The sequence below is a fragment of the Muntiacus reevesi genome, chromosome 12 (genome assembly GCF_963930625.1).
Source record: "Muntiacus reevesi chromosome 12, mMunRee1.1, whole genome shotgun sequence".
NCBI classification, from domain to species: Eukaryota; Metazoa; Chordata; class Mammalia; order Artiodactyla; family Cervidae; genus Muntiacus; species Muntiacus reevesi.
This window is the reverse complement of record NC_089260.1, coordinates 7,609,511-7,681,599: the sequence shown is the minus strand read 5'-3', so window position 1 is coordinate 7,681,599 and position 72,089 is coordinate 7,609,511. Positions and strand designations below refer to the sequence as shown.

Below are 72,089 nucleotides of genomic sequence, written 5' to 3'. Positions count from 1 at the left end.
TAAGTTGGTCTCCTTAAGCCTCACTTATCTCAGGTGTAAAAACCCAGGGTTACCTTCTATTGCCGCCTTTTGTATCCTTGTTGCACGAAGCCTTGCGTGCAGCAAATTTCCCTCAAAGTCTCAGTAAATACTGTGGAGGTTATGGACTTGCAGAGAGGCAAGAGTGAAGAAGACTGTATAAAATATCAACTCGTACCCTAAATTAATTTTATTCATCTGCTGAATGTGTTGTTTTTTTCCCCCTGAAACTGAGTTTGTTCGAGTTTGCTAAAATAAAGGCCTCTCTTCTGTATCTTCAGCACAGATCTAAAGGAAGAGATAAGAGACCATTAGCCTCTTGATGAAAAGCTCTAACATTACCAGACATCTAGAGTTCACTGAATCAACAATAACAACCCCAAGTTGTACATAAAAGATGTTCGTGAAAGTCACACTCAGTTGTGTCCGACTCTGTACGACCCCATGAACTGCAGCTCCCCAGTGAGAACTTACGGTGAACCGTGAACGGTGCCGCCAGATTCATGGTCTCTGAAGGAGAAGATTTAAATCTGGGACCAAAGACAGTCTCCGACAGTCAGAGCTTTGTGCAGATTTATTTAAAGTGAAAGTGGCAGAGAAAGCTTCTGACATAGACATCGGAGGGGGGCAGGAGAGTACCTGCCTCACTGGTTTAAGCAGGGTCTTCCATACTTCTCAATTAGCTGCTGAGAATAGATAAAAAAATCACCTCAAGGCTGTGAGAATTTCACCAAGATCCTTTCCCCTAACACACATCCTGGGATGACGTCAGCTTGAGATTAGCCAAAAGGAACAGGTTAACCCAGAGCTTAAGGCAGTGGAAGTTTTACCCAGACCTTTTCCCATGACATTCGTCCAAAGCTCAAACAAGAAGATATTGCTGCCTAGGAGGCTTATTTGTCTGAGGCAAAAGAATGTGAAAAAGAAAGAATGTTTACCTCCTCCTTAAAGGGGCCTTAGGCTTATCCACCCACCTAAGTTAACTCTCTCACCAGGCTCCTCTGTCCATGGGATTCTCCAGACAAGAATACTGCAGTGGGTTGCCATTACTGGAGATTCTTTACCACTTGAAGTGAAGCGTTAGTCGTTCAGTCATATTCAACTCTTTACAACTAACACTTTGCCACCTGAGTCACCAGGAAAGTCCAGAAGTTGTTATGTGTAACATATATCCAGAGCTTACAATGTGTCAGGCAGATTTCCTTGCTTTTTAAATATATGATTGAAATAATCTGCCCCAAAACCATATAAGATAGGTAGTGCTATTGTTCCTATTTTAGAGATGAAGATATAGAGACAGTTTAGGACACATGCTTCTAGTTTAGAGCTAAAATGATAGGCTGAACAATGGCCTCCCAAGGAAATTCATATCGTAAACCCTTAGACCCTGTGACTGTTACTTTATGTCATAAAAGGACTTTATGGATATGATTGGGTGTCTCTGGGGGCTCAGACAGTAAAGAATCTGCCTGCAATGCAGGAGACCTGAGTTTGATCGTTGAGTTGGGAAGATCCCCTGGGGGAGGAAACAGCTTCCCACTCCAGTATTCCTGCCTGAATAATTCCATGGATAGATGACCCTGGTGGGCTATAGTCCATGGGAAAGAGATATGATTAAGTTAAGGATTTTGAGATGGAAAAAATGATCCTGGACCATCCAGATGGGTCCATTGTAATTACAAGGATTTTTCTTTAGTGTTTGTTTTTTTAAAATTAATATCTGCAACTTGTCTTTTGGGCTTCCCCTGTGGCTTAGCAGTAAAGAATCTGCTTGCAGTGCAGGAGACCCAGATTCTCTCCCTGGGTCAGGAAGATCCCTTGGAGAAGGAAATGGCAACCCACTCCAGTATTCCTGACTAAGAAACCCCCTGGACAGAGTCATGGCAAAATGCTGAGTATAGTTCCTGTCTCCACAGTAGGGCCGTGTTGGTTACCTGTTTCATATACAGTGGTGTGTGTGTGTTGACCCCAAACTCCTGATTCATCCCGCCCCAGCCCACCTTTCCGTTTTGGCAACTGTGAGTGTGTTAGCCATGTCTGTAATCATAAAGAAGGAGACGAAGAGCATCAGAAGCAGAAGGAGATGGCATAGTAGAAGCAGATCTTGGGGAAACGTGCTTTGGAAATGGAGAAAGAGGGCCATGAGACAAGGATAGACCCGCTCAGCAGCTGGAAAACACAAGGAAATCGAGTTTCCCCAGGAGCCTCCAGAAGGAACGCCGCCCCGCCAAAACCCTCAAGACTCGCTCTGCACATCCAGCCTCCAGAACTCTAGGATAATAAACTTGTGTTGTTTCAAGGCACTAAATTTGTTGTAATCTGTTTAGTAGGAAAAAATTCAACACACATATATGTTTAGTCTTGAAGGACTTAGTCTAGAAGTTCAAACAGGCTGAAACTGGAAAAAAAAGTACTTCTTGGAGATGCTGACAGAGAGCAGGCATACTAAAAGGGGATAAACTCAGGATTTTGTCCCAAAAAAGAGCTCCATGAGAGGTACCGTTTCAAGACCTGGTCCTGTCACTGGCTAACTTTTCTTGTGTAAACACATCACCTCAGCTTTCTGAACTGTTTTCTCATCTTTAAATTGAGAATATTGTACTAGTGTGGTTTGATCATAAAGATACTATTAAAAAGTTATTTGACTAGGTAATATATAGATGCTCATATGTATGCTTATTACAGAATTGAAAATGTTCACAGTGAAAATGAAGTCTTTCTCTCACTTCTTGTCCTGTAGGTGTCCAAGTCCCCTTTGCAGGGGCAATTGTTGTTACCCATTTTCTTCTGTATCCTTTTAGAGATATTTTATGCATTTACAGACATATACTTATGACATATACATATACTTATACATACATATACATATACATATACATATACATATACTTATGACATATACAGACATATACTTATGAATATATATGTGTGTGTGTGTATATATACATGGTATTTTTATCATAAAAAATGATAGCATATTAAACACTTTGTCCTTCACCTTGCTGTGAAGTTAATGAATAACCTGGTGATTTTTCTGTAGGACTCTATAGTAGTATGTAATGTGATTCCTTTTTCTTTTTAGTGGCAGTGTAACAATTGTTTCAGTGTATCAGAAAGTATTTAACCTGTTTCTTGTTTCTAGAAACATTTAGATTGTTTCTAGTTTTTTAGCTGTTGCAAACAAAGGTGCAGTGCATAGCTTGTTACAATGTTACTTTGTGTTCTAACACATCTTTAAGATAAATATTAATGCGCGAAGTTTCTAGGTGATGGCATGTATTGATTAAAATTTTGATAAATATTGACAATATTTATCAAATATTGAGAGTGTATCACTCTCAAGAGGTGTATTCTAGCTATCTGTGTATCAAACCACTCCAAATGTAGTGACTTAAAACAACCATTTATTATTATTTTTCATTCTTCTGGGGGTTGATGCGTTCAGCTGGGTTCTTGCCTGGAGATTCCCATGTATTTGCTGTAAGATATAGGGCTGTATGGGTTTCCCTGGTAGCTCAGCTGGTAAGGAATCTGCCTGCAAAACAGGAGACTGGGTCAATCCCTGGGTCGGGAAGATCCAGGCGGCACCCCATTCCAGTATGCTTGCCTGGAGAACCCCGTGGACAGAGGAGCCTGGTGGGCTACTGTGGGGTCGCAGAGAGTCAGACGGGACTGAGCGACTAGCACAGCACAGAACGTGTGTCTGTAAAGGCAGAGTTCTCTGAAGGCCTCTTTGTTCATCAACAAAAATAGCGATAAGCAATCAGCAATAAGAATAGAAGAGTTATTTGAGCCAAACTGAAGACTAGCCTGCTTCCCCAGTGGCTCAGAGGTAAAGACTCTACCTGTAATGCAGGAGACACAGGAGACCTGGGTTCAGTTCCTGGATCAGGAAGATCCCCTGGAGGAGGGCATGGCAACTCACTCCAGGACTCTTGCCTGGAGAATCCCATGGACAGAGGACCCTGTGTGCACGCACGCGTAAAGACTAGCCCAGAAGCCTGCTTCCCAGATGCTCTGAGAAACTGCTCTCAGAGAAACATGTTTTCCAGGACAGTGTTGTATCTTGTCAGGACAAAGAGCATTAAACTCGTCAAGACTGCATTTCTTCAAGGTCTCAAAAACAAAAACAAAAAATAGACCAGCACATTCACAGTAAGTCAGTATGGCCTTGGTGCCTGGGAAGGGAGTCTTATCGTCAAAGGAGTACCAGCATTGACATCCCAGGAAGAGAGAGATTTAATCTTTATGTTTAACTTGGATATCCTTTACTTTTGGTCCATTTTTTTTTCTCTAGTAATTAAAGTATATTTGCAGTGTATGTTTGATAGGCCATAAAACAGGCTATTTTAGTTAGCATAAAATTCAAGTTAAGCCAGAATAACCTCCATATTGTCTCAGTTATGTGAACATTTCTTTTCTCAACTTATGTGTGTGACACTTGGTCTAGGAGGAACTGGCAACTGGAGACCAAGAATTTTCAGACAACCTTTACGCTAATGTAGGGTTAGTCTATATCTCCTCCTCACTCCTAGCAATATATTCTTCTGCCTAAGAGAAGAAAGGCAGAGTCCATCTTGATAAGTTCAAGATGTTATCTCATAATTTTTACTTGCTTTTTTCCTTTTTGTTAGGGAAGTTTAGCATTGTTTCATATGTTTAAGAACTATTTGTATTTACTTTTATGTGCATGTCCTCTTAACCGTTCTCATAAATTTGCCCATTTTCCTATCAAGTTTTTAGTTAGGGAAGGAAAAAGGTTGATAGGTCCGTGGAGTAAACTTCACGGGCTGACAGGGGAGGAGAGGGAAAAAGAGGGCCAGCGGTCAGTGGTGCAGAAGGCATCCACTATTCTTTGCATTGTCTGTGAAAGTGATAAGGCCCCAAAAGACAAGGCTGGATGTTCCGATTTGTGGATACAGACCTTCGTGTAGGCAGCCTTGTGAGAAGGTTCGTGTGTTCCAGACATGTTGTAGAGGCTAGGAAGAGTCACAGACCTAGAGAGGCCGTGCCGTAAGGAACAGTGGATAGGCATCACATGCGTCCAGACAATACAGATATCTGGACACGTGACTGATCTCATCTTCAATGCTTTGGTCCTTTATAGGATCCGGTAACTAGGACTCAACAGGTAGGCAAGATGTAAAAACTCCTCAAAATGACTGAACTTGAGTTTCCTGCCAACCCTGTACAATAGGGACACAGAATATAGAAAACTAAATCGTATTTCTTGCCCACTTGATATGGTGGATTTGTTAGTTCACAGTCACTTAAAACCTACTACGTTTTTGGTTTATTCAAGATGTTTTGAGTGCGTGTTGCTTTGCTAAGCATTGTGTTAGTTACTATAGACCCAGTGGTGAACTAGCAGTCAGGATTCCTGTCCTTGTGATTTGAACAGGTCAGCAGAGTTAAACAAATCATCATAAAATGAACTATATGATTGCAATAGTGAAAAATACCCTGAAGGACAAGTGAAAGGTGTGATGAGACATTATAAAAGAGGCCTCATCTAGATCAGGGGCTCAGGAAACTGCCTGTGGAAAAATGACTCTGGGAGGAAGGGGGAGCTTTTCAGGAAACATGTTCAGAGAGAACTGAACTTCTTGAATTTGAGATCAATGGGGGTGATGATGTACGTGGACGTTGTTTCATAAGAAGTTATTGAGGACCTAAAAGAACATATTTAATTTTTGAAATAATAATTTTTGAAAAGATTAAAAGTTCTTAATTTCTAAAAACAAAAAAGCACTCAAAAAGAAATAAGAAAGAAAAAATGCAAATGTCTTGCAAAAAATGGATCTGCAAGAATTTTTTAGGAATTTATCTAATAGCCAAAGTACAAGAACTACCTAAAATGTCCAACAGTAGTGAATTATTTAAATATAATACAAACACCAAATGAAATGCTATTCAACTTTTACAATGTTGATGTAGATGAATTATTAGTTGGTTCCATGAAGAAAAAGGTTTAGCAAACAAAATGAATGATATCCTATTTTTTTGGCAAAAGATTTAATAATGAATACATGTTAGCATAGAAAAATGGATTATTTCGAGCAGTAATTTTCTTCATTTGGCATGACTGACTTTTCTAATTTTTCTAGAAACATCTTTTTACTAATTTTTGTAACAAGAGAAGAATGATAAAGAGTGCCTTTTAACAAAAATATGAACAAGCTTGTAATGTTCTGCTGCTGCTGCTAAGTCACTTCAGTCATGTCCGACTCTGTGCGACCCCATAGACGGCAGCCCACCAGGCTCCCCCGTCCCTGGGATTCTCCAGGCAAGAACACTGGAGTGGGTTGCCATTTCCTTCTCCAATGCATGAAAGTGAAAAGTGGAAGTGAAGTCATTCAGTCGTGTCCGACTCTTAGCGACCCCATGCACTGCAGCCCACCAGGCTCCCCCGTCCCTGGGATTCTCCAGGCAAGAGCACTGGAGTGGGGTGCCATCGCCTCTCTGGCTGTACATAAATAGTCTAAGTGGGAGGGGCACGGGGCAGGGGAAGACGTAAGTAGCTCTGGAGCATGTCTTATCTGTATTCAGATTCAATGCCTTCCACGAGAACAACAACAGCAAAAGACTTTTTCTGGCTTGTGAAAAAACCAGGCTTATGAAAAAAAATGTGTGATATTAATATTAAAGTGGGAGATAGGTGGAGATGGCCTACAGGAGGTAAATAATCTTGGTTATTCTTTAGCTGTTACTACTAAGAAACACTTGTCGCTGGACTTGTCCTTCATAAAGCTAATTGCTGTCTGAGCCCACATAGATTATACTCCACATCTGGCATTCTTCTCCCCCGCCCTATGTTCTCTTGCAACATTGTGCATTTCAGAAAGAAGGTCATGGGCTGATAACTTCAGGGATGCCAGACCCAATCACTGAGTTGCGTGATGCCCGCTGCGTTTGTTTTGAAACTTTGCAAAAGAAAAAAGTGCAAGACCTTCAAGAGGATATAAAACCTCTCCCTATTCCTGAGGAACGGGGGCACAGTTCTTGAGGCCCTAACCTGCTGTGTTTCCCTTTTGCCTGACAAAAGTAATAAAGCTAATCTTTTCTGTTTCCTCCACACTTTCTCTCGTATTTCTATTTGGCATTGGTGGGCAGGGAGCCAAGATTTTGGCAAAAATATCCTCTTCATTCTTATTTACAAAGTTCATTTAAGTAAGTTATGTCTATGAGGCCTAGAATTGTTTAGGTACTAAGTTGTTCAGCTCTCTACACCTGCATGGAATGTAGCTGCCAGTTTGAGCCATAAATAGTGGCGACAAAATAAAGGTATCATTTGTTTTTTTAAAGAATGTATCCATCACAACAGGTGTACTTATGAGCAGTTCCACATAATAATAACACAGACTTTTATTTTCTTGGGCTCCGAAATCACTGCGGATGGTGACTGCAGCCATGAAATTAAAAGATGCTTGTTCCTTGGAAGAAAAGCTATGACAAACCTAGACAGTGTATTAAAAAGCAGAGGCAGCACTTTGCTGACAAACGTCTGTATAATCAAAGCAATGGTTTTTCCAGTAGTCATGTGTGGATGTGAGAATTGGCCTATAAGGAAGGCTGAATACTAAAGAATTGATGCTTTCAAACTGTGGTGCTAGAGAAGACTCTTCGGAGTCCCTTGGTCTGCAGGGAGATCCAACCAGTCAATTCTAAAGGAAATCAACCCTGAGTATTTATTGGAAAGACTGAAGCTGAAGCTCCAATACTTTGGCCACCTGATGCAAAGCACTGACTCATTGGAAAAGACTGATGCTGGAAAGGTTGAGGGCTGGAGGAGAGGGGGGTGCAGAGCATGAGATGGTTGGATGGTCTCATCAATTCAACGGACATGAGTTTGAGCAAACTCCAGGAGATGGTGAAGGACAGGGAAGCCTGTTGTGCTGCAGTCCATGGGCTCGCAAAGAGTCAGACGTGACTGAGCGAGTGAACAGCAAGGGTGGAGTATCATTTGAGGTCCAGATTCTGTTCCTGAGATAATTATGCTGATCACCCTGTATAGAATCCCCTCCCGAGACTGAGTGAAGCATATTTCATGCATCACCTTCAAGTCTCCACTCATGCATTCCATTTTGTACCATTGCAAAGAGAATGCGCCATTTCAGAGGTGCTTTCAAAAAAGTGTGTGTGTTACTTTGACAGTGGCCTTACGGAGATGAAGATATCTATGCTTGCCCCATGTACAATGAAAAGCATGAGAATTAATGCTTTAAGTCAATTTCATTTTCTTGGAAAGTTAATGGTGTTGCTTTGTTTGGAAACTCTTCAAACAGCACAATGGAATGCCCATGGGATGTGATTGCCCAGATGTTGCACTCTTAGAATATAAGTGCTGAGCTCCCTCTAGTGACAATAAAATAGATACATTTGAGAACTGTGACACTTGTACTTATTTTGCAATTCGATTCAATAATCTTTAATTTCATTAATTCAGTTATTTTCCATTCCACTTAATTTACACAACAAATATTTTGAATCAGAAAGCTTGCCAAGAAAACATTTATAAAACTATAATTTTAAAAGATCATTAAAAATAACAAATTATAATTGTGATAACTGAGAATGTTTCATGTGAGTATAGTGCAGTGTGAAAAAGACAATATTCCAGCTCACTTTATTTGTACAAGGGCCCCCTCCACAGAACACACACACAGACACACACACACACAGACACACACACATCCCCAGCTCTGTTCCCATATAGTACTCATCACAAAGCCCACACCTTCCTTCCTTCCTTCTTCAGCCTCCTTGCAGAAGGTAAGATGAGGCTTGCTACACAGGGGTACAGGGGGATGAGGATACAGGGGGACCAACCTGCTACCACTGCTGGAAAACCAAAACAACGTAAGAATGTGTCCTATTGGTGAACCATTAGGATTATGCCTTTTTGTTTTTAGAAGTCCAAAGAGACTTTGGGACTGGTTGTGAGTTTTGCTTTTGCAGACCAAAACAACTCATCTCACAAATCAACTACCATCATACTTTGTAGCAATGATTAAGTGTAAGAAAATTTGAAACCAAAAGGGTTATTAGAACAGAAGCATCTATTGGACACGTGTATCCGTGCAACCCCTCCCCTGCCTTACCACCAGCATGACATTTCAACAGCCCCAGTCTCATCCTGTTACTTCTCTTCTCAAAGTTCTCCAGGCCTGCAAGAGGAGGCCCAGTGCAGTAACTGGAGCTTGGGACCTGGAACCACACTTCTGCACTTCAAGACACTTCTGACTCTTGAGAGCTGGGTGACCTTGAGCAAGCAAACTTGGTCTGCAAAATGACGGTGAATAACAACAACGTCAGCTTCAAATGACTAAAGGAACCCTTGGCATATGGTAAAGCTCAACCAATATGATCTGCTCTCTAATGGGGATGGCAGGACTGGGTCCTGGGCTGGCTATTTACCTATGTCTCTTATCACCAGGCTTTTCCAAGCAGTACTTTTCTCTTTGAGGGATGAGATTTGGTAGGGTCTCCTCAATGACAGAAGCCAAGTTCTTCCCTACTTTATCTTTCTGGGCTCGGTGGAGTCCGTATTCTTTGGCATATGCTGAAGATTTCTAAGCACTCTACCTGAGACATATTTTACAACCTTACCACTCTGCTACTTCGAGTATAAATTCTTCACTGCTGCTAACCTGGTTTATTCACTGCCTTTAGCACAACCTTTTCTCTTCTGTTTCCTTTGCTCCTTCCTTTTCTACCTCCAACCCTCCTGTCCCCCTTCCTTCAGTCCTTCCCTCCTTCCCTCCTTCCTTGGCTGGCATGAACACCAGCCATTCCTTTTACTATCCTTAAGGATTAGCTCAAACTCTACTTCCGTAGTGGACATTTTGCTCAGGGAGATTGTTGTAGAGTATAAAGTACACCACATGAATTCTTCAGTAAATAACTTAAGAATGCACTGGGTTATGCAAGGTTTGGGGCATCTTAGGCAGAACACACTTAAGGTCTTGGCCCTGAACGGGAGCAAAAGTACGTTAGCTTTCTCCCCCTCCTGGCTGCTCTTGTGGTGGGAAAAGAATGCCGGGCTAACTGCTCACCAGAGGTTGCCTGGTTAGTGTCAGAATATCTCCCAAATCTCTGATGTTTGCCAAGCTATAGGCCCTGACACCTCTATGACATAAAGAAATTTAGTTTAAATTTTTCCCTGATGTTTAATTTAGGGAAATTTAGCATTTATTTATTTATTTTTTTTCTTTTAATTTTATTTATTTATTTATTTATTTTTTAAATTTTTCAGTGGGTTTTGTCATACATTGATGTGAATCAGCCATAGAGTTACACGAATTCCCCATCGCGGTCCCCCATCCCACCTCCCTCTCCACCCGATTCCTCTGGATCTTCCCAGCCCAACAGGCCCGAGCACTTGACTCATGCCTCCCACCTGGGCTGGTGGTCTGTTTCACCACAGATAATATACATGCTGTTCTTTCGAAACATCCCACCCTCCCCTTCTCCCACAGAGTTCAAAAGTCTGTTCTGTACTTCTGCGTTTAAAATGAAGATGATAAAATCACCAGTTTTTATTAACATGACTGAAGACATTAAAAAGAGAATTTGTCTTCAAAACTTAACATCGTGATTTATGCCTGTTAACTTACTTAATTTTTTATTAAATTTTTTAAAAAATTTATTTTTTATTGAAATGTAGTTGATTCACAACGTTGTTTAGTTTCAGCTGTACTGCGAAGTGAATCAGTTTATTTATATATATGCTCTTTCTTCTGCAGTATAATTGCTTTACTCTGCTGTATTGGTTACTGCGGTACAAGGAAGTGAGTCAGTCCTGTCCGCAGACACCCCCTCCGCTTGGACCTGCCTGCTACCCCGCCCCGGCCCGCCCTCCAGGTCATCACAGAGCACCAGCCGGAGCTTCCTGGGCCCTTATCAGCTTCCCACCGGCGATCTTGTTTCACACATGGTGGTGGATATGTGTCCGCCCATATCCAGTCCGTCACACCCTTCCCGTCCTCTCCACGTCAGCACGTCTGTTCTCTGTGTCCGCATCTGTTTCTGCCTTGGAAATAGGTCCATGTGTACCATTTTCCTAGATTCCATGTACACATGTTCATATATGATGTTTGTTTTTCTCTTTCTGATTTTGCTTCACTCTGTATGACAGACTCTAGGTCCATCCATGACTCTCTAAGGGACCCTGTTTCATTCCCTTTGGTGGTGAGTAATATGCCCTTGTATATCTGGACCACATCTCCTTTATTCATTCATTCACAGTGGACATCTCGGCTGCTTCCGTTTCCTGGCTATTGTGAATAGCGCTGTAATGAACATTGACTACATGTGTCTTTTTCAATTATGGTTTTCTCGGGGTACATGCCAAGTAGTGGGATTGCTGGGTCATATGGTGGTTCTGTGTTTAGGTTTTGAAGGAACTTCCGTATTGTTCTCCACAGTGGCTATATCAATTTGCATTCTCGCAAATAGTGTAGAAGGATTCCCTTTTTCCCGCACCCTCTCCAGTATTTGTAGACTTTTTAATGTTGGCCATTCTGACTGGCATAAGACTATATCTCATGGTAGTTTTGATTTGCATTTCTCTAATAATGAGCAGTGTTGAGCTTTTTTATATGTGCCTTTTGGTCATCTGTATGTCTACTCTGGAGAAATGTTTTTCTAGAACTTCCACCCATTTTTTGATTGCATTGTTTATTTTTTTGTTTTTGTTTGGTTTTGTTTTGATATTAGCTATATGAGCTATTTGTATACTTTGGAGATTAATCCCTTGCTGATAAGCATTGTTTACAAATATTTTCTTCTGTCTATAGTTTGTCTTTTTGTTTCATGGTTTCCTTTGCTGTGAAAAATCTTTTAAGTTTAATTGGGTCCCATTTGCTTACTTTTGGTTTTCTTTTCATCACTCTAGGAGACAGATCCAAAAAGATTATGTGGCGATTTTTGTCAAAGAGTGTTCTACCTACGTTTTCCTCTAGGAATTTAGAATTATTCAGTCTTACATTTAGATATTTAATTCATTTTGAGTTTACTTTTGTGTATGGTGTTAGGGAATGTTTTAATTTCATCATTTTGCATGTGTCTGTCCAATTTCCCCAACACCACTTGTTGAAGAGACTGTCTTTTTTCCACTGTATATTCTTGCATGTTTTGTTGTAGATTAGTTGACCATAGGTGCAAGGTTTATTACTGGACTTTCTATTCTGCTCTTTTTTTTTTGGTGCTGGTACCATACTGTTTTGACCACTGTAGCTTTGTAGTATAGTCTGAAGTTAGGCAGCCTGATTCCTTCAGCTCTGTTTTTATTTTTCAAGATGGCTTTGGCTATTCGAGGTCTTTGGATTTCCATGCAAATTGAAATCTTTTTATTCTTGTTCTGTGAAAAATGCCATTGGTAACTGGTAAAATTGAGATCATAAAATTTGCCAATTTTTCTTACTGGAGACATTAAAGGCAAAATTTATTCCCCCAAATTAACATAATAATTTAGGCCTACTAACTTTTTAAATTTCATGCAGCCATGAAATTAAGACACTTACTCCTTGGAAGGAAAGTTATCACCAAGCCAGACAGCATATTAAAAAGCAGAGACATTACTTTGTCAACAAAGATCCATCTAGTCAAGGCTATGGCTTTTCCAGTGGTCATGTATGGATGTTAGAGTTGGACTATAAAGAAAGCTGAGCACTGAAGAATTGATGCTTTTGAACTGTGGTGTTGGAGAAGACTCTTGAGACTGCAAGGAGATCCAACAAGTCCATCCTAAAGAAGATCAGTCCTGGGTGTTCATTGGAAGGACTGATGCTGAAGCTGAAGCTCCAGTACTTTGGCCACCTGATTCGAAGAGCTGACTCATTTGAAAAGACCCTGATGCTGGGAAAGATTGAAGGCAGGAGGAGAAGGGGATGAGAGAGAGAAGGGGATGAGAGAGAAGGGGATATGGTTGGATGGCATCACCGACTCAATGGACAGGAATTTGGGTAAACTCCGGGAGTTGGTGATGGATAAGGAGGCCTGGTGTCCTGCAGTCCATGGGGTCGCAAAGAGTTGGACACGACTGAGTGATTGAACTGAACTGAACTTTTTAAAAGCACTTTCACATCTGTCATTTCATTTCATACTTCCAGCAAATTCAGAAGAATTGTTCTTCAAACGGCTTTAAGTGATCATGACTGAGAACTCGAGGAGTGTACTTAGCTTCCTCTTTTCCAATCAGTGAGCCACTTACTGGAGATCTTTCACTGGGTCTCTGTATGAATGATTATTTACTTTGAATCATGTAAGTAAGGTCTTGGTTCAAAATCTGGACTGAATTAGATTTCGTTGCACCTTCTTGTATGATTTTTTTTTTTTTTTTTTGGTAATTGATCTTCGAGGATGTGGAGTATGGACAGAGGAGGAAAGACATAGGAATGGAGGGAGACATGTCTAAAGTCTGGAAAATATGATATGTACACCAGAAAGTGTGAAAACTGAGTACATTTTGAAGGATAGAAAGGAAAGGCATGGTCAACTGTCCTCGGCGCTGGGGGAGTGATTGTCTGGGTGTTGTCTGACCATCTTCCTCCAACACTGCACATTCTCTCTCCTGTTGCTCATAGTAGAGGATTGATTTCAGGGATAAAGTAATCATGAATGAGACTTTAAATAAAAGGAAAATATTATTCAGAAAATTCAAGAATATACAAAATAATATAGATGTTCACCAAACAGTAATTGAACACCTATTATATGCCGGACTCTGGGGATACAGCTATAATAGAGGCAACCCTGCTCTCAAGCTTATTGGTCAATGAAGGACGAAAGTAGTAATAACAGCCATTTATTAAATGCTTACACTATGTGGAGCTTGTTTGCGCTTGACGTAATCTTCACAGCAACTCTGTGATGCAGTTAGTAGTATTTTCACTTTGGAGATGTGGCAGCTGAGGAGCAGAAAGGAGAAGCAGACTTTCTAGAATTCCACAGCTGGCAAGCGACAGAACTGGAAATTTGAATCCAGGGAGGGGATATCACAGTGTTGACCTAGCCCTCTGTTTTCCTCCCCAACAGTGCTTCCCTGATGGAAAGGAAGAAGACATTATGTTGAATGCGTTTAGTGTACCAGCTCTGTATCGGGTTCTGGGGATTCCCGGTGTGTAGGATTCACTGCGAAGATGGAGGCCAATAGATAGGCATGAAGCAGTTGTCATAAGCGGAAGTACATGTTGAGAAAGGAGCTTGGGGAAAGAGTTGGTTATGAGAGACCTCTCTAAGAGTTGATACTGAGCCTTGATGGGTGAATAGGGGCCAAGCAAAGAACAGAGGGAAGCACCTTTCAGGCAGAGGACGCTGGATGTTTGAATGCTTGAAAGAGCATAGTTTGCTGACAGAATGCAAGTAATCAGTATAATACGAGGCAGGGGCTACAGTAAGGACTAGGAGAATAAAGAGGAGAAATGTCAAAGCTGACTAGGCCAAGGGGAGATAGTGAGGTCTCTTTATTTAGTATTGTTAATGTTTTATTGTTTCTGCAAAAGTGAAAACTTTATTTTTGAAAAGGATTTAAATATTGTGTGATAATAATATATACAAGTAAAACAAGCAAAAATCACTTGAAAGTCTTCTCAATCTGAGATTACAACTGTTGATACTTTACTGAGCATCTTTCTATACTCTTTCCCTCTATATATGTAATTTCATGCAAGTAGAAATATACTATGCACGTTGTTGTGCAACTTCTGCCCATTTTTGGTCAATGATGAGAATCTTGGACTTCATTCTAAAGAGCAGAAGTGATTTTCAATGGGGAGATATCATAATAATATTTGTAAATTATGGAAAAAAAACCCCAACAGTATTATATAGTGTCAGTTTGAGGCAATGGTGGTGGGAATAGAATAGCAAAGAGCCCAGGGCAGAACCTGGTGATGCGAATAAGGCAGAAATGCTGGTGACATGGGCTGGGAAAAGGGAGGAGTCCAAATGATACAGGAGTCAGCCTGGCACCCTGCGATTGTGCAGGTGGAGTTGTCAAGTGGACGGAGGTGCTGAGGAAGGGAGAGAGAGAAAGAGAAATCGCCAGCAATTCCCAGGTTGCTGGCTGGGAATGTGTAGATATTAGCGCATTAACTAGCGGTTTGGAATGCCTGTGGGATGTTCAGTCGAAGAGAGCAGGTAAGCATTTAAATATACAGGACTGCAGCTCAAGGTAGAATTCAAAACTAGGAGATAGAATTCTGGGCATATCATCTAAAGCTCAGAGAACCAAGGACTGAACAATGGGTGACACAGGCCAAGCAGGGAACTTTGAGTGGGGCCCTTGTTTTGTTCAGTTAGATCCTCACAACTGCCCCTGGCGCGTAGCAGGGGCTAAGTGTTTCTTGAATGAGTAATTAAATGATAATAAATGTTTATTTCTATTTCAATAGGGAAGCCTCTTATCGTGGCAGCATAATGTTCCACTGAGTAACTATATTACAACTGGTATATCCGTTTTCCTATTTTTCCAGTTACGGATAGCTGTATAAAAACCACCCCAAATCTAGTGGCTTAGGAAACTACTTTGTTATGCACACAGATTCTGTGGGTCACGGATTTGAAAGAGACACAGAAGGAGGGCTGTGTATTCTCCACAAAGTTTAGGACCTCAGCTGGGAAGATGTGAAGGCTGAACGAATCTGTCAGCTTGTTCACTCATTTGGCAACTTATTCTGGCTGTTAACTGAGGCCTCACTGGAACTGTGCATGTAGCATCTTGGGTTTCAAGAGCGAGTGTCCCAAGAGAACCAGGCAGAAACTGTATTGCCTTTTATGACCCGGCCTGTGAAGTCACAAGATGGCATTGCTGCCATCGTACAAACTAACTCAGTTTCCAGGGGAGGGAACATAGATCCTATTCCTCGGTGGGAGGAACGTCCAAAGTCAAAGTCGCCTTGTGAAAAGAGCTTGTGGGATAAGAGCTATTGTTACGGTCCTCTTTGGAAAATGCAATCTCCACAGCTCTCCTGTGTTCCTCACCATTTGTTCATTACTAAAGCCCTTTCTTAGCTTTCCGGTCAATCACGTCACAGTGTCATCAACCCAAGTAGGTAACTAGCCAAGACCCCCGTATTGTTCCTGCAGGGTAAGGGTGTTAGAGAAGGCGAGCTTCAGAAAAAAGAGCCAGACCGGCACTTTCCAGGAACAGATCACCTTTAATGGGGCGAGAAGGGGCAGCAGTCAGATGAGTGAGCTGCCGCATTAACCCAAGAAAAGAGTAGGTATTATACAGGCCTGCATGTGGAAATCTGATGTCCTAAGGGGGCTGTTCTCTGAGGTTATTCCTAGGGGCAAGGAATTCTGGAGATCGGCCAGAGGCTGGACCAGCCGGGAGCTGCGTGTAATCAACCTTAATGTCCATTTTTTTTCTTCGGGTGAGGGAGTTCTTTGTTTTGCATAGAGTGGTTGGGAGGACAGGAGGGGAGTTTTAACTCCAGGCTATTTTGAGCCATGAAACTTTCCTTTAGTTCCCCATAGAACTGAGAAGCTAGCTATTCCCCTTTCATCTGATGCATAATTTTACACTTTAGTTTTGTGTTAGTTACCATTAAACTTAATTATCATTCAATACATATTTATTGAGAATCTGCCATTTTTCTAAATATACTCGAGGCAATTGGGATAGATTGAATACAATACAGAAAAATGTTTCCTTCTCTCAGGAAGTTTATAGTCTAGAGGAAAAAAATAATTAAATTAGAGATTTCCACAGTAGGTGAACACAAACCTCTATTAGCTTGCTCCTCTGTCAACAGGATGCTTGCATGCATGCTAGGTCGCTTCAGTCGTGTCTGACTCTGCAACCCCAGGGACTGTGGCCCGCCAGGCTCCTCTGTCCATGGGATTCTCCAGGCAGGGACACTGGAGTGGGTTGCCATGCCTCCCTCATCAACAAAGAGAGGTAGGATATAATTTGTTTCCAGGGTATTGTGTATAGAAATGTTTTGTTTGGTAGCTTGCTAGACTCCAGACAGATGGGCTGCCAGCATTCCCCAATCCCAGCAGTCTGATGACCTCTCAGAAAAGGAAGTGAACTAACTGAAGCATGACTTGTGCTTCATGAATTCATGCTGGCTTGGAGTGATCACTGCTTCCCCATTCCCCCTCTTTTTGTAGATCTCATTCTAATTTGAATAATCTTAAATAACCTTCTTACGTGTTTAGTAGTCACCCATATTTCATTTTTTTTAAAGGTTCAGAACCCCCTAGAATCGCTCTGAAGATACTAATATGCTTATTTTAGCATTTTATTCTGTGTTCCTGTATTGTGTATCCTCTGGGGTTAGATTTATTCACTGAGTTTGGTGCTTTTATTTCCATCTTCTTGGTTGTTTTATCGTATTTGTAGACAAGACCCTACCTTTGTGGCTGGGGAGTAAGAATTCTTATTGGCTTGACTGGAAGCTCAAGTTTGGATTAAATCAGCTTTGACTTAAGTGGCACGTGTGGCAGGAATGTGGGCTTTCATTTAAGATGCAGATATGGCTTGTCTCAAGGATATGAAGCTCTCTTTTGCTTGTGACAAAGTCTTGATTCTCTGGATATGCTGTCCATTTTGAAAGCCTCGTGTAAAAAAAAATCTCACAATTCACAGCCTAGGGCAACAGAACTCTGCCTTTGCTAGTTACCCGACCCCTGGCCAGGACTCTTTTCTTCCTGCCAGCTTCTGCTTATTTTGATTATAAGGCTTTTGCATAATTCTGCTGGGACAGCTTGTATTTTTGAAGCTCTTTTTCATGAGTCAGGACTTGTGGATTGCTTATTCCATTGTATTTTAGCATCAGTATAGCCCAGAAATTTGTCACTATTTGGATTGACAATCAATAACTCCCTTCTGAGTTTTCTAAAAGTTTTTCTAAATATTTACCCTTTTAAAAATATTTCTATGGGTTTTGGGAACAGAGGTAAATGCATGTATTCAACCAGCTCTGGTGGGAAGTCACTGATTTCCTTCTTTGGTGACCAGTAGAAAGTGCTCCTGGGAATCACAGCAACCTCTCCCAACGTGTTTCTAGAAGACATTGTTTTCTCTGCTCTGAAATTAGGGCACGCGTGTATCCATGTATTTTGCATCTGTCCCATTCTCTGTAGGTTTTCAAAGATTGCCAGTGGTCCTTTGCTGATACTGACAATTCCTTTTAGTGCTCTGGGAAGTATTTCATGGGGACATTGAAAAAAGCTAAATGGTCTTAACATTTCTCACTTATTCAAATGAACTGCAGTTCTCTCTTAGATGTGCTTGTTTTATCTTTTCAAGTGTTGGAACTTTTCACTGAAGATCTTTTTATTGATTGAAAAGAAGGCGGCCAGACCTTAGTTGTATAGTTCTACATTTTCCCCCTGCCTATTAAATGTTACACCATCACCACTAATAGTAAGGAATCCCTTTTGTCCTTATTATCTCTGACCTTTAATTTTTTCTCAGGAATAAACTCATTTCAAGCTTTGGCACTCCTGGCATTATTCATAGAGGCCTGGCCATGACTCTAAATTTGTTCTTAATTTTTACATCTGCTGCTATCTTTTGTACCATTCTTTTAAAGTCTCAGTGCTTGAAATGACTCCTTGTACCGTCTTAGCAGCTCAAGGGCAATAAAGGTAGAAGGAGAAACTACAGGCCAGAAAGTAAGGAGTAAATAATTGGTGGTGAAATATAGGCAGTGTGAATAATAAATTCTGAAGAATTTGCTGATAAAATACCACATATATAACTCCCCTGCTGAGATGCTGGGTTCCACCTGCCACCTCCAACCTGTGTCCTAATAACTCTTCCCTACTGACCAGACGTGAATGAGTCGTCTAGACCAAGATACTTCTCCATGTACACCGTGTTTTACAGATTCCAAAGCTCTGTCATGTATGCTATTGCAGTTCAATTTCCTTCCTATTTTTATAACACTCCTTTGAAAGGAAAGAGGGGACTAGTAGCTAGGGGAGAACAGACTGTATTTGCAGGCCCAGAAGAAGAGATGAGAGAGGGAGGGGAAGTCGTCCAGTGAGAATGGGCTGCGAGTGACCTCCTTCTTGGTTCTTTGCTGTCTATAACTACTCTCTCTACTCCTTGAAACTCTGACAGTGGCTTCATCAGTAGTATACTCTCTTGATTTTCCTTTTGCCTTTCAGGCCCATCGCAGTCCCCTTTGCTGACTCCTTTTTTTAAAATCCATCAAAAATGGAAATCCTTTTGAAAAGGCAAAATGCTTTTGATATAGCCCAAATATCATGTTTTAAATGAAAATTAACTCAGAACATTATTTTTGCCATGTGAGAATTACTTGCAGATTATTCAAAAGGAACTCGAACTGGAAAGGAATCGAAAGCAACCAAAAGTCTGGAAGGGTTAAAAAATGTTCTGAGACAGTCCTTAGCTTGAAAATAAAGGTGGTTTCTTAACAAATGGCAGAAATACTCTGTCACTTTGACTCATTCATTTAAAATGTGCTCACAGGAGACAAGATGGCAGGGGAGAATGACTCAGACTTACTCCTCTCACCAAACACTGATATCACAAGTACCTGCTGAATAATCGGTGGCATAAAACCCTGGAACCTACCAAAGAAGTATTCTAAGCCAAAGATGAGAAAGAAGCCGCAACGAGATGGGAGGAGGGGAAGTTTTGTGATATAGTCAAATCCTACACCTGCTGGATGAGCAACCCACAAACTGGGAGATACTATATCGTGGCGTCTCTCTGGTAGGACTGAGTGCTGAGTCCCGTGGCAGGCTCTCCAGCCTGGGGGCCCGAGGTTGAGAGGAGGAGCCCCGAGCTTTGGGCTTCGAAGGCCAGCGGGGCTCGAGTGCAGGAGCTGCAGGACTCGGGGAAAGGAGACCCCACTCTTGGAGAGCGCCCTTGAGGTTTCAGGGCACTGGGACCCAGGCAAAGCAGTGACTCCGCAGGAATCCGAGGTTGTGGAGGGTCTCCTGGGGAGGCAGGGTCAGCTGCTGCTCACGGTGGGGCAAGGACACCAGCGGCAGAGGCTCCTGGCAATATCCATCGGCGTGAGCTCTCTCAGAGCCACCGTTTCGGCCCTGAGCTCTGACCCTGCCCAGGAGCCTGCAGCCTCCAGTGCCGGGGTGCCCCCGGCCAGACAGCCAGCAGAGTGGGGACGCAGAGCCGCCTCTCAGCCACAGGCTGTCCAGAGTCCCCCCGAGCACAGCTCCGCACACACTGGCAGGGCCGTGCCCACTAGGGGCACACCTCGCCCCACCCAGAGTGGGCAGGCGCCAGCCTCTCCCACCGGGGAGCCTGCCAAAGCCCTGGGCCAGCCTGACCCACCGCGACAGACACCAGAGCAAGAGCCACGCGCCTGCAGCCCTAGAAACGGAGACTGCAAACCCGGGAAGTTAGACAGAACGAGATCATAGAGAAACACATTCCAGATGAAGGAGAAAGATAAAACCCCGGAAGAAAAGCTAAGTGAGGTGGAGACAGGCAGTCTACCTGGAATGAACTCAGAGTAATGATAACAAAGATGATACAAGGTCTCAGGAAGCAATTGGAAACACAGGCCAAGAAGACACAAAAACTGTTTAACAAGAACTAAAGGATTCAAAGAACAACAGAGATGAACAATACAATAAATAAGAAACACATTAGAAGGAATCAATAGCAGAATAACTGAGGCAGAGGAACGAACAGGTGAGCAGGAAAACAGAATGGTGGAAATCACTATCGCAAAACAGGGTAGAAAAAAAGAATGAAAAGAAATAAGGACAGCTATGAGACCTCTGGGACAACATTAAATGTACCAACATCCACATTAAAGGTGTCTCAGAAGGAAAATAGAGAGAAAGGACCTGGGAAACCGTTAATATTTGAAGAGATAATAGCCAGTAACTTGCCAAAATGAGGATGGAAATGCTTGCTCAAGTTCAGAAAGTGCAGAGTTCCCTACAGGGTAAATCCACAGAGCAACATGCCAAGACACGTGTTAATCACACTGACAAAAATTAGAGTCAAAAATAAAAATGTTAAAGCCAACAAGGGAAAAGCAACAAAGAGCAAACAAGGGAATCCCCATAAGATAATCAGTTGATTTTTCAGCAAAACTCTTCAGGCCTCAAGGGAGTGACACAATATATTTAAAGCGATTAAAGGGAAAAATCTACGACAAACATTGCCCAGCTAGGCTCTCATTCAGATTCAATGGAAAAATCAAAGGTTTTACAGACAAGCAAAAGCTAAGAGAATTCAGCACCACTAAACCAAAACTTTACAAAGCTTTACAAAAATGCTAAGGGAATTTATCTAAGTAGAAAAGAAAAGGCCACAACCGGATGAAGAAATCATGAATGGGAAAGCTCAGTGGTAAAGGCAAAGATACCGCAAATGTAGAAAATCACCCCCACACAAATATGATATCAAACCCATAAATCATTAGAAAAGGAGAGTATTAGAAATTGCAGGTTATTAGAAATTATTTGAAATTGAGACCAACAAATTATAACGCAATCTTGCTTATGTACTACTGTATCAAAACCTCATGGTAACCGCAAACCACTCACCACATGCACACACACACAGCAAACCAAACACAACTCTAAAGATAGTTATCAAAAGAGAAGAAAATAGGAAGGGAAGAAAAAACACCTAGGAGAACCAATCACAGGAACAGCTTTTATAATCCATCTCCCAGAATAATGAAAATAAAAGCAAAAAAAAAAAAAAAACCAACAAAACAAAACACAAATGAGATCCACTTAAACTCAAAAGCTTTTGCACAGCAAAGGAAACAATAAATAAAACAAAAAGACAATCTACAGATTGGGAGAAAACATTTGCAAATGATGGGACTGATAAGGGATTAGATTCCAAAATTTAGCTTATGACACATAATAGTGTCAGAGCAAACAAACCACTCAAAAACTGAGCAGAAGACCTGAATAGATATTTCTCTAAAGAGGACATACAGGTGGCCAATAGGCACATGAAAAAATGTTCAAAACTGCTAGTTATTAGAGAAATGCAAATTAAAACTACAATGAGCTATCACCTCACACTGGTCAGAATGGCTATCATCAAAAAATCCACAAACAACAAATGCTGGAGAGGGTGTGGAGAGAAGGGAGCCCTCCTGCACTGTGGGTGGGCATGTAAACGGGTACAGCCGCTCTGGAAAACAGTACGGAGGTGTCTTAAACCAATAATAGAGCTACCATCTGACCCTGCAATCCCATTCCTGGGCATATATCCAGAAGAAAACATGGCCCGAAAACATACACGCACCCCAGTGTTCATTGCAGCACTGTTTATAGCAGCTGAGACGTGGGAACAACCTAAATGTCCGCCGACAGATGAATGGGTAAAGAAGTGGTGTATATATATAAAATGGGATATTACTCAGCCATTAAGAACAGAATGGAATAGACTTCTGGTTCAAGAGAGCGGAGCAGAAGGTCGTGTGCGCCTCTCCTCCTGTGAGAGCACGAAAATCACAATTGTTAAACAACCGCCAGCAGGGGCTTTCCTGGTGGCTCAGCTGGTAAAGCATCTGCCTGCAATGCAGGAAACCCCGGGTTGATGCCTGGGTCGGGAAGTTCCCCTGGAGAAGGGATAGGCTGCCCACTCCAGTATTCTGGAGCTTCCTGGTGCCTCAGATGGGAAAGAAGCCTCCTGCAATGTGGGAGACCCAGGCTCGATCCCTGGGTTGGGAAGATTCCATGGAGAAAGGAATAGCTACCCTCTCCAGTATTCTTGGGGCTTCCCTGGTGGCTCAGATGGGAATCTGTCTGCAACGCAACACTGATTTGAAAAATATGCAATTTAAGATTTATCTACCAAGTACAATCCACAGATTGTAAAACTCGATACTTTTCACAACTGCAGAAGTACACATTTGAATGACACAGAAATTCCCAAATTTAAACGCCATTGGTATGCATCTTGAGAAACAAATGAAACTTTCAAACACATAATGCAATTTCTACAAAATTTAAACATTAATGGCACTTTTGCCTAAGCCAGATTTTAAAAGGTTAAAATCATTTAACCTCAAATGATATGCTTTTCTGTAGTGAGATTATGTTGCAGTTGTCTGCACTTTTTCCACAATGTCGATGTGTTACAAAATGTGTTACAAAAAAAAAGGTATAATTCTTATGTTTTCCATACTTTCATATTTAACCTTCTTTTTTTTTTCCTATGCAACCTCAGATGTAATACTCACTCCAGAACATTATTGAAACATATCAGGATAGCGTCTTTCTCCTAGTTTCTTGCTGACACTTATGAACAATTGTTCTTTCTCATCCCTCAGTCACCTGTCCTCAAGTCATGTTGCTGCCAGTTTTCTCAGTCAGCTCTGGCCTTGGGGAAAAGAGGAAAGCGTGGAACACCAGGAGAAACCGTGTCATTGCTCCTTTCACTGATACACTCAATCAACTGTGTCTGTTTTCACACTCACAGTGGAGTTTTCTGTGCTTTCTCATCCAATTTGTTGTTGTTCAGTCGCTCAGTCGTGTACAGCTCTTTGCGACCCCAGGGACTGCAGCACGCCAGGCCTCCCTGTCCTTCACTATCTCCTGGAGCTTGCTCAAACTCATGTTGGCCATTGAGTCGGTGATGCCATCCAACCATCTCATCCTCTGTCGTCCCCTTCTCCTCCTGCCTTCAATCTTTCCCAGTCAGGATCTTTTCCAATGAGTCAGCTCTTCGCCTCAGGTGACCAAAGTATTGGAGTTTCAGCTTCAGCATCAGTCCTTCCAGTGAATATTCAGGACTGATTTCCTTTAGGATGGACTGGCTGGATCTCCTTGCAGTCCAAGGGACTCTCAAGAGTCTTCTCCAACACCTCAGTTCAAAAGCATCAGTTCTTCAGTGCTCAGCTTTCTTTATAGTCCAACTTTCACATCCATACATGACTACTGGAAAAACCATTGCTTTGACTAGGCGGACTTTTGTTGGCAAAGAAATGTCTCTGCTTTTTAAATACACTGTCTAGATTCATCATGGCTTTTCTTCTAAGGAGCAAGTCTTTTAATTTTATGGCTGCAGTCATCATCTACAGTGATTTTGGAGCCCAAGAAAATAAAGTCTATCACTGTTTCCATTCTTTCCCCATCTATTTTCCAAGAAGGGATGGGACCGGATGCCATGAACTTAGTTTTCTGAATGTTGAGCTGTAAGCCAACTTTTTCACTCTCCTCTTTCACTTTCATCAAGAGGCTCTTTAGTTCCTCTTTGCTTTCTGCCATTAGGGTGGTGTCATCTGCATATCTGAGGTTATTGATATTTCAATTTCTCATCCACTAAGGCAACCCAAACTGATCCATGAGAGCCCAGAGCAGGCAGGTTTTTCCTTTTCCTTCTAGATGATATGTTTGAACTTATGAATCCAGGTTAAATGCAATATTCTGTAATCCCTAGTGGTAGAAATGTCAGGCAACTTCAGAGAGTTAAATAAAGTATATGAATTAAGGAAATGTCCAAGGTCACACTGCTGGACCAAGTCAGGGCTAGAATCCAAACTCCAGTTATAGTTCTCATTCCTCTGAATCATAATGCCGTGGATGTGAAGCCTGATTGAAGAACAATAGCCTTGAAATACTCTCGGTTTACTCAGAGAAGTGAGGAAAAATGATGAAGCATGTGTCATTTAATTCTCTCTAAATGTTCAGGATCCTCATCTTAAAATATTTCTTGAAAAACAGCTAACACTCGAGTTGGATGATTCACAAAGGTTGTTTACAATATTTTTAAAAAAATGCCCTAGGGATTTTCATAAAAATTTCCACTTTCCTGAAAGGCTTTTATTTCATCATCTTTCTCTTTCTGCCTATATATATACATGCAAATTCACTTCCTACTGTCTGTGCAGAAACAGGCTGTATTGAAACAGATAACCTAAGTGGAAAAGGGTCACAGTTACTATAAATCATGACTAGATCAGTGAAGTGAAAGACCAAGGACTCAATGTCATTACTGTTAGTATTAAGAAAACATTAGCAGAAGAAACTGATGTTGGTTTACTGTGAGCTAATTAGAGCAATAAGTACTTAAGAGTTTAGAGTTGTAGCTTCATTCACTATTCACTTATATGATTGTAATACAACTTAACTTTTTGTTAATGAACTAAGATCATAAATACATGCCCTTGATATATATACCCTTGATATAGGATATCCTCCTGCACATATTATAGATATTGAGTGAATTTTCATGGAAAAATAAAGAAAAAGAAGTATAACTATCTAGTCAAGTATTTTTAAAATTCCACCAGTAAAATAAGCCCTCTCTGGCAGAGAAAGGGTAATCATAGTATATAAATATATACATATATATAAAGAACTGATAAAGAAACTAGGCTACAGACAAGTTCAAGTCATTTTAGAAAATGACACATGATTGTAAACATCCAATGAGTTGTACTTAGATTTTTCTTCTCTTTTTCTCTTGTTCACCATCCAAATTCCTCAAATAACAGTATCACAGTAAATGAATGTTATTTTGTTATCGGAGCTACAGCATACACAGAGAAACAAAACACTGGAAATCACATTAATGAAACACAATTTGGGGAAATATTTACTCTAAATATTGCTAAGTATGACTCCCAGAGGCATTCCAATAGAGGTTTTCCCCAGCATACTTGAGGATATGGCAGACCTCTTATTAAAAATTCCAAGGAAAAAATTTCATTATTTCCCTTTGGGGAAAAAAAATCCATTATCATAGACGCCTCATTGTACAAAAGTTCTTCCATCTCCCATCTTATATGGCAAAATCTTCTCCCTTCTCTTTGGAAGCAGAAAGAATCAGGTTACCACCTTTTATAAATATTTAAGATTATCCTTAAAGGAAGAACACTGAAGAGAATCACATTCCTGAGCCATAATTCAAGACAACCATTTGCCCTTAAAAAACATTAAACTATTTTCTTATTTTTATTTTTTTAAATTTTCTTATTTTAAGTAACAACCTATGGTTTATCATTTGAAATACAAGGGAGTTAAGTGTCACATTTTCACTCTGATTGTAAGATTTATTTCTTACTTCCCTATATTGAATTAATATTGACATTCAAAATAAGACTAACAGTAGATAGCAAAATAATAAATGATTAGTCCTATGAAAATTAAAATCATGGCATCCATTTCTGTCACTTCATGGCAAATAGAAGGGGCAAAATTGGAAGCACTGACACATTTTATTTTTTTAAGCTCCAGGATCACTGGGGGTGGTGACTGCAGCCATGAAATTAAAAGACACTTGCTCCTTGGAAGGAAAGCTATGACAAACCTAGACAGTGTATTAAAGAGCAGAGACATCATTTTGTCAACAAAAGTCCATATAGTCAAAGCTATGGCGGAGACATAAGAGATGCAGGTTTGATCCCTGGGTCAGGAAGATCCGCTGGAGGAGGAAATGGCAACCCAGTCCAGTATCTTTGCCTGGAGAATCCTGTGGACAGAGGAGCCTAGCAGGCTACAGTCCATGAGGTTGCAAGGAGTTGGATACTACTGAAGTGACTTAGCATACATGCGCATGGTTTTTCCAGTATTCATGTACGGATTGAACCATAAAGAAGGCTAAGAGTCAAAGAATTGATGGCTTTGAATTGTGGTGTTGGAGAAGACTCTTGAGAGTCTTTTGGACTGTAAGGAGATCCAACAAATCAATACTAAAGAAACTCAACCCTGAATATTTGTTGGAAGGACTAATGCTGAAGGTGAAGCTCCAATTCTTTGGCCACCTGATGCAAAGATCCTACTCATTGGAAAAGATCCTGATGCTGGGAAAGGCTGAAGCCAAAAGAAGAGGCTGGGGGGACAGAGGACAAGATAGTTAAATAGTATCACCGGCTTAATGGCCATGAATTGGAGCAAATTCCAGGAGACAGTGATGGACAGAGGAGCCTGGTGTGCTGCAGTCCATGGGGTCACAAAGAGATGGATATCATTTAGTACCTGAACAACAACTAAGCCCTGTGAATAGGCATATAGAAGTTATTTATTGGTTTTCCCTGTTGTGGGCATTAAGCTTGAGTTTGTTTAGATGTAAAAGTCCCATGGTATTCAGCCCCATCACGTCATGGCAAATAGATGCTTGCTCCTTGGAAGAAAAGCTATGACAAATCTAGACAGCATATTAAAAAGCAGAGACATTACTTTACTGACAAAAGTCTATCTAGTCAAAGCTATGGTTTTCCCAGTAGTGATGTATGGATGTGAGAGTTGGACCATAAAGAAGGCTGAGCACCGAAGAACTGATGCTTTTGAACTGTGGTGATGGAGAAGACTCTTGAGAGTCCCTTGGACTGCAAGGAGATCAAACCAGTCAATCCTAAAGGAGATCAGAAAATTTCCTTTTCTTCTGGAATTCCATCACCTCCACTAGCTTTGTTCATAGGAATGCTTTCTAAGGCCCACTTGACTTCACCCTCCAGCATGTCTGGCTCTAGATGATCACACCATCGTGGTTATCTGGGTCATTAAGAGTCTTTTTGTACAGTTCTGTATATTCTTTCCACTTCTTTTTAATTTCTTCTGCTTCTCTTAGATCCTTGCCATTTCTGTCATTTATCATGCCCATATTTGCATGAAATATTCCCTTGGTATCTCCAGTTTTCTTGACGAGATCACTGTTCTTCCTCATTCTATAGTTTTCCTCTATTTCTTTGAACTGTTCACTTTTGAAGACTTTCTTATCTTTCCTGGTTACTCTCTGGAGCTCTGTATTCAGTTGATCACATCTTTCCCTTTGTCCCTTGCCTTTCGCTTCTCTTCTTTTCTCCACTATTTGTAAGGCCTCCTCAGACAGCTGCTTTGCCTTCTTGCGTGATGTGAGCCAGTCAGTTTTAGGTCTTGTTTTCACTGGCTGTATAGAGCTTCTCGGTCTTTCCAGTGGTCATGTATGGAGGTGAGAGTTGGACTATACAGAAAGCTGAGCACTGAAGAATTGATGCTTTTGAAATGTGGTGTTGTAGAAGACTCTTGAGAGTCCCTTGGACTGCAAGGAGATTCAACCAGTCCATCCTAAAGGAAATCAGTCCTGAATATTCATTGGAAGGACTGATGCTGAAGCTGAAACTCCAATACTTTGGCCACCTCATGTGAAGAGTTGACTTATTGGAAAAGACCCTGGTGCTGGGAGGGATTGGGGGCAGGAGGAGAAGGGGACGACAGAGGATGAGATGGCTGGATGGCATCACCGACTCGATGGACATGAGTTTGGGTGAACTCCGGGAGTTGGTGAAGGACAGGGAGGCCTGGCGTGCTGCGCTTCATGGGGTCCCAAAGAGTCAGACACGACTGAGCGACTGAACTGATTGACTGATGGAGCTTCTCCATCTTTGGCTACAAAGAACATAATCAGTCTGATTTCGGTATTGATCATTTGGTGACGTCCACCTGTACAGTTATCTCTTGTGTTGTTGGGAAAGGCTGTTTGCTATGACCAGCGTGTTCTCTCAACAAAACTCCATTAGCCTTTGCCCTGCTTCATTTTGTACTCCAGGGCCAAACTTGCCTCTTATTCTGGGTATCTCTTGACTTCCTAACTTTGCATTTCAACCCCCTGTGAGGAAAGGCTTTTTTCTTTTGACCCTGTGGAGACTGTACGAGCCCAGAATTCTGGTGCAAGCGCTGTTTTCAGTGTGGATGCTTGCCACATATTCCTCAGGGTGCGCTGGTCCTTGGTCCCTTCCTTGGGGGTGTGGTGGTCACGGTGACCAGGGCTTGCAATGGATGTAGGGCAGGAGCTCCTCTTTGGGGTTGTCACCACCCTGCTGGGGGCAGGATCTTTTGCCCAGTTGTTGAAATTTCAAGCAGTTTTAAGCTGAGCTGTGAGATGGACGGGACGGGAGAACTCCCTCTGGGAAAGAAGCAACTGCATTTTCTCCCCAAGAGCTGTTTTGCTAGTAAAGGCCACTCTGTGAGGCCGCCTGCCACTGGGTGTGCATGCCCACGAAGACCACCACTGTGGGCCTGTCCTCTGGCCCACTGGCGGGGGTGCCATCATTGGCTTGGAGGTCCCTTAGGCCTGCGTGTGTCCTCACAAAGCCACTGGCAGGAAAACCTGCAGAAGCTGGTTCCTGTGCCCAGCGTGGGAATGCTAGTAATTTGGACCAGCCCCGCCTCCACGTGTTCACACCCATAAAGTCTGCCGAACTTGCTGCACCTGGCACCCTGCCCCACAGTGAGCAAGCTGATAATGGGGCTGCTCTGGTGGACCCACGCCCCATCCCTCCCTGCTGTCGACAGCGTGGCTCCTGTAGCAGACCCACACGGTCCCGTGCACACCCCAGGCCCTCAGGCTGGCCATGCAGCCAGACCGAGTCCCCTGGCCTGTCTGCCAAAGCCGAGGTCTCAGCGCTGAGTAGCTGGGCACGCCAAGAGGTGTGCCTCTGGGGTGGGGAAGTCTGGAGACGCGTCAAAGACCGCCAGTGCTGCGCTCTTTTTATCCTTCGGGGGAGAGGGCAGCTCCTCTGTCCTGGCAGACCTCCCCGCCAGTGGAGGAGGTTCCCAGGATGAGCAAACATTTCCCCCAGTTCTCTCCCTGGGCAGTAGAACCTGTCCAGATTCCTCTCCTCTTCCCTTTATCTTACCTGGTAATCTGGGGGTCTCACTTGTAGCCTAGGTTGTGAGATTTCCTGCAGACTTTCAGTATGTCTTCTGCAAGAATTGCTCCAAATGTAGGTGTATTTTTTATGTACTAATATTTGTGGAAGGAGCTCCATACCCCTCTGCTCTGTCATCTTCATCCCCTTCTCTATGTGTTTCTTTAAACAAAAGGTCTCAAACATCAGAGATTGAGTCTGAGTGATCCGAAAGATCTGGGTAAGTTAGGGACCGTGAGTCTGTACGTCTCCCAAGTTCTGTGATTTTCAGGCAGCTGCTCTGTGGACCTATCTTCTGGGTAGCACTGCCTTAACATATAGCACAAAAAACGCATGAGCATTACCTATTACTACCTAGTTAAAATTATAACATTTTAGGTCCCTCCTTAGAGCGACTGAATCAATGTCATTTTATTCTATTGTTCACATTCACATATACTACCTACAATTTAGTAATCCAAATTGTTATTTGAATATTATAAAACACTTTATATAGTATACATTATAAATAGAAAAAAGGTGACACATATGTAGGTCATCTTCAAATGAAACACAATTCAAAGTTACAAAATTCCTGCTAAACGTTGTTCCTGAAGTTGTCTCTTTTTGTTAATAAAGGATGATAGAGGGGATAAAGGATAATAGCACAATTTTAACATTCCTTCTCCTTTACTTAACTAGAAGATGTGATTAAAAATAACTTCCTATGTGACTCAGATGTTAATTTAGTGCTGTTTGCTTATTCCCTAAAACAGTCTCATCCACCGCCAGCTGTATTCCCATTACATTGGGAAGTGTGATTTCAAGGAAACATCTTCCTTCTCTCTTCTCCAGCTTTCATTCCAGTGACGTTCTTTAAGGAGACATTCAGACAGTCTCTGCCAGGCCCTGTGCTACACTGGCAGGTCAGGCTCAGAACTGCCTGTGACACCTTCCTCTAAACATCACTGCGTCATCAGGTGTTAGTACAATGGAAACTGCCTGCTGAGACTGCAACAATTCTCCCGGGGGCTGAGAGCTCACTGTAGATTCGTCTTGATCCTTGTCATCATCATCTTCATCAATACAATGTTATTATTCATGCAGAAAAAGTCTGCAGAGCTGAAATGATGGACAACTACATCTGTGCTCCCCGTATAATAAGTTAGGCGAGAAAGTGGCTGATATGCATGTAGTCATAAGCATACAGACTGGAAACCTTGAGTTTTTAGATCTAGACAGAAAATCAAAACAAAACAAAACAAAAACCAGGGCAAAGTTCACTTTATCAATCCAGATACCACATCATTAAACTGATATACAAGTTAATTTGAAACCATCAAGATTCAAAATAATTAAAAAAAAAAAACTATATAAAGGGGAAAACCTCCAAATGATTTTCTCCCTCATTTCCCAAATTAAATCTTTATCTAAACACTTTAAAAATAAGATATAATAAAAGATAACTCATATACTTGGTTTCTACCTTTCCCTAGTAATTGCCATATTTCTCAGAGACACAGTAATGAGGCACCAGAGGTCCAGCTCCAAAATGGAGACTAAAATATCTATTTTAATAAAACACTTAAATTGTCTCAGTGACATCTACTGATTTTACTCATTTTTTCAAACTGTGGGTCATACTGTATAGCCCAACTTCAAAGTCTGTCCTTTCAATTTTATCTTACATCCCACTTTTTGCTGACATTGCTAATAAACATTTTCAGAAAAGGGCTGTAATTCCTTATTAGTTTTCATCTTAGTGATGTAACCCATTAACCAAAAAAAACCTCACACTATATATATCATTGGTTTGAACAAGTTAAGAAAATGAAAAAAAAAAAAAAAAGCTCTAATAACATTATACAGCAATCAAAACTTACAAATTAAGCTTGAATGTGATCTGGAAGGCTTCATATTATGTACTAAGTGCAAAAATCAGGTTGAAGTATGATGTGTTATAACAATGATAATATTAAGAAACAATCCTTCCCCAAATGAGCATACATTTTAAATATGAGCAGGAAGAAAGCAATAGAATGATACATATTAATCTGTTAATTTTGGTTGTTACCTTGGTTATTAGTTCAGGCTAGAAACAGGAGTACAAACACATGTTGAAGGATTTTTTTTCTTTATACACTGTACTCCTTTATCTTTGAAGCAACCTTTTAAAGTAGTCAATAAATAACATTTAAATGTGTAATGTGGATAACAGAGCTTAATGAACAACTCTTTGAAGAGGACTGGAACCCAGGACTGTAGGGCAGGAAAGCTATACTATCTCTGATTTAAGTCTAAGGGGTACACTTCAAAGAGCCGAGCATCTCAAACAAGTAATAAATAATTCACAAAGAAAGCGTATGTGAAAATGGTTTCCATGGGAAACACGTGGAACCTGAAAACATTGTTTTGTATAATAAACATATAATTATTGATCGAAAAGTTTTAATTAACCAAAGAAAACAAAAATTGAACTATGCAGCAAACCACAAACTTTCTACTATATTAATTTAAACAAATACTATAATATCATGGAAGGAGACTAATATTTATCTGAAGAAGAAACCGCATTAAAGTTTTAAATACTCATATGAATCTCATAAAAACAACATTATCAAGGCAAAAGAAATATAAAATACTCTTATACACTGACTTCTTTTCTTGGTAAGAGTTACTGTTTATGGCTTTTATTGTGAAAGACATTTAAAGATGGTGGCTGAGAAAGCACAAGTATTTCTGGGTAAGGCTGAAGACCCATTTGCTTATTATCTTTCAACTTCTGTACTATAACTCTGGCAAATTCTTCTCCTTGAATGTCAGTGGTATCTAATAACTGTCTGACTTTTGAGGTCCTTGTAGGTTTGGTACTAATGAGTTCATAGTCCTCTTTCATTATCAAATCTCTGGACAGGAGGGCGTCTAGAGATTGGTTAAGGCAGGCTTCGGTCATCTGGCTCACAATGTCTTCCCTTTTACTCTGGATCCACTGTTGGGCTATACCAGGCTGAAATCGCCCTGCAGAAAAGCAATGACAGGTAAAAAGGTGGGGACAGATATACAGCTATGAGTAAAATCAGATGAAAAACAAAATAATAAGGCATAAAAGCTAATTTTTCTGTAATTATGCTAATATGGAACAGCAGTATTTTGAAAGATGCTATTAATTTTCAGGAAACATTTAGATATTTGGGTTATCTCTTCCCTTCCCCTCCAAGAAAATGCACTGCATTTTTACTCTCTGTAAATCATGAAAGCAAATGTCACTTTTTTTCAGATTTTTAAAAAAAACATAAAGGATATTTGAATATTTGATAAATAAAAATATATTCACTTTAGTGACATATTAAGTCACACCTCCTCTGAGCACTCCCTCCCTAGACAGATGTTCATGGAACACCGTTTAGTCCCGGGTTCACATGTTAACACTCACGTCTTCAGGGATTGGAGTGCTTTCCTACGTATGGTACGTATATACCATACTGAAGAACACAAAACGTTAAATAGCAAATCTATTGAATATACAGTTGTGAAGTAAACGGCATCACTTACAAAGTGTTTCACAGCACATATTTACCTGAGTTTCCCTCAGCTGAGAGAGGATTCACTATTGCTAAAGAGCATGGGGCAGTCCTGTGATCACAGAATGCTACCTGATGATCCACACAAATGTTACTGTCCTGACTGTGATTCACTGAACATTGACGCAGCACAGAAAAATCTGGAGTTTTTCCTATAAAACACAACATCTCCATTAGGGGTAGAATATTCCTATTAGCTAAAATATGAATGTCTGGATCACACAGAGGGTGGTATTTCATGTCTTTTAATTTTCATTGCATAAGCTCGTTCATAAACCTAACTCACAAGTAAATAGTTTTTAGATCAAAAAGTTTATGATGAATCTTTTTTTAAAACCATATTTTTGTCTGTGCTTGTCTGTCCTATATAAATTATAAATTATAGAATTTTACTTCTTTATATCATATTTTTTCTTCTGTGTCATCTTCCCCCTTCTGCACTTCAAATGTGCCCTGTGAATTTATATATATCTTTCCACAGTTTCCTTTGGCAATCTTATTAAACATCAACATCTCAATGGTCACCTCCCTTCCCAAATCCATGTAATTGAATTTTCTGTCTTCACTGAACCTTAAGTCTTACATTTTCAATAGGATATAACCCTCATATATGCTAAGCACCTCAAACTGGAAAACGTTAAAAACAATTATTCATCTTAACTCTAAAACCCATTTCAACTCCTATTTCTGTTAATAGCACCAATGTTCTTCCAACTAAACTTGTTCAAAGCTTTATCTTTATGTTCATCTTTTTTTCCTCTATTCTCTCCTACAAATGAAAAGTTGTAAAGTCCTATCAGTGTGTCCTCTGTAACACTCCTCACACCATTCTCCTCTTCTTATACTCTGGAGCAGGTTTCATAATTTCTCATGCAGTACATTAATAGACCAATAGTCTCCTCAATCGGAGAAGGCAATGGCACCCCACTCCAGTGTTCTTGCCTGGAAAATCCCATGGATGGAGGACCTGGTAGGCTGCAGTCTGTGGGGTCGCTAAGAGTCGGACACGACTGAAGCGACTTAGCAGCAGCAGGAGCAGCAGTAGTCTCCTGATTGGGCACCCCACCTTGAATCTCCTTTCCCTTCCAAAATATCCTACACATTCCAGCCAGGGTGAATCTTTCTAAAGAAAAAAGTTTATCATGTCACACACACCCTTGCTCAAAAATTTGCAATAGTTGCTTCGTACCCAAGCAAATGAGTCCAAATGGTTTAGCCTAGTATTAGAAATCGTCCTAATGACTCCACCCTGCTCATCTTTGATTACTGTTCATTCACCATCTTCGCCAGCTACACCCAACTACTCACTGTTCTCTGGGTTTTCTTGCTTCTTTCCTCTATGCAGCTCCTTTTGCCTGGAATGCCCATCCTTTATAACTATAGGTCCAACTTTCAGTCAGAAATAATTTCTTCATGATGACAACATGGTGTAGTAGAGTAACATGAAAATGTTTATCAAAAAGACCTGGGTTCAAATCTTGGATTTGCCAGTTACTAACTATGTGATCCAGCAGTCTTGATCTTAAGAATCTGTAAAATGAGGAATATCTCCCTCACAAGGATGCTGTGAAAGTACTTTATAAAAAATGTTACTTTTCCACTATACTACCATAGCTCTACATCCCTATATCTCATACAGTATATTGCTTTTTATCTACTGCTATGGTGACTTAGAAATATTTTTCTTCTTTCTTATATTTTAATAAATATCTTTCTGTGGTGTCTAACAGAATGCCTTTATATGTAAATGCATCTGCTTAACGTCCCATACTGTTTTCACATCTTCAGACTGTCACTTTAAAAAACAAGTTATGAATGAAACCACAGACATGTTCCATACGAACCATGGCTACCTGGTAAGAAAATTGAAAACTTATAAGTAATAACTGACTGAAAAATATACACACCAGATGAAAAGTCATTGTCTTGAGGAGCTGACAGGAACCTTGAGGTTCCAGGAGAACCACTAGTTTTATGGAGTAGAGAGGATCCACACGATTCCTAAAATAAATAGAAGATACATTATTTATGTTAATGCAAAATTATTTAGAAAGTTATACAGCTTTAATTTCTAAACAGGTCTTGCTTTTGGCTTATTATAAACAAAGAATCAAGACTAACACAAATTATACTTTACAAAATTAAACACATTTATGAAATAACAGAAAGCAAAGTGAACTTGATTTATCAGGTCGATTGGGTGGGTGGGGCAATAGTTAAATATACTAGAAATCATTATTTTTTCAATATTTTGTATATAATCTCACAGACTGTCCAGCTGATGAAAAACTTGAGATCTGTAACTCTGATTACCTAATATTGATTCAGATCAAACGCCTATTCTCAAGCCTCAGGTTCCTTCAACATGGAGGAGCAGAAACTCATGGAACAAGTAATACTGAACTTGGACCCAATCCTAGCTGTGCCATGGAATCACTGCCTAACCTCTGACAAGGCATTTACATAACCTGGTTCTCGGGTTCTTTCTGTACACCTATCTAAAAACGTGCATGTATGGGCTCAAAGATTCAAGAGACAGCATATGTAAGGACTACATACTGTGTGTTATGGTTCATTTTGAAGGTATTATTACTTTTCTGAATCTGTAAAGAGAACATATCTTATATGTTCCTAAAAGAAATGATTAATGTGAAATAATTCTGAATAAACGCTACTAAAGAAATCCTTCTATTTGAACAGCCACATAAACAGCATTTTCCCTTTTTCCAGTCATTGTAAAAAGTTAAGAACAAGGCAGATAGTACAGCTTATAGTGGCAGAAGTGTATCAACGATTTGCCTATGTACTACCCTGGGACACCAGTCTTCACATAAAACGATGACAGGGACAGAATTCAACGCCCAAGAAAGAAGCGAGCAATGTGATTTGATGAGATGAACCAAACTGGAGACTGCCATCTTAAAATCCTAAAACCTCCCTGGACTTGAGCTTCTCATCTATAAAAGAGTGAGATAGACTAAATGATTTTTCATGTTCTTGTCACATTTTGAGTTTAATTAGCATACTTGTTTTTTTTTTACCTCCTGCGGACCAGAATTTACAGGTATGTTTGGAGATAACTCCCTTTTCTTCTTGTCACTTAAGTGAACAGTTCTTGAGGCATTCTGTAACTGAAATACATACATACATGTGTTTGAATTAGAGGTGATTAGAAAGTTATATGAGTAAAATACAATCTACTTAACCTATTTTATATGTTTATGAAAAATCAATGGAAAGAAAAGCTCAACCAGTTGAGAATATAATATCTAACTTAAAGGCAGAGATAGTGTAGAATAGGGGAAATAACTTTAGAGATATATGCTTTGAATTCTGTCTCATATTAACTGGTTACCTTGAACAGATTCATCCTTTAAAATGGAATGATATTTACATGCAGGATCATTCCAGAGATTGAGATAATAAAGTACCTAGTTCAAACTAAGTACTTTATATATTTCAATTTGTGTGTATATCTATCTATCCATAATTATTAAGCATTTACTACATTTTAGGCACCATGATTCTAAGCACTATTATTATTTCTATTTTAATGATAAGAAGCTGAGGGCTGGACTAAGTAAAGGAGCAGAGCAACCTAACAGAATGACGGGGGCCAATCAGATCTGATTTAGAACGCCAGGAATCCTGTCTCAGTCAGGGCATGAGACTTAATCTTAGTTTACTTATCTGAAAACTGGAGATAAGAATATTATTTTTGTGGATTACTGCAACAAGGATTAGAAGTAATATATGCAGAGGCCTTAAGATTACTTTGTAAGCATTTGATAAATGATATCCATTAATAAGCAGATGATTTATTTAAATGCTATGCCTTTCTACTAAAATCATCTAGTGATTCATGCCTGTCTCTTTAGGCCAGGTTTGGATTAGTCCCCATCACTATTGAGTGATTTAAAAACAAACCCATCAGTCTGTTTTTCTTCCCCAAACCAACACAATATCAGCTGCTCTACAGAACTTTAGAAATTGGTGGGATCCATACCCAGCCCTTCATTATTCACACTTAACAACTGTCTGATCTGCAACATGTCTAAGAACTTTTGAGAAAAAAACTACTATCTGTCTGTGTACATAATCCATCTGACAGTACTCTGTACACAGCAGTCCAATGCACATTTGTTAAACAGATTTTCATATGAACCTTTTAAATTCATCTTTAGATCCATTTCTGTTATATAAATCTTGTCTGTGCTTTTAAATTTATTAAAATATTTCTTTATGATAATCTTTATGATTATGCAGTATCATTAATTACAAACATCATTTTTCATAACTGATCAGTTAATTCAAATTATTTATGAGTAGACCCTAGAAAGAAATACAATGAAACATGAAGAAAAAACTTTGATTCAGTTTTTACTATTGAAGATATAAGAGATGCTATCCATGAAAACATGTATTATAGGAGCTAGTTCAAAGAAAAAATGAAAGTTCAAACAAAAACTCACCCCAAATAGTGATCTTTGTTTTCAGAAGTTTCTTTATGAAAAATCTTATTATCTTATTAAATTTGTATTCTATTCTTGGCCCTGCCATTAGCTAGCTGTGTAGAGTGTTATATGACTTACTTCCCTATACCTCAGTTATTTCATCTATAAAAAGGAGATGATATTCTTTCCCTAAGAGTTTTACAGAATTGATACCAAGATTTCAAAAAAAGAAAAATGTAACTAAAACAGCTCTGAGTGAAAACAATACCTCAACTTAAAAACACTGACTAAAGACAGTAATGCTACTATTAAATGATATTCAAGTATTTGAAAATACACAGCTTATTTAAGAAGTAAAAATTTCTCCCCCAAATTAACAGTTTTAAATATAGATCCTAGTATTTAAGTTGGTTGGGGACAAAAAAGGAACTGAACTGCTTCTCTTCCAGTTCAGTTTTTTATACTCAAGGTAGAAAAGGTACAAGAAAACAGATCCTTTTATCCACTTTTGCTTGGTCAAAGAGCAGCAAGTTGTAAGGAAAGAAAAGGGAACTGAAAAGACAAAGCAAAAGAAATATTATCAGAAGTCTGTTTCTACTGCGAAGTGGAGAGACTAGGATGTTCTGGAAAAGACTACCTATTCAGAAGCAGGGAAGTCAACGAAAATTTATCAAAATATTAAAACACAGTTCCTCAAAACATTCAGGCACTAATACTGCCAACATCAATTTTAAGTTTGAGTGAGGGCAGTTGTTTCCTTTATGTACTTCCTTTTTAAACCAAAATTTTATGGTTATCCTTTATGCACTTCCCTTTTAAACAAAAATTATGTTAACAGATCCACAAACTGCAAGAGGCAAGCAATGTCATTTAGTGATAAATCAATGGTAGATTATGCCTGTCACAGCCTAACAATTCAGCTAATAAATGACAGTTTTTATTATCATATCCCAAATGCTATTTCGTGAAACCCAGCAAGTGTTAAACTAAGCTGACTTTGTCCCTAAAGGACTGTAGTTGCTCTTTAAATAATTTTTAATAACAGCAAGAAAACCCTGAAGTAATAGGTCCCTTCAGTTGTTCTTCTGATTTACAAGAGCCAGAATGAGTAAATGAGACAACCATTCTAGGTAATTCATATCAACTGCTACTTTGGTCCATGCAAGATGGAGTGTCTGAATGGGAAAACACAAATAAGCAATAAAACATTCACATTTTGGTCTCAATTATTAATAAAAATTCTATAGCTTAATTTGGCAATAAACCTCTGAAAAACCCAAGAAACCTGAATAAAGATAAGTACAATAATCCAGGCATCTTTTACTCTGCATGTATCAAAACTTTTGGGAAATAAACATAGATTGATTAAACAACTGTGGTAATTTAGGGTAATAATTATACACAACAGGCACTCATTGCACATTTCAAATTTACATTTGATATATGGGAGGTCTGAAAATGTCTTGGAAATCTGGAGGTGGCTGTTTGAATGAAATGGAGAAGTTCTTTGGTGACAGATTTAAGACCGCATTCATACTCTCTAATAAATTCTACTGCCTCAGTACTGTAGCCTGTATCTGTGGAAGGTATAAAACTAAAGGAAAAAAGAAAAAAAACTAAAGTCTCCACGATTTAAAGTTTTAAATTTCTAACATTTCATATGACAATTTACCTTTGTTTTCTTTAGCTGAATAACAGCTTCAAGAAAAGTCATCTCTTCAAATGTTCTCAAAACCGGTTCAAGTTCTATTAAACATTCTAAATAAGAAAAAAAGAGCTCAGGTTGCTTATAACCATTAAAATGAAAAACATAAATGCTAATAATACGTGATAAGGCCTTTTTAAGTCAATTTTTTCCCAAACTGATGACATTCAAAATCATTAGAATGTTTACTGCCAAAATAAGAATGTTTATTATAGGCATAAAGATAGATATATCTAAATAAAGACAGATCAAAGGAATATAATTAAGAGTCTAAAAATAAGCCTTTGCAAGTATGGTCAATTATTCTTTGACAAAGCTGCTAAGATAATTCAACGAGGAAAGGGCAGTCTTTTCAACAAATGTTGGATACCCACACGAAAACAGATTTTAGACTCTTACCTCACAACATACAAAGAATTAACTTGAAATGGACTATGCACCATGGACAGAGGAGCCTGGAGGGCTACATTCCATGGGGTTGCAAAAAGTGGGACAGGACTGAAGTGACTTAGCATGTATATACTGACTATGCACCTAAATGTAAATATAGGTGGAAATCTTCATTGCCTTGAGTTAGGGAAATAATTCCTAGGATATGGTATCAGAAACAGGATCCATAAAATATCTTTGATAACTGGACTTCAAAAAAGTTGAAACACTTACATTAAGAAAAATGATGCATTAAGAAAAACAATGCTATTAAGAAAAATGAAAAGACAAGCCCCAGACTAGGAGAACACTTTTACTTATCATGGATTTGGTAAAGAACTTATATCTAGAATATAAAAAGAATTCTAACAACTTAAGACAAATAACCCAATTTAAAAATGAGAAAAGGATTGAATTTCAGCAAAGGAGACACACAGATAGCTAAAAAGCACATGAAAATATGCTTAAAAACCATTAGTCATTAGGAAATGCAAATTAAAACTACAGTGAGGTATCACTCCATACTCACTAAAATAGCTGTAATTAAAAAGACAGACAATAACAAGTATTGACAATGATGCAGAGAAAAGGAAAACCTCACACATTGCTGGTAGGAATGTATCATGATGCAGCCGCTTTGGAAAACAGCTTGGTGATTTCTTTAAAATGAAGAACAAATTTACCACACAACCAAGCAATGCCACTCATAGGTCAGAGGAACAAAAACATATGTTCACACACATATGTGCGTGTGAACAGTCATAGCAGCATGATTAACAATAGCCAACAAGCAGAAACAGCTATAATTCTGCTATTACTAAAATAATATACAGACATGCTGCTCAAGGGAGAGGTCAGGGCTCCAGAAATAAAACTGAGCATCAAGAAGGTAGAAATGGTATAAAAGCCATGGTTTGGACTGGATCATCTAGGGAGAAAGTGCAGATGGAAAACAGTAAAGGACCACATTAAGCTCTGAGCCCTTCCAACAGTTAGACGCTGAGCAGAGGAAGAAAAAAAGAGAGAGAGGAAGAGACGATAATAGGGAGGACAATAGGGAGGGAGCATGGTCTCTGGTGCCTTGGAAGCTACCAGGGGGAAAAGTTTTGAGGAGGCGAAGAGTCAGCCAGGACTCTTCTGCTGAGAGCCTAAGTGAGATAATCAGTATTTCAACACTGCTTTTCTTGGTAACTTGATCAAACACTGCATTAGTGGCAATATGAAACAGAAGACTGCTGTAAGTCTGTTAATAAATAAATTAGAAGGGAAGAAGTAGAGACAACAAGTATGGACAATTCCTACAAAGTGTTTAGATCTAAATGCAAGTGGAAAAATTAGGTGGTAGCTGAAGGATGATGTGGGGTCAAGAGTTTTTGTCCTATATAAAGACAGGATCTAACAGTATCTAACAGTAACTGGCAATGCAAGAGCAGAAAGAATGTTAAGAAACAAATGCTGGAGAGAGGAAGAGAATGACATCCAGAGCAGAAGAAACACTGCTTAGAGTTGTATAAGAATACTCTTCTTTCCACTGTAAAAGAGACAGGCAGTAAGACAGGTCAAGTACAACTAAGTTGGTAGATCTGGTAGTGGAACTATGAGGGAATTCTCTCTCATGGTTTCTATTTTCTCAGTGCTCAAAAGAAACATGGAACATGGGGTGTAGGAAGCTTAAGAAGGGAAGATATGGTACAATATGGATTACCTGTGTCTTCTCTTCCTGAGTTCAGAATCTATTAAGAAAAGCTATCCAATTATGACAGATGGTGATCAAAATATCACCTTTATTACAGATAAAGGTAAATGGAATTATGTCCCTTTTTAGATCTGTAGCATATGGGCTTACTAGCAATATTTTGCCCCTTCAACTGGGTTTTACTCACTTAGCTACAGGCCTCACCTGCTTCCATATGGTGAAGCAGAAAAAATGTATGCATCTTTTAGACAAGCTTACTTCCAAAAGTAGGAGAAAACTGAGAATGGATTAGCTAAGTATGCTTAGTTTTTCTCCAAAATTAACCAATGAGCAGGAGCTTTGAGGGGCAGACAGAAGCTGGAAATGTTCCTCCCATGCTTTTCTTCTTGGAGACTGAAACAGGATTTCATCTCCACTTTGGGAACATAAAGTATGGGACTTATGCATCTCCTGCAGTAGTTCAAGATGATCATCTAGGACAGTAATTTTCAAACTTTTGGGTCTCAGAACTCTTCAAAATTATCCCAAAGAGCTTTTGTGTATGTTGATCATACCTACTGAGATTTACTATATTAGAAATTAAAACTGAGACCATTTAAAAATGTCAGAGTATATGAAAATACATTACATTATCCCAATGATATGATTACACCTCATTTAGTCTCTGGAAACTATTTTTTTCAGAGGATGAGAGGGAAAAGGGAAGATAATACCTTAATGTTTATTATTTTGAAAAAGTTTTGATTTTGTGAATCCTTTGTAAGTCTCAGGGACCACCCCACCTCCAGGGGTCCCTGTACCACAACTTAAGAATAGGTGATCTAGGAGAATGTATTTGAAAACATAACAGAATGCTAAGTAGTGTTCAGACTTCAGTTTTAGCTATTAAAGAGAAACAAGCGAATTTCATTTCTGGACAAGATGAAGCAACAAGGACCAATTCATCCTCCTGTCTTAAATACCCAACAGTCAGACAAAATGCATGAAACAGTGGGAATGAAGACACTAGATATGAGGCAACAAAAAGGGACAGTGATCTCTGAGTGACGAGAAATAACTGAGGTGAGCCCTGCCACAGCCTGACTGCCCAAGCATCCTGCCCTGAGAGTTTCCAGCTATACTACAGGGATAGGCAAACAAGGTGAGGCCTGGTGGAACCTGAAAGCTGAAGACACAGGGCTTAGAGTCAGGGTAGACCAAGGCAGACAGAGTTTATGGGTCAGTGTAGGAAAGAGGAGAAGTACGCGTAGAGAGAACTCCAGAGATCTGCAGAACACTCCTCTCAAATATTCAGCAGCACTGACCACTGCAGGACGCAGAACTCACTAAGCCAAAAGCCAGTGTTTTCAAGGAACAATAGGGAAAAGCTAGGAAGTCTGTAGAGAAGTTAAGTGAGTATTAGTCTTAGTCTTAGAGAAGAGAAGAAACTATTAGTTGCTCAATTGTGCCCAGCTCTTTGCGACCCCGTGGACTGTAGCCAACCAGGCTCCTGTGTCCATGGAATTCTCCAGCCCAGAAAACGGGAGTGCGTAGCCATTCCCTTCTCCAGGGGATCTTCCTGGCCCAAAGAAACTGGCTGCAATGCAGGAGACGAGGGTTTGATCCCTAGGTTGGGAAGATCCTCTGGAGGAGGGAATGGTTACCCATTCCAGTATTCTTGCTGGAAAGAAGTAAAATAAGTTTTGACTAATGGTATGATCTTCAGAAAAGCTAGAATCTTTAGGGAATGGAGAATAAATTACAGTTGCAAGTGGCACTGGGGACAAAGGAGATATATGTATCTGCCATTAAATGGTGTTTGGAAATAAGAGATAAAATGGTAATCCATTATTACAGCAAATTTTGATTTTTTTTAAGTACAATGCTGATGAGCACTAGACATAAGTTTTGAATGCAAAATATATTTCATTATTTTTCTAGTTGGAAAGAAGATTCCCAGTCTATAGCTTGTCTTTTCATTTTCTGTAGCATCTTTTGAAGTGTAAAAATTTTCAATTTCTTTGAAATTCAATTATCAAAACTTTTTTTAATAGATCTTGTTTTTGATGTTATATATAAGAGCTCTTGGGTCAACCCAAGGTCATGAAGATTTTCTTCTATGTTTATATTCAGGTGATGATCCATTGTACCTCTGAAATATATCTTAATTCTATCTGATTTTTTCATTTCCAGGATTGGTCTAGAGATTCTACTCTTGCCCTTCTCCAATCAGTTTTTTACATAGCAGCAAATAGCTCCTAAACTTTATCATGTTCTTTCTCTGAAAACTTGTATTTGGAGTAAACTTCTAATCTTTTTATGATAGCCAACAGTCTCTCCTTACCAGTTCAATCTCATCTAATAAAAATGACTGAATTTAAAAAAAAAACAAACTTTTGACTTCGTCATCTAACTTGTGTGACTGTTCAAGGAATACTTTATTTACAGCATATTCGCTATTTTTGTAATTCAAAAGGTCCAGATTAAAACTGTACACTTACTTAAGAAAGATGGTCTTTCATCTGGGTTCTGCGCCCACCCACTTTCTATCAGAGAGACCATCAGCGCTCGATGAGGTATATCAGACGGCAAGCTCTCTTCATTAGTGTCAGGGCGATGCCCTTGTGACACACCATACATAATCTGCAAAGGGTTAGTGACGTCTGCGGAAGCAAACAGAGACACACTTCATTCATCAGAAACATATTATGGTCTCATGCATTCATTACATTCTAACCTCACCCAATGAAAATCAGAGAAATCTTAAAAACCTGAGGAAGAATTCATTACCTCCCTTTCTGTCAAAGGAATATTTACATCCCAGCTATGCCCAGACTTACAGGAGGAGTTTATAGCTTCACCTCTTTAATTCTGGGCTTGGCCGCGTGATCTGACTGGGCCAATGGAATGTGAAGACAGCAGAGCAAAGCAGAGCTGAGCGGAGCTAGCAGAGCAGGGAAGAGTCACAGCAACTAGTTGTCTAGTGTGGATAAGAGACTCTATAGCGTTCAGTCTGTCAGCTGCCGAGACTCTGAGGCTGTGACACAGCAAACTGACCTGAACGGACCTCAAAGAAACAGACAGCATTATCAGAAAATGTGCAAATTATTCTTCAATGTCTGCTGGTCTTTAGAAGGAGCACTAATTAAACTTTCATATAAAGAATTTTATAGTTGGAATGAACCTTAGAAATAAGAATTCAAAATTCTTATTTTGAAGATGAAAAACACCAGGACTTAAGAGATTCAGTGGCTTAATAATGGAGTTAATTACTATCAGAACAAAATGAATCTATATTTTTCCAATCTTTAATTCAGTATTTTCCAATATACATGGGATTCACATTGATAAATTGTTACGCTTTCCTACTGTGTTTTCCACAAAATGAATGGTAGGCAGATTTAAAATAGGTGATTTTTATTTAGACAGTTCTGAGTATGATTTACCAACATGATATCATAATAAGGAAATCAAAGTACACTTACCTTCAAAAGGCTGTTTTCTGGATAAGACTTCCCAGGTAATAATTGCATAGCTGTTTAAGATAAAACATACATACAGTAACTATGCATAATAAACTAAATAGTACCGATTTTAAAAGCTGACAGTGGAGATACCAGTTTTGAAAATAGTAATGTAGTGAAATGCTGCTTAAAGAATCACTATATAGAACCAAGATGCTGAATATTTGTATATAGTTTTACTTTGAAAGGAAAATAATTCAATTTGAAAAATTAGGAAATTAGTACAATAAAAACAAAGTAATAGGCAAGGATAACTTGTGGATGATTCATTAATACTATGTCCTTTAATTACATGATTCTATTATTCACACAAAATAAAGAGTAATAAAAAAGACTGTCTCAGGTAGCCCTATTCTACTGACTTTTTTCTGGTGTGAGTACTGTCTCCTTTGGTAAAGTTACATGTTATTCACACTTTTTCCCTCACTCTCTCAAGGTCACATATGATTAAAAACCCCTGAATATTACAAATTAATAGAATAATAGACATGTTTTAATATTTTTTAAGGATGTAAAAGTAGCTTAAAGCGAGGCACCTTTATTTTTATATTTTTTTATTTTACTTTTTGGCTGCTCTGCATAACTTGCGAGATCTGTTTCCCAACCAGGGATTAAACCTGGGTCATGGCAGCGAAAGCCTGGAATCTTAAATCACTAAGATGCCAGGGAATTCCTTAAAGCAAGGCATTGTTAATTTGAAAAATATTAACCACTGTCTCTAATCTATTTTCACCACACCTATGAGAGCAGCATAAAAATCATACTTTAAAACTGTAGCTTCAAAAGTCTGATTAATCTTATGGAGAAGGAAATGGCAACCCACTCCAGTACTCTTGCCTGGAGAATTCCATGGACAGAGGAGCCTGGTGGGCTACAGTCCATGGGGTTGCAAAGAGTCAGACACAATTGAGCGACTTCACTTTAGGCAAAGTTAACTCTGAGCAAAAGTGACATACTGTACCTATATATATCGTGCTTGACAGAAGCCCTTGCTTTCTGTCCGGGTTCATAGTTTTCAGGTGGCATATAGACAATTGTCCCTCCTTCTGGTGCAGACTTACTACTTCGTGATTGTGAGAGGGACATCACACGCCATTTTGACAAACCAAAATCTGCAATCTGGAGGGGAAAAGAGTAATTTAAAAATTTTCTTTTTTAAAAATCCAGGAATTGTTTGCCTTTCTTTATATTTATTCTGTTTAGACATGAGACCAGAATAAATGCTATACATACACACATATATTAAGAGTTCTATATATTCCACCAGTCTCTTAACAAATTGGATTCCATAGTGCTGAACCCGACAACTCTAGAAGCAACACAAACTGACTTAAGAGTTCAGCATAATATCACAAGTTTTAAAAGAAACTAAGATTTGAAAAATTAAATAGAAGTATTTTTTGCGTTTAGAATAAAAGAATAGAATGAGTACATCCATTTTACTTTTTGTGACAAGTAGCTTTATATCACGTGCTTTCAAAATTTACCTATACCTCACAAAACTGCTAAACTACTCATATCTAATATGACTGTCACTGTGCATATATTCTTTATATGTGCGTAAAATACTACTTTTATATTTTGAAATAAAATTCCATTAAAGTATAACTCATTATTATATGACTTTTGCTTACCACTTATTGAGTATCTGCTGACAACAGTGTAGTTAGCAACATAACATATTTATGTCCATGCCAAGTGGTACCTAACGAATTGTCAGTGACTGACATTCTGTACTTTTGACATGTCCTTTATAGTTTACTTCAGCTGAAAATTTTGTGCAGATACTACACAATATTTTGTAACTATCTAAAATGTTCTAATATTTTTAAAAAGGGAGACAAAAATGTAAGAACAGAAACAATATTTACTGAACAAAAAAGTATAAGGAAAGCTTTGAAGACATTTAATTAAATTTCTTAGACCTTAAACTGCGCCATTTAGTAGTTGACAGAGTGGAATGAGCTCCATCCACCATCCACCATACCATTTGTGTTTCAATCGTTTAACTCTTAAAATACTTACAAACTTTAACAGAAGAAATAATTTCTTTAGTGTTTAGATGAATTTGAGATTAAAAAATTATAGCCCCACTCCAAAAAGGGATGGAGGACTACACAAATCTTTCATATATTACCATAATGAAAGGGTACACTTAAGGAAAAAAATTAGAAAAGCCCAAGAGGAAAAATGGTGCCACGACATGAAGAGCTAAACTGGACTGATCTCTAAAGGCAATGCAAGATGTTCTTTAGTCACTAAGTCATCCAGCTCTTTTACAACTCCTTGGACTGCAGCCTGCCAGGCTCCTCTGTCCAGGGGACTTCCCAGCAAGAATACTGGAGTGGGCTACCATTTCCTTCTCCAGGGGATCTTCTCAACTCAGGGACTGAACCCAAGTCTTCTGCATTAGAGGCAGATTCTTAACTGCCTGAGCCACCAGGGAAGCCCCACTCAGAACAGTATTTGACACATAATGGGTGAACCAAGTGTGTTAGTATTATTAATGTTTCATATACAGGAATAAACCTAAAGCTTGCGCTTATTCATACAATACCAACAACAGAGAACGCAGTTTGAGGGTCTTTAATCTAAACTTTTAGGTGTAATTAAGACTCTGGGCCTCTTGAGAAACCTATATGCAGGTCAGGAAGCAATAGTTAAAACTGGACATGGAACAACAGACTGGTTCCAAATAGGAAAAGGAGTACATCAGGGCTGTATATTGTCACCCTGCTTATTTAACTTATATGCAGAGTACATCATGAGAAACGCTGGGCTGGAGGAAGCACAAGCTGGAATCAAGATTGCTGGGAGAAGTATCAATAACCTCAGATATGCAGATGACACCCCCCTTATGGCAGAGAGTGAAGAGGAACTAAAAAGCCTCATGATGAAAGTCAAAGAGGAGAGTGAAAAAGTTGGCTTAAACCTCAACATTCAGAAAACTAAGATCATGGCCTCTGGTCCCATCACTTCATGGGAAATAGATGGGGAAACAGTGGAAACAACATCAGACTTTATTTTTATGAGCTCCAAAATCACTGCAGATGGTGATTGCAGCCATGAAATTGAAAGATGCTCAGTGGCTCAGAGGGTAAAGCGTCTGCCTGCAATGCGGGAGACCTGGGTTTGATCCCTGGGTTGGGAAGATCCCCTGGAGAAGGAAATGGCAACCCACTCCAGTATTCTTGCCTGGAAAATCCCATAGATGGAGGAGCCTGGTAGGCCACAGACCATGGGGTCACAGAGTCGGACACAACTGAGTGACTTTGCTTGCTTGCTACTCCTTGAAAGGAAAGTTATGACCAACCTAGAGAGCATATTAAAAAACAGAGATGTTACTTTGCCAACAAAGGTCCATCTAGTCAAGGCTATGGTTTTTCCAGTGGTCATGTATGGATGTGAGAGTTGGACTGTGAAGAAAGCTGAGTGCCGAAGAATTGATGCTTTTGAACTGTGGTGTTGGAGAAGACTCTTAAGAGTCCCTTGGACTGCAAGGAGATCCAACTAGTCCGTCCTAAAGGAGATCAGTCCTGGGTGTTCATTGGAAGAACTGATGCTGAAGCTGAAACTCCAATACTTTGGCCACCTCCTGCAAAGAACTGACTCACTGGAAAAGACCCTGATGCTGGGAGGGATTGGGGGCAGGAGGAGAAGAGGATGACAGAGGATGAGATGGCTGGATGGCGTTACCAACTTGATGGACATGAGTTTGAGTAAACTCCGGGAGTTGGTGATGGACAGGGAGGCCTGGCGTGCTGAGATTCATGGGGTCACAAAGAGTCGGACACAACTGAGTGACTTAACTGAACTGAACTGAACTGAAGACTCTGGGCAACTGTATCCCAGTTACTCTTACTTGCCACTCTCACTCAACCTCTAAAAGCAAAAACAGTGCTCCAGTTACACACTGGCTAGGATAATAAGCATTACTATGAGAAGGCAAAGAATGCTGAGTGCCAAAGAATTGAGGTTTTCGAATTGTGGTACTGGAGAAGACACTTGAGAGTCCCTTGGATTGCAAGGAAGTCAAATCAATCAATCCTAAAAGAAATCAACCCTCAATATTCACTGGAAGGACTGATGCTGAAGCTGAAGCTCAAATACTTTGACCACCTGATGGGAAGAGCTGACTCAGTGAAAAAGACTCTGATGCTGGGAAAGACTGAAGGCCCAAAGAGAAGGAAATAAGATAGCATTGCCTACTCAATGGCCATGACTTTGCGCGAACTCTGGCAGTTAGGGAGGACAGAGGAGCCTGGTGTGCTGCAGCCCATGGTGTCACAGAGTCCAACACAACTTAGCGACTGAACAACAGGTTCTTATACTTGAACCATACATTGCAAACTACTGGGCTAAATACTGGTTTGAATACAGTGCTGCAGAAAATGTAGTCTCAGTTTGCTTATGTGCTCCTTTTACTTCACATTTGTGTTTTGAAACCTTATCTAGAAAAATTAATCTGAATTCTCTTTATCAGTTAATTTAGTTTTGTTTTCAATGAATGAAAGAAATGAAACTACATTTCTTCCCCTTCTCTATCACAAACACCATATACAAAAGACATGATTCATTAAATCTGGATCTTGCAAAGAAGAGAAAAAGTGAAGAATATGAGAGGGATACAAGTTCTATGATTTCTTGAGGATCCTGAAATATTTGCCATTCAACAGTAAAGACAGAGAATAGGAACTTTTCATTTCTACACAAGATCTTAACATACATTTTAAAGGTAACGGATCTGTTTAGTTAAAAACAGATTATAACACAAGAATTTATTGTATAGCACAGAAAACTATATTCAGTATCTTATAATAACCTATAAAGGAAAATAACCTGAAAAATATATAAAATTGAATCACTTTGCTATATAACTAAAACTAGCATAATACTGTAAATCAACTACACTTCAATTAAAAAAATTTTAAAAATCAGAGGAAAAACACTTTGTTCATAAAAATCATCCCTAATCCTACCACCCTATCAGCATAGCTATTTTCATTTACATAATACTATCTGTCTCTTTAAAACTATGATGTTATCATCAGTAAGAAGCTATGAGGAAGACCTTCCAAGCAGTCTGGTTTCCACACAGGACTGACAGAATAGTAAAGAAATCAGACATGGTACATAGAAATATTTATTTCAAACAAGCCTATCATGGGTTCATTTGTATTTAAGGTGCACGAATAGATACTGAGACTTCCCTGGTGGCTCAGATGGTAAAGCGTCTACCTGCAGTGTAGGACACCTGGGTTCGATCCCTGGGTCAGGAAGATCTCCTGGAGAAGGGAATGGCAACCCACTCTGGTATTCTTGCCCACCCCCAACCCCCCCCCCCCCAAAAAGGGTTCAATGGAACATTGGAGAAGGAAATGGCAACCCACTCCAGTACTCTTGCCTGGAGAGTCCCATGGAGGGAGGAGCCTGGTAGGCTACAGTCCATGGGGTCGCAAAGAGTTGGACACGACTGAGCGACTTCACTTCACTCAATAGATACTGACCAGCAGACCAACAAATTGAATGTAGTCTTTTTAAAGTAGAAAAGTCTTGATTGATCTTAACTAGTAGTAAATATTTTTTTTCTAGATACTATTAAGATGTTTCTGATTAACATTACGGTGAGAAAATTTACTTAAAAAAAAAACACTAACAAGGTGTGAGGTTCCATTTAATCTCATTAAGTACTTCAAGAGATTTTTTTGTATTTCATTTAAATGACTTTCAAGAAGACAGGCAGATAGGATAACTTAATTTTTCATTAGTCATGGAAACTATGACTTTTAAAGGACATTTATAAAATAAAAAGTAGAGACACACAGGATACATATAAAAGAGTGTCACTAATTTATAAGAACCGTATTAGAAAGATCACAGTTTTGTATGTGCTAAGAGTAATAAAAATTAAAAAACACACACACACACACACAAAGCCAAACTATTTTAAATTCTATTCATGTCAAAGAAATACTATGAAAAAGTATTCAATGAAAAAGAGAATGATCAATGATCAATGAAAAAGAGAAAGTAGGTATCGTCATCACCTATTACTTTCCTTCTCTGTTCTCTACCAAGGATGGCTTCTGGACTGAGATGAAGAAAATAAAGTCCAAGGAGGTTGAAAAGTTTATAAAGTACAAGTCTCAGTTCATTTTACATATATTTCAGGTTTAGTTAGAATACTAGCAAATACCTCCACGGAGAGATAAAAAGTTACAGAACAGAGAATAGCATTTGTTTTGTTGAAGGTCTGTACGGACATCATGACCTGACCCATAAGGAGAGCTGCAAACACAAAAGGTCCAAGAAACTTGCCACCACCATCCACATCCTCTCGCCTTTTAGTATAAAAACAAAAGCCTGAATTCTAGCTTGGGTGAGGTGGTTCTTTGGGACACTCATCCATCATCTTCTTGGTCTACTGGCTTTCCAAATAAAGTTGCTATCCCTCGCCCCAACACCTCATCTGTTGATTTACTGGCCCTGTTGCGCGGTGAGCAGTTTAAAGCTGGACATGGTAACAAGGACACTTGGAAAAGCAGTCAGAGAAGGACTTTTATAACATTTGTATGAAAAAAAAGGAGAAAAATGGACTGTGTAACGGCTCTTTTAGGAGTATGCCAAACAAAATGAATGTTTATTCTCCAAAAGTCCTAATTAATAAAAGGCCTGATCTTGACCTGAAGGGAGGTTTTTAGCACCATGCTGTGTAGCTCTGATTTGGGCACTGCAATGGTTAACAGGTAATCATGACTTGAGGATACAAAAACTAGCTAATTAAATTTGAGGATGACACAAAGCTAGAAGACAAAGTTAAAAAAAAAGGTCATGACATGACATGACCAACAAAAGCATGATCATAAAAGAAAAAAATTAAAACTTTTGCTCTGTGAAAGACCTTGCTAAAAAGGATGAAAAGAACAGAGTTTGGACTGGCAGGAAAGACCTGCAAACTATCAATACATATCTGATGAAGGACTTACATCAATAAAATACACAGAACTTTTAAAACTCAATAGTAAAAAAGCAAAGAGTCCAAGTAGAAAATGGTCTTAAGATCTGAAGACACACATCACTGAAAAGGATATAGAGATGGCAAATAAATAACACTATTCAACATCATTGGAAAATGAAAATTAAGATCATGGTGCTATATCACTATACATCCATTAGAATGCCAGAATAAAAAAACTATGATAATATCAAATGCTGGTGAGGGTGCATACAATGGGTCTTTCATACATAGCTGGTGAAATGTACAATGGTGCAGCCACTGTAGAAAATAGTTAGCTTCTTAAAAAGCTAAACATACTTTACCATATGACCATGCAGTTAAACTCTTGGGCATTTATCACAGAGGAATAAAAACTTAACATTTGTTCAAAAAGTTGTATAGGCCTATTCAATGGAGCTTTATTTTAACTGCCAAAGGCTAAAAATAACCAAATCTCTCTCAGTAAGTGAATGGTTAAACAACTCTAGTACACCCACACCATGGAATATTATTCACCAATGAAAAAGAAACCAACTCTTGACACAAGCAAAGACTCAAATGGATCTCAAAGGCCTTATGCTAAATGAAAAAAGCCAATCTCAAAATATAATACACTGTATGATTCCATTGTCAAAACAACAAAATTATAGAAATGAAAAACAGATTACTGGTTGAGAGTGGTTAGGGATGATGGAGGGAAGGTGAACATGACTATAAAGGATAGTATAAGTGGTATCTTTGTTGTGATAGACTAGTGCTGTATCCTGACTGCTACAATAGTTACAGAAGTTTACACAAGATGAAGTGAAACAGAATTACAAACTACATATGTGCACTGTACCAGTGTCAAATTCCTGGCCTTGAAATGGAACTATAATTATATGTGATGTAACCACTGGTAGAAACTGGGTGAAGGGTACATGAGACTTGTTTACTTTGCAACCACCTAAGAATCTCTAATAATTTCAAAATAAAAAGTAAATAAAGGTATACTTAACAATTTAAATTAAGAATATAATGACTTTGTATCTGAACCATAGTTTTATCAATATCTGTAGTCTAGGAATAACTAACCCACTGCAGCAGGAAGTGGCACTGAATTAGGGGCCAAGGAAAAGGCAGAGATATTAAATCAGCAAGGTAGAAAAATTAACTAAAAAGTCTCTAAATCTATTAAACACAAGGATGCAGATAAGCTTTTTTGAAAAACAGTAATTACCTTAACATGAAATTCATTATCCAATAAGATGTTTTGAGTCTTCAGGTCATGATGAAGTAGAGGAGGATTCATATTGTGCAGGTAATTTACACCTAGAGCAATTTCATGCAGAATACGAAATCTCAATGGCCAAGGAACATCAGGATATTCAATTTTCTTCATATATATGAAAATAAATAAAACTAAAATTAGTGGCCAAATTTATTTCCACTTTGAAAATGAAATATTCCATGAGGAATAGTATAAACTAAATATCTAGTATAACTAAGTATAGGGCAATTTTTATATAATAAGTAAATATAAATATAAAATAAGATATACTTATTTTATTATACAGTATCTATTTGACATTATTTAACATCCTTGGATCTTATTTTCTTTATAGAGAAAATAATGCCTTTACAGTCCTAATATTTCCTTTTAGTGTACACTGGCAATGTAACGACATGGTATGGGCTCTTTCTCCAGTTGTGATAGTTTGTTTTCATCTGTATAATACCCAGACACATATATTTATACTCTACATGTTTTCTAATTCCAGGTTGTTGTTCAGTTGCTAAGTCATGTCCCACTACTTGTGATCCCATGGACTGCAGCATGCCAGGTGCCTCTGTTTTCTACTATCTCCTGGAGTTTGCGCTCAAACTCATGGGCATTGAGTTGTTGATACTATCTAATCATTTCATCTTCTGCCACCCCCTTCTTTTGCCTTCAATCTTTCCCGGCATCAGGGTCTTTGCCTATGAGTCGGCTCTTCCCATCAGATGGTCAAAGTATTTGAGCTTCAGCTTCAGCATCGGTCCTTCCAATGAGTATTCAGGGTTGATTTCTTTTAGGATTTACTGAATTGATCTTGCATTCTGAGGGATTCTCAAGAGTCTTCTTTAGCACCACAGTTTGAAAGCTTCAATTCTTCAGTGCCCACCCTTCTTATACTCCAACTCTCACATCCCTATGTGACTACTGGAAAAACTAAAGCTTTGATTACATGCACCTTTGTAGCAAAGTGATGTCTCTGTTTTTTAATACACTAAATTTGTCATAGCCTTCCTTCCAAGGAGCAAGTGTCTTTCAATTTCATGGTTGCAGTTACAGTCCACAGTGAGTTTTGGAGTTCAAGAAAATAAAATCCATCACTGCTTCTACCTTTTCCCCTTGTATTTGCTATGAAGTGACTGGACCGGATGCCATGATCTTAGTTTTTATGATACTGAGTTCCAAGCCAGCTTTTTCACTCACCTTTTTGACCCTCATCAAGAGGCTCTTTAGTTTCTCTTCACTTTCTGCAACGAGGGTGATATCATCTGCACATCTTGAGGTTGTTGATTTTTCTCCCAGCAATCTTGATTCCAGCTGTGATTCATCCACCTCAACATTTCGCATGATGTGGTCTGCACAGAAGTTAAATAAGCAGGGTGGCGAAATATGGCTTTGTTGTACTCCTTTCCCAATTTGGAACCAGTCAGTTATTCCATGACTGGTTCCAAATGTTGCTTCTTGACCCACATACAGGTTCCTCAGGAAACAGGTAAGGTGGTCTGATACTCCTATCTCTTTAAGAATTTTCCAGTTTGTTGTGATCCACACATTGAAAGGCTTTAGCATAGTTAATGAAACAGAAGATGTTTTTCTGGAATTCCCTTGCTTTCTGCATGATCCAATGAATGTTGGTAATTTGATCTCTGGTTCTTCTTCCTTTACTAAATATAGCTTGTACATTTATAAGCTCTTGGTTCACATACTGCTAAAACCTAGCTTGAAGGATTTTGAGCATATCCTTGCTAGCACGTGAAACGAGCACAACTGTATGGTAGTTTGAACATTCTTTGGCATTGCCGGTCTTTGACACTGGGATGAAAACTGACCTTTTTCAGTCTCGTGGACATTATGCATTTTCCAAATTTGCTAACATATTGAGTGCAGCACTTTAACAGCATCATCTTTTAGGACTTTTAAATAGCTCAGCTGGTATTCCATCACCTCCACTAGGTCTGTTCACAGTAACGCTTCTTGAGGCCCACTTGACTTCATACTCCAAGACGTCTGGCTCTAGGTGAGTGACCATACCATCATGGTTATCCAGGTCATTAAGACCTTTTTTGTGTAGTTCTTCTGTAAACTCTGGCTACCTCTTCTTAATCTCTTCTGCTTCTGTTAGCTCCTTGCCATTTCTGTCCTTTATCATGCCCATCCTTGCATGAAATGTTTCCCTTGACATCTCCAATTTTCTTGAAGAGATTTCTAGTTTTTCCCATTCTACTGTTCATTTAAGAAGGCTTTCTTATCTCTCCTTGCTATTCTCTGGAACTCTACATTCAGTTGAGTATATCTTTCCCTTTCTTCCTTGCCTTTCATTTCTCTTCTTTCCTCATTTGTAAAGCCTCCTTGGACAACCACTTTGCCTTCTTGCATCCTTTTTGAGATGGTTTTGTTATTGCCTCTTGTACAATGTAACGAACCTCTGTCTATAGTTCTTCAGGCACTCTGTCTACCAAACCTAATCCCTTGAATCTGTTCATCACCTCTAGTGTATAAACATAAGGGATTTGATTTAGGTTATATCTGAATGGCCTAGTGGTTTTCCCTACTTTCTTCAATTTAAGTCTGAATCTTGCAATAACGAGCTCATGATCTGTGCCACAGTTAGCTCCAGGTCTTGTTTGGCTGACTGTATAGAGCTTCTCCATCCTTGGCCACAAAGACATAATCTTTTTTTTATATTGACCATCCAGTGATGTCCATGTGTAGAGTTATCTCTTAGGTTGTTGGAAAAGGCTATTTGCTATGACCAGCATGTTCTTTTGACAAAACTCTCTTAGCCTTTACCCTGCTCCATTTTGTATTCCAAGGCCAACCTTGCCTGTTATTCCAGGTATCTCTTGACTTCCTACTTTTGCATTTCATATATAATATAGAAATATTACAAATGTAACGCCTTTATTTCCTGGTACTTACAAATAATAGTCATCTGAATTTTCTTAAATGTTTTCCTAACTTAAACATTAATACAGCTGCCCAGGAAGATGAACATACTCAGAAGAAGTAGATAATCACTGGGAAAGATGGTAGATGAGTGCTCAACTTGTACTTTATGATTCCATCCAGAAATTAGCAATGTCTCTTAGGAGGCTCTAGAATTTCTAATGGGTTTCAAATTTGGGTACCAGAGTATCTACTGGGGTGCTAAGGTATGGGAGGGAAACATTAGAATCTATGCTTACATTCATTCAAAAAAAGGAAATTGTGTTTTGTATCTTAATTGCTGTGTTGGTTACACAAATCTTATGCACCGACACTAGTCACTTTACTCTGCCCTTGTTTTAGACTGTGCCGTCACAAACAGAATGTGTTGTGTCCTAAAATAAAGAGGAAGTCACTCCATGCTTCCTCATTTGCTCATAGAACACTGTGATGCACCAGAACTTACGAGTGTTCAGTGACTGGATTTTACAGATTATGTTACTACTCAGTTTTAAGTAAAGCAACCCTCACAAAACAGACCCAGGTATTTAAAAGTATTTCTTAAGGGAAACTGCAGGCTAGAGATAATCTTAATAAGGCCAAGCAACAACAGTAGATGAATACACACATTTTGAGAGTGAGGACCTCACCCCCTCAAAGTTGTTTACTAATGGCTTTCACAGTTAAAGACAGAGTAATTGGTACCTTGAAAAAAAGATAATACTGCTCATGCCATTGCCTATTATTGGAAAAACTCATGTATTTGATACTCAGAGATAGATTATTTGGCCTATTAATTCAGAACTTTGTGAACTGATATTACTAACATTTAATTAGAATACTAAATTGTCTTTAACATAAAATAAAAGTTGGCTTAAACCAACAATAAACTGTACAGTGTGCAGAGTCTATCTTTTCTCTCTCCTGCTCCTCTCCCACATATATATTACCTGTGGATACTGAAATTCAGTGTAAGCCTCAGGAACCTAAGCAGCATAATCTAAGTGATCAGAATGCAGGGTCTGGCTCCACAGTATTTTTAACAACACAAAAGAAGCCAGAAATGGTGAAATTTTACCACTGCAACTGTTTGTCATTATTCTTATTTTGGCTCACATGTAAAACCAAAGCACTGTATAGGTTAACTAACAGAATTCTAGCCACTGAAAATGTATAGTACTTACCCTATGTAGGAGCTCATTTAATGATCCATTTGGCATGTATTCAGTAACTATTCCCAAAAATTCAGGCTCATTGCAAATTCCCAAAATTGGAAGAATGTAACTAAATCGAGCTTTGTGTAAAATTTCAGCTTCTCTTAAGATGTCATTTCTTTCACTAAAGGAAAAAAAAGCACAATTATTTCAAAATAATGAAAAACACACAATTATCATGCCCATAATATTATTTAATTCTGGATTCTTTCATTCATTCATTAGCTTTTGACCTCATGTAAATTAGGCAACTTTTCTTAGTTTCTTCATATTTAAAGGAGAGAAAATATCTACCCTACATATTCCATACGTCTGTTTAGAGATCAAAATAACATATACAAACCACTGACAGAAAAAAGTGCTACATGTGAAAAAAAGTGCTACATATGGATTAAAACTGTACTTTTCCTAGGAAAGGGAAAGAAGACAATGTTTGTTTATAAAGTATTTGTATTAAAATGACAGATGCTTGGCCTAATTACATAAGTTTCTACTGTATTAAAATGATAAAATTTGATTAGACTGTTACCTTAAATTTTACAGTTGCATCAAGTCAAGTCAAGTCAAGTGAAGTCACTCAGTCGTGTCCAACTCTTTGTGACCCCATGGGCTGTAGTCCACCAGGCTCCTCCATTCATGGAATTTTCTAGGCAAGAGTACTGGAGTGGGTTGCCATTTCCTTCTCCAGTTACAGTTGCATACCATGTAAAAATTTTCTAAATATCCTGAATATTAAAACATTTAAATGTTGTAGATTTTAGTGACTAGATGATAATAGTTGCATAAGGGTCAATAACACTCAGAAATCATAGGCTGGAACTCAGGAAAAGAACACTGAGAAAAGATAAATGCTTATAACATTCCTGGGCTAACGCTGGATTCCAGATATTTCCTTATTCACTCATAAAAGAAATAAGTGTTGAACTTTCATCATGAATAAACCACAGTGCTCAGCCCTATGGAGACAATTAAGTTAAAAAACAAAACAAAACACTGATGGTGCAGTGGCTAAGAATCTGCCTGCCAAGGCAGGGGACTTGTGTTCAGTTCCTGGTCTGGGACGATTTCACATGTCATGGAGCAACTAAGCCCGTGGGCGACAACTACTGAGCCCATTCACCACAACTACTGAAGCCTGCATGCTCCAGGCCCTGCAGACACAACTACCTAAGCCAGTGCATCTGAGTCTGTGCTGCACGACGGGAGAGGCCACCGCCATGAGAAGCCCATGCACCACACCTAGAGGAGCCCCCACTCTCTGCCAACAGAGAAGGTCCACGTGCAGCAGCGAAGACCTAGCCCAACCAAAGATAAACAAAGCTGTGTGCACATGTCAAGCAAATAACAAATCAGATACAAAAATACAGTCTGTGACCTCAAGCTGTCCAGAAACCTTTTTAAGAAACATACAAGCTCATTGTGGTCTTGACTTGTGCATTTCCAATGATTAGTGGTCTTCCCAGGTGGTGCTAGTGGTAAAAACCTGCCTGTCAATGCAGGAGACATAAGAGAGTCAGGTTCGAATCCTGGGTCAGGAAGATCCCCTGGAGGAAGAAATGGCAACCCACTCCAGTATTCTTGCCCATATTACTGATGAACACAGACACAAAAATCCTCAACCAAGTATTAGCAAACCAAATCCAACAACATACTGAAAGCTTCATACACCATGATCAAGTGCGATTTATCCCTGGGATAAAAGGGTTCTTCAATACATGCAAATCAATGAATATGACAAATCATATTAACAAACTGAATAAAAATCACATGATCATTTCAATAGATGCAGAAAAAACTTTGGATAAAATTCAACACCCATTTATGATAAAAACTTTCCAGAAAGTGAGCATAGAGGGAACCTACCTCAACATTATAAAGGCCATATATGACAAACCTACAGCAAATATTCTCAACGATGAAAAACTAAAAGAATTTCCTCTCACATAAGGAACATGACAAGGGTATTCACTCTCAACACTATTATTCAGCATAGTTTTGGAAGTCCTAGCCACAGCAATCAGAAAAGGAAAAGAAATAAAAGGAATACAAATTGGAAAAGAAGACATAAAACTGTCACTGTTGGCAGATGACACAATACTTTACATAGAAAATCCTAAAGATGCCACCAGAAAACTACTAGAGCTCATCAGTGAATTTACTAAAGTTGCAGGATACAAAATTAAAACACAGAAATTTATTGCATTCTGCTACAGTAACAAAGAAAGATCAGAAAGAGAAATTAAGGAAACAATCTCATTTACTATTGCAACAAAAAAAAAATAAAATACCTAGGAATAAATCCACCTAAGGAAGCAAAAGATCTGTACACAGAAAACTGTAAGACACTGAGGAAAGACATTAAAGATACAAACATATGGAGAGATACACCATGTTCTTGAACTGGAAGCATCAATATTGTGAAAATGACTATACTACCCAGAGCAATCTACAGATTCAATGTAATCCTTATCAAATTACCAATGGCATTTTTCATAGAATTAGAACAGAAAATTTTACAATTTGTAGAAAATACAAAAGATCCCAAATAGCTCAAAACAACCTTGAGAAAGAAAAATGGAGCTGGAGGAATCAGGCTAACCTCAGATTATACCACAAAGCTACTGTCATCGAGACAGTATGGTACTGGTACAAAAATGAAAATACAGACCAACAGAATAGGATAGAAAGCCCAGAAACAAATCAATGCACATATGGTCAACTAATTTATGACTAAAGAGGCAAGAATATACAATGAGGACATCCTCTTCAATATGTAGTGCTGGGAAAACTGAATGGCTCCTTGTAAAAGGATGAAATTAGAACCCTCTAGTGCCACACACAAAAATAAACTCAAAATGAATTAAAGACCTGAATGTAAGGCCAAACACTGTAAAACCTGGAGGAAAATACAGGCAGAACATTCTTTGACATAAATCATAGTAGGATCTTTGCTGACCCACCTCTTAATGTCAATAAAAACCAAAATTAACAATTGGAATCTGTGCTTATTATGCACACATGAGCACATTTGCTTAGTTGTGTCTGCAGTCCGCCAGGCTTTGCCACCTTATGGACTGCAGCCTGCCAGGGTTCTCTGTCCATGGGATTTTCCTGGCTAGAATAGTGGAGAGGGTTGCTATTTCCTACTCCAGGGGATCTTCCTGATCCAGGGATCAAGCTCACATCTCCTGTACTGGAGGTGAATTCTTTACTGCTGAGCCACAATTGAACTTAAAAGTTTTTGCACAGCAAAGGACACCATAAACAAGACAAACAAGAAAATATCTGCTAATATTTTCTCCCTCAGAATGGGAAAAAATACTGGCAAATGAAGTAACTGACAAGGGATTTACCTCCAAAATATACAAACAGTTAAAGTAAAAAAAACAAAAACAAAAAACAAACAACCCAATCAAAAAATGGTGGAAGACCTACATAGACACTTCTCCAAGAAGGCATACATACGGCCAACCAACAGTTGAAAAGATGCTCAGCATCACTAATTATTAGAGATGTGAAAATCAAAACTATAATGAGACATCATTTACACCCATCAGAATGACCATCATTAAAAAAAAAAAACTACAAACAATAAATGCTGAAGAGGTTGTGGAGAAAGGGAACTCTCTTGCACTGTTGGTGGGAACGTAAATTGATATAGCCCTATGGAGAACAGTATGGAGGTTCCTTCAAAAATTAAAAACAGAACTACTGTATGACCCAGGAATTCCACTACTGGGCACAGACGCAGAGAAAGGCCATTATTCTAAAAGATAAATGCACCCCCAATGTTCACAGCAGCGCTATTTTTACAATAGCCAGAACACGGAAGCAACCTAGATATCCGTCTACAGATGAACGGATAAAGAAGATGCGGTACATATGTACAACGAAATATTGTTACTCAGCTATCAAGAAGAACTAAATTGGATCATTTGTTCCACCATCACTCCGCTGTGCAACAGCAATCCAAGTTCCCCCTTTCAAAAGGAATCTTTCTCCTCTGTCAGTACTGTTCCCCCCGCCCTGCATTGGCTAATGATAGGAAAAAGTTCTGCCAGCAAGCCATGTCCACTTCTAATTCACTGAAACCATGTTTCCTAGGAATCATTCCTCCTTTCAGTACTAAAACCTCCAAAACCACTAAGACTGAAGCTGCAGGGACCAAAAAATTCCTCAAGTGGTTTACTAGACATAATAAGAGAATGCAATGAAAATGTGTACATGTGTACACCAAAAGACGTACACAGCAATGTTCATAGAAGCTCTCGTCCTAATAGTCAAACAATGGAAACATCTCTAATGCCTATCAACAATAGAATGGATAAATGTGTTATAAAGTAGAATACTGAATACTGTATAGCAATGAAAATGAATGAGTGTTACCTGCTCCAGGTAACAACATGGATAAATCTTACAATGTTAGATAAGAGAAGCCAGAAACTAAAGATACATTATGCATTTAATTTATATCAAGGTTAACCACTATCAAGCCTAATCTTTGGTGTTAGAATTCAGGATGGTGATCACCCTTGGGAAGGATGACGAGTAATGACTAAGAAGGGACATAGTTATTGATCTGGGTGGTGACTATAGTTATCTTCACTTTGTGATGTCATGCTAAACAATTAGATTTGTGTTTTTCTATACATGTTATGCTTCCATTAAAAAGCTTATTAAAAAAATTCATATAACTGTCATCTTGCATATAATGTATAATTTCTCCAGGTGCTTTTGTTTAAACCACTGAAGATCTTGATGAATGGCTGCTGAAAACCAACACATTCCAGACCAGACTATGAGGCTTCCTTTAAAAACAAACAATAAACAAAGTAAAGCAAAAATATCTTAGCCATCCATGCTTTGAATAGGTAATATATTTACATGTTTCAAAATTCAAGAGTTACAAAAATACATAAAGAGCCTCTATCCTTCTTCCTGTTCTTCAGACACCTAGTACTCCAACTGTGAGGCAACCAATTATACCACTCTGAGACCAGCTTTAATTAAATTTGTTCCCTAAATTGCAACAGGTCTGTATTTGCCTTAAGAGATGTAGGTCAACAAGACAGTTATAGAGTAGCACCTTTGCAGGGAAAACACAGGACTGACCTGAAGGTTCCTGGATACCCTGAGAATTACAGAGAGCGCATGCTAGGGGAAATCTTGGTAATACTAAACATACTAATTCCTCCTCCTATTAAGAGTATGAGGCATTCTTCCTTCTCTTGTGATCCTATTATGTATCAGTCACTTTACTAAAGTTGGCTTTATTACCCCTATGAGAGCACTGCTGCTGCTGCTAAGTCGCTTCAGTCGTGTCCGTATGACCCCATAGACAGCAGCCCACCAGGCTCCTCCGTCCATGGGATTTTCCAGGCAAGAGTACTGGAGTGGGTTGCCACACTAGGCTTAGATAAATGAATAATTTTCTAATGGTCATGCTAATAATAAGTGGCAGGTTTGCAGTCAGATTTGAATTGCAATTGTGGGTTCTAACTACTTTGTTTTTTTTCCAATCACTGCTTAATCAGAGAAGGAAAATTCCTGAAGTCATATTTCAAAAAGAATGAGAGAGTGGGAAAACAGAATAAGCTACAACAGTTTAAAAAGGTTTTTATTGAGTTGGCCAAAAAGTTCATTCAGGTTATTCCACGTCATCTTGCAGAAAAATCTGAATGAACTTCTTGGTCAACCCAATATATTAAAAAACAAACAAACAAACAAACCAGAAATGTAAAATACAGCTTCTATAGACATATTGGCAAAAAAGAAAATTTCAGTCACAAAACAGTTAAACTATTTACACAAGGTGTTTGAACAACCAGTCAAACTCATGTACTCATAAGGAGCTGGGAGATTGTTGGGGAAGGTCCATTCATTGGGCAGAAGTCAGGTTATAGAGAATGATTCATCAATCATTAAATAAGAACATGTAACAGCACATAAACTTATTTTTCTTTTCTTTCAAAGAACAATGCAAACATTATCCACACGAGAGCCCAAGGAGTACATGTATTTATTATTCCCACTTCGTAAGTGAGGACACAGACATCCTGTGAGTCAACTGCATGTCCAGTCCTACGCTCAAGACGTCATATACACAGCTAATGTTAACATTCTAGGTAACAAGTAGGAGGAAATACACAATGCAGTAATGCCAGAGTGTTGCATTGGTCCTTAAGGCTTCTTTAAAGGCAGAATTAATTTCCTACCCAATTTAGTAGGAATTTTGGATTATGAAAATTGTTAATGAACATGGAAAGTGAACTCCCTTTTCATTTCTTGGCTCCAAATGGCACAAAACTTAAAATCTTGACAAGCAGCATCCAAAATGGGAGGATCAATCTGTTTTAAAATACCTAATGAGTCCATAACTGCTCGATTTCCATATATTTTAAGTTGATTCTAAAATACATCCACCCTCTCTAGTCAATCACCACCCTTCAAAGTTGACTACATATACATAACACATACACATACATGTGAATTGCCCTGTACTTGCTACACAGAATTCAAGACCTAGGGTAAACATACCCTGTATATCACTAAATCTGAATTATGGTACACAAAAAATGGAAGCAATCCCTAGAGGTATCTCAAACTTACTGTGGGACCTTGCCCATCCAAGCCTGATAGCAAGAGAACAAAGAAAAACCACAGGCAGATGAAAGTCAATAACATTAGCAGGGCTGAAGCTGAGGAATTTATCTGCTGTTGGATACTGACAGCTAATCAGGCATCTAGCATGATGTATTTTCACTTATATGATATAGGGGGAAGACCTGGGTTCGATCCCTGGGTTGGGAAGATCCCCTGGAGAAGGGAACCGCTACCCACTCCAGTATTCTGCCCTGGAAAATTCCATGGACCGCATAGTCCATGGGGGTTGCAGAGTCAGACACTACTGAGCGACTTTCACTTTCATGGGGGAGGGGGAAGAGAGGAGAATGTTTGCAATCACGGATGTTAACTTGCTAAGAATTGAATGCAGAGCCTAGTTAGATTTCTACCGGAAGGAAAACAGACTGGTGACTAAACTCACTGACCAATACATATAGTTGAAAGGTTTTTCTGGAAACAGAAACTAATGCAAGCCCTCCCATGAAATCTGGATAGTACACTAAAATTGTTCAATGGGAGAGGCATTCCAAAGTTTTGTCATTTAACAGTCTTCTGATTCCAGTTTATTGTTAGCAAAAATAACACAAGTTTCCTCTAGAGACAGCCTTCCTTTCCTGTGACAGTGAGGCGAAACTAAATTGAGTTGAGTTTTACGTCTAAACTCTTCTGACTACATGTAGTAAACCAAAAACCACAAGAAAAAGTCCAAAGCAAAACGTCCCAGATTCTACAGCAGTGCTGATCAATAAAAACATGTGACCCACCTATACAATTTGAAATTTTCAAGTCGCCACTTAAAAAAAAAAAGGTAGAAAGAAATATGCGAAGTGAACTTTACCAATATATTTATCACAACATATCAAAAGATACCATCTAAGCATATCATTTAAAATTATACATGAGATATTATAAGTTTCGATAGTAAGTGCTAAAAATCTAGCATGTATTTCCCACTAAGAACACATTTCAGTTCAGACAGCCATATTTTCAGCGTTCACCAGCTATGTGTGGCTAAGAGTTACCCATTGGGCGGTGCGAACCTGGAGTTCGACTTCAAAAGAAAAAAACAAAGTGAACACAACTGAAAATCAATAGAGAGGACGTTTAGAGTTGGGCTGTGATTGCTGGCTCTGGTGTCTGGAGAAAAAAAGCCCAGGAAAAAAAATACCAAAGCAGTGACAAGAAGCGAGATGGTGGCATCTACAGAGAAGCCGGCCGTTCCCCCCAGGTGAGCCTAAGCCTTGAAGGGCCGCTTCGAGGGGAAGCGGTCACCGTCGTCGGGGCTCCGGAGCCCAAGTGCCCGGGATGAGAGCCTCTGAGCCGGGCAGGGCCGCGGCCCTACCTGTCGAGCAGCGGGCTGTGGATCTGCAGGTGCTTCACGGCCACCTGAACGCGCCAGTCGGCGTGGCGGGCGGACGACACGGTGCCGGACGCGCCGCGGCTCAGGAAGCGCAGGTCGGCGAGCTTGTGGTACGGGATGGCGGGCAAGGCTCTGCAGACGGCCTCCGCGCTCATGGTGGCGGGCCGCGCCGGCCCTCCGGCCGCCGGCCGCTCCCGGAAGTGCCCGCCGCGCCCGCAGCTCCGCCCCGGCGCGGGGCCGGACGCTAGGTTGCCAGGCCGTCCATCCCCCAGGCGGCGCGCGCCACGCTCCTTATCCAAGGCCCGGGCGAACTCTCTCCGCAGACAAGTGAATGCTGAGGCGACGGTGCGCTCTGAAGACCGGCTTCCTCTCGCCGACCCGCCCCCCAGGCCGCGACCGCCACTGGAGCCCGCCGCTCGGAGCTCCGCCCTCCTCAGACGCTCCAGTGACGTCAGCGGGCGGACGCCGAGCCGGGGGCTTTCCCGCGCGCCAGCCCGAGGTCACGGCCGCGGGGAGCCCCGACCGCGTGTCCCGGGCCGGCGCGCCGCGGGCGACGGCCTGGGAGTGGGAAAGGCGCCCGGGGCGCTCGGTGCGTCTTCTCTCCGCGCCCCCCACCAGCGAGGGTTTGGAAGGGGTTTCCTGTGAGGAAATTTCTCCTCAGCCCCCTCACAGTTGGTCCGCAGGCCCTCCCGCCCTGGAAGACTCTCCTCTGGTCCGGTCTACTGGCAACGTATTTTTCTTTCCCTCATCCATGTTTACTCCTGACGCCCGTATTACAGCCAGAGATCGAAAAATAACCTTGAGAGGGTCCTTCCCTCTGACTTCAGACTGCAAACATTTCTTTCTTATAGATCTGGGAAGAACGCAGTATTTAATACCAACCAAAAAAACGATGGAAGCATCTTTTCGTCTTTTTTACCTTAAACACCTGTCTACACCTGAAATGGCTGTTTTGCAATGTGTGGTGCAGATATTGTACACAATAGCAGATTCGTGCTAGGCATTTAATTAGTTCTAAAACGTAATTAATAGGAAATGCCTGAGTTGAATCAGGGATTTCTGCCTAGGGAAATTCAACGCTTCCTGTATTTCTTTATTGCCCGAAACGTGAGTAGCAATGATATATTTTGCAATTAATGGAAGCTGTAATAAAGATTGTTTTGAAATCTGGTAATTTAAAATAAATTGCTTAGCTTTAAAGCTATGGTCTGATAATCTGTAGTTTATTTCTAAATAAGCTTTTTGCTACAAAAAGTGCTGAGAAAACTTTTCGTATTCATTCATTCAGTTTACAAACTAAGAGTTCTGGAGAAAGAGGACAAAAAGTAGGGAGGATGTTGTCAAAATAATAACTCAAGAATTTTTGTCAGGATCAAAGGTCAAAGGTCTTCATGTTGAAAGGGTCTACCAGCTAAGGTGGCCGCGGTGGTAAAGAATCTACCCGCCAATGCAGAAGACTCAAGAGACACTGGTTTGATGCCTGGGTTGGGAAGACTGCCTGGAGGAGGAAATGGCAACTCACTGGAGTATTCTTGCCTGGGAAATCGTATGGACTGAGGAGCCTGGCAGGCTACAGTCCATGGAGTCACAAAGAGTCTGATACAACTGAGCGTGCACGTGCACACACATACACACACACAGCACCCACAGTGAATAAGAAAAGACCTATATTAAAGTACATCATTAAAAAGGTCAAGACCCTAAGAGCAAATAGAAGATTCTAAGATTTCAGAGTGAAGAAACAAGAACAAACGGTGGGTATTAGAATGGCATCTGATTTCTCAGCAATAATGCTTCTATGCAGGTTTGTATTGCAATAGCTTCCAACCTAGAATTCTGTAGTCAAACTATCCATCAAGTATAAGAGCATAATGAAAACATTTCACATATATAAGGATGTAAAAACATTTATTTTTCATCTATCTACTTTTTAAAAGAGAAAACTACTAGAGGATGTACTCCAATAGAACATGACAGCAAAACGAGAAAGACATGGGGTCCAGAAAACAGGACCAGAGGGATGTGAAGAGAAATGCCAGGTGAAAGATATGTGGCAGGATTAGAGAGCAATTGTTTTCACTGGAGCAAGAAGATGGCAGATTCCAAGAAGAAAGAGTGATAAAAATCATTGAATTTATTTAGATGATTAATTTTGAATATTTTTATAGTTATGTTGCTAGACATTTGATCTAATCTATGAATAAAATTTGAGTGGGAGATTTAAAGCTATAGCAAAGTGAAAAAAAGAAATTATTAATTCCATGAAAATAAAATTATACAAGAATGGAAGCAACATTTCTCCAAACTTCTGTGGTTGTGAAAAGATTAAGACTTTTTAGAGCTTCTGAAATACTAGTATATTATAAATCTCTAAGAAGGAGAGAACATGCAGCATAGAAGGCTATAAAATTTATATTTTAAATATATTTCTTTAAAATTAACAGATAGTATTATATTCATGTGGTTCAAAATTTTAAAAATTTAAAAAGACTGATAACCCAATAAAAAGAAGAAGACGTAGATACTTCACAAAAGGGGATATCTAAACAGCGAATAGTAAATGAATGTGAAAAGGTATTCGATATCATTAGTTACTAGAGAACTACAAGTTAAAACCATGATGAAATAACACTACACAAATATAAGAATAACCGAATGTACCAACTGTGGGTGAGGTTTTGTATCAACTGGAACTCTTGTACATTGCTGATAGGAGTGTCATTCGGGATGATCAACTTTTTAAATGGTGTGGCAGAATCTATTTAAATTACACATATATACATCCTCAGCTATTCCTGAGTTTTGGTCTACTCAGTCAAAGTCTTTAGTCAATGAAGCAGAAGTAGATGTCTCTCTGGAATTCTCTAGCTTTTTCTATGATCCAACAGATTGCCAGTTTGACCTGGTTTCCTCTCCCTTTTCTAAATCCAGCTTGTACCTTTGAATGTATGAGGAATAGCTATTCCTCAGCTATTGTCTAGGTATGTTGTTTAGTTGCTCAGTCATGTCCAACTCTTTGTGACCTCATGTATTGCCACATGCCAGGCTTCCTGTCCTTCACTATTTCCTGGAGCTTGCTCAAACTCGTGTCCATTGAGGTGGTGATGCCATCCAACCATCTCATCCTCTGTTGTCCCCTTCTCCTCCTGCCTTCAATCTTTCCCAGCATCAGGGTCTTTTCCAATGAGTTGGCCCTTCGCCTTAGGTAGCCAAAGTATTGGAGCTTCAGCTTCAGCATCAGTCCTTCCAAGGAAAATTCAGGATTGATTTCCTTTAGGATTGATTGGTTTGATCTCCTTGCAGTCCCAGGGATTCTCAAGAGTCTTACTACAGCACCAAGTTCGAAAACATCAATTCTTTGACTCTCTGTCTTTTTTATTGTCCAACTCTTACATCCATACATGACTACTAGAAAAACCATAGGTTTGACTATAGACTATATGGACCTTTGTCTGCAAAGTTATGTTTCTGTTTTTTAATATGCTGTCTCAGTTTGTCATCACTTTTCTTCCAAGGAGCAAGTGTCTTTTAATTTCATGGCTGCAGTCACCATCTGCAGTGATTTTGGAGCCTAAGAAAATAAAGTCTGTCACTGTTTCCCCATCTATTTTCCATGAAGTGATGGGCTTGGATGCCTTGATCTTTGTTTTTTGAATGTTAAGTTTTAACCCAACTTTTTCACTCGCCTCTTTCATATTTATCAAGAGTCTCTTTAATTCCTCTTTGCTTTCTGTCATAAGGGTGGTGTCATCTGCATAGCTGAGGTTATTGATATTTCTCCCAGCAATCTTGATTCCAGCTTGTGCTTTATCCGGCCCAGCATCTCACATGATGTACTTTGCCTAGAAGTTAAATAAGCAGGGTGACAATATACAGCTTTAATATACTCCTTTCCCAATTTTGAAGCAGTCTGTTGTTGCATGTCTGGTTCTATTTCTTCTTGACCTGAAAACAAGTTTCTTGGGTCGTCTGGTATTCCCACTTCTTTAAGAATTTTCCACAGTTTGTTTTGGTCTACTCAGTCAAAGTCTTTAGTGTAGTCAATGAAGCAGAAGTAGATGTCTCTCTGGAATTCTCTAGCTTTTTCTACGATCCAACAGATTGCCAGTTTGACCTGGTTTCCTCTCCCTTTTCTAAATCCAGCTTGTACATTTGTAAGTTCTTGGTTCACATACTGTTGAAGCCTAGCTTGAAGAATTTTGAGCATTACTTTACTAGCATGTAAAATGAGTGCAACTGTGCAATAGTTTAAACATTCTTTGGTATTGCTCTTTTTTGACATTGAAATGAAAACTGACCTTTACCAGTCCTGTGGCCACTGCTGAATTTCCCACATTTGCTAATATATTGACTGCAGCACTTTAACAGCATCATTTCCAGGATTTGAAATAGGTCAGTTGGAATTCCATCACCTGAATTAGCTTTGTTCATAGTGATGCTTCCTAAGGCCCACTTGACTTCTCACTGCAGGATGTCTGGCTCTAGGTGAGTGATCACACCATTGTAGTTATCTGAGTCATTAAAATCTTTTTTGTATAATTCTCCTCTGTATTCTTGCCACCTCTGCTTGATATCTTCTGCTTTCGTTCAGTCCATACCACTTTTGTCCTTTATTGTGCCTATCTTTGCATGAAATGTTCCCTTGATATCTCTAACTTTCTTGAAAAGATCTCTAGTCTTTCCCATTCTATTGTCTAGGTGTATTTCCTGGTGGCTCAGACGGTAAAGAATCTGCATGCCTGCAGTGCAGGAGAACTGGGTTCAATCCCTGGGTTGGGTAGATCTCCTGGAGGAGGGCGTGGCAATCCACTTCAGTATTCTTGCTTGGAGAACCCACAAGGACAGAGGAGCCTGGTGGGCTACAGTTCATGTACAGTTCATATATATATATATATATATATATATATATAAAATGTCTCTTGTGTGTGCATATCTGACTCTTTGTGACCCCATGGACTGCAGCATCCCAGGCTTCTCTGTCCTTCACTGTCTCCTAGAGTTTGCTCAAATTCATGTCCATTGAGTTGGTGATGCTGTCTAACCATCTATTCCTCTGCTGTCCCCTCCTGCTTTTGCCTTCAATTTTTCTCAGTGACAGGGTCATTTCAAATGAGTGCTAGTGGTATGTATATTGTTTAATTAATGGCCATAAAGAATGGCTAAAGGCAGAAAATCTAAAGAATAATGATGCTAAACTATATCAACTAAATGAGAAACAAAAAATGAGATATTTATGCAAATTAGGCTAAATGTATTAGGCTTCAACATATGTATACATTGAATTCATCTTTTCAGAATTCTGTCACATCATATTAAGACACATTTTTCCATTTACTGAGAATAAAAGTTATGTATGCTGTATGTGCTATTTTAGGGACATAGTTGCTCGAAGTGGTATGCTTGAAATCTCTCATAGTCTCTTAAATTAGAAACAAGAGAGAAAAGTTGAGAAATAAACCACTTATTAAAAATACAAATACAAGATTTAAAAACATTTCATACTCTAATTATTTTCTATTGTTTGGTCTAAAAGCATCTGGCAACCATTAAGGGAAACTGGATGAAGGATATGAGGGACCTCTCTCTATTATCTTTGCAACTTCCTGTAAGTCTATTATCAGCTCCAAATAAAAGATGTTAAAAAGTTGAACTTGGATGTATCAGTTTCCTGGGACTACCATAACAAAGAACCACAAGAATTATAAGAAAGGTATGCAAATGAGATGGGCTTCCCTGGTGGCTCAGCGGTAAAGAATCTGCCTGCAATGCAGGAGACGCCGGTTCAATCCCTGGGTCAGGAAGATCCCCTGGAGAAGGGCATGGCAACCCACTCCAGTATCCTTGCCTGGAGAATCCCTTGAACAGAGGAGCCTGGTGGGCTACAGTCCATGCGGTCGCAAAGAGTTGGATACGACCTAAGCGACTGAGCACGCACACATGTAAATGAGAGGTAAGCTTTCTTGATTCTTCAGATCTCTAATCCAACTCCCTAAGGCAACAGGTAAATTTAGCAAATATTATATGCCATAATGTAGGTGCTACAAGGATAACCAAAGACGTGTGATCCCCATCCTTAAAATGCTTCGAGTATTCTAAGGGAGATAGAACCTGAGCATACAGTTACAGTAGAGTGTGATACATGTCCTGATAGGGAAGTCCAGAGCACACTCGGATACTAGGCGAAAGAAACCTGGATGGTAATTTAATGAAGAGAGGTAAGGCAACTACCCAAAGTCAACAGAGTTTTTAAATTACAGAGACATTATTCCTGCACAAATCTGTTTGAATTAAAGCTCACATTCTTTCTGGGAACTGCTAGAGTATTCCATTTTCAGTTTCACATTATATGATGTCCCAGGAGAGGAATTTAGTAGCAAGAGGGAATTTCCCAGCTACAACAAGATAATGATGGACCCAAACTAGCTATTAATGGACACTTCATGGGAAATTCCATTTGCTTTTGATGTTTTACTTGGCAGGTTTCCAAGAGTGGAAAGCTATATTACTAGTAGCTTCGTCTGCATTTAGAATTTTTAGTGTCTGAGTTTAGCAGGATATTTTATTTTCCAAAATGACTTCAGAACTCAAAATCATTTTCTCTGTCACTCCTTGTATGCAAAATATACTAAGATATATTTTTTAGACAATGCACACACACACTACACACACTTTTTTTTTTTTTTTTTTTTGCTTTAGGCAGTGACTGTACGAAAGAGATTATAAATTTAGTACCCCTTTTAGCATCCTTTTTTTGACAAAATTGTGGAAGAAGGCAGAACCTTTCTTAT

At 39.4% G+C, this 72,089-nt stretch overlaps 1 protein-coding gene across 2 annotated transcripts; it reads right to left on the bottom strand.

The window, feature by feature from the left end:
- Positions 1 to 31,965: 31,965 nt before the first annotated feature.
- Positions 31,966 to 65,697, bottom strand: RIPK2 (receptor interacting serine/threonine kinase 2). Of its 2 annotated transcripts, XM_065903002.1 has the most exons (11): positions 65,284 to 65,697; positions 57,288 to 57,441; positions 53,143 to 53,298; positions 45,888 to 46,045; positions 44,888 to 44,937; positions 43,904 to 44,065; positions 39,266 to 39,351; positions 36,181 to 36,270; positions 35,047 to 35,140; positions 33,136 to 33,291; positions 31,966 to 32,576 (listed from the first exon to the last, which is right to left on the bottom strand). In XM_065903002.1, exons 1-11 carry the CDS (start codon positions 65,454 to 65,456, stop codon positions 32,233 to 32,235), a joined length of 1,623 nt encoding a protein of 540 aa, XP_065759074.1. In that variant the 5' UTR covers positions 65,457 to 65,697; the 3' UTR covers positions 31,966 to 32,232. The 2 variants fall into 2 exon arrangements, with proteins under 2 accessions (XP_065759074.1, XP_065759076.1); XM_065903004.1 differs by lacking the exon at positions 65,284 to 65,697 and having other exon boundaries at positions 53,143 to 53,234; positions 57,288 to 57,413.
- Between the last annotated feature and the right edge of the window lie 6,392 nt (positions 65,698 to 72,089).

Bases quoted from the DNA above. Each gene is read 5' to 3' on its own strand.
- RIPK2 (XM_065903002.1), bottom strand. From the start codon at position 65,456: ATGAGCGCGGAGGCCGTCTGCAGAGCCTTGCCCGCCATCCCGTACCAC. The intron at 44,938-45,887 runs GTACAGTATGTC...TATCTTAAACAG, and splicing joins GTCAAGCACGATATATATAG to CTATGCAATTATTACCTGGG. The intron at 44,066-44,887 runs GTAAGTGTACTT...TTGCTTCCGCAG, and splicing joins CAGAAAACAGCCTTTTGAAG to ACGTCACTAACCCTTTGCAG.